This window comes from Protopterus annectens, chromosome 2.part0 (assembly GCF_019279795.1).
Source record: "Protopterus annectens isolate FY-2018-M chromosome 2.part0, PAN1.0, whole genome shotgun sequence".
In the NCBI taxonomy this organism is placed as follows: Eukaryota; Metazoa; Chordata; order Ceratodontiformes; family Protopteridae; genus Protopterus; species Protopterus annectens.
In genome coordinates, this window is record NC_056728.1 from 1,658,266,413 (window position 1) to 1,658,338,501 (window position 72,089).

Genomic DNA, 72,089 nt, shown 5'->3' on the forward strand with positions numbered 1-72,089 from the left:
CTGACAAATATTTCTGTTCAGTGCTGAGATGGCTTTTCATTGTGCAAAGTGTATATTTGTATATGTGTGCACCTTTGGTTTGAACTTTTACTGCCTTTGCTGTGCATCTATAATAGGATGACAGGTCACTGGAGAAAGTTTCAGTCTGCTATGAACTTCAAGTGTTTTGACTGCAAAATCTGCCAACAATCCAGGAAAAAAATCTCTTTATCCAATGGATAACTATTGCATACAGGACTGATGACAAACATGCTCTGATATGGCTGATACAATAAACAGTGTAAAACTTCCTACACAAAAAAAAGTTTAAACAGTTCTTTAATATGACAGTTAGTGAGCTAAATTGCTTTCTTGCTCAACAGGAGAAGATTTGTGACATGAGCATGGTGTATGAATCAATCGGAAGGTGTTAGAAAAGATTGGGAAAATAGAATGTAAGGCAATATTGCCAAGGAATGATGGGAGGACATGTGTATGGCCCCCAAGCATGCAACAAGGTCCAGAAGATTTAGGATTTTTGTTTGAAAGTGCTTACACAGGTATTTATGTGTTCAAGCAGACCAGTTAATTTCTCCTCGGGTAGAAAGTAAATGCTGGAGATGTAATGGGAAACAGATGTACATAATAGAGAACATTCTTTTTGAGAATGTAATTTGTTAGCAAATTTGAACAATTCCTTACAGAGTACTTTGTCAGGAAATTTTGGGGGAACAGATTGCTGTGACTATGAAAATATTTCTCTTGAGCTGAAACACGGGGTCATAATCATCCAGGCATAGTAAGGCCTTACTTAGTTTATTCCTATTGTTTACCAAAAAAATCAAAGGCTGAAAAAAAAAAGAAATCAAAACCTAAACCAACTGTAAGAGACATTCTGAGTGTTGTAGAGGAGATAAAAGAACCCTGGGGGTAGGATCATTAGAAAAGGGAATGAGCATGTTACATAAAAATAAATGGATTTTCTGGGAATATTGCATGCAGGATAACATTCAAGAGAGGGGAATAAGATATAAGGGACATCAGGAACTGAGCAATTTATGTAATGTTGGAGTGGATCATAATTGTCAAAAAAGAAAATGTGTATGTAATGTGTAATGCATGAAAATATGAAAAGTGGCAATATCATTTACTTTATTTTTTATTAATGTGTGTATATTTATGTCATTGTTTAAAATTTGAGAATTTAATAAATGTGATTAAAAAAAAGAGTGGAGTCACTTGTGTTTTCAAAGATGGGTTCATTACAAAAAATGATTAACAAAGCCTGTACTACTAAACAACATATGGAAAACAAACATACGCAATGTTAAGTCCATACAGACGAAAACTAAGGGTAGTGTTAGTTCTAGAATAAATGTTGTGCAAATGTTGACTAGTACTGACAAGGAAAAAAGAGACCCAATATGATGCCGTGTAGGTCATATAGCATCATAACCAAGATGGGAAGGGAGACAACTTGCTATGAAAAACATCTCCATCCATCAGCATTCCCTTTTCCTATTCTGCATATAGGGTTGGGATGTCACTTCAACAGTGGCAATCATCTAGAGCCAAGTTTTACACCACTGAGTGGCAAGCCCTGCCATGGTAGGTCTTCCACATCACTCAGTCACATGCATACACACACACCTACAGCCAATTTAGTGTCCAAGCCACATATTATATGTCTTTGGAATGTGGGATGAAACTGGAGCACCCAGAGGAAACCAATAGAAACACGGGGAGGACTCCACACAGAAGGCACTCCAGCCAAGAATCGAACTGGGGAACCTCTTACTGTGAGGCAACATCACTAGCTGCTGTGTCACTGCTGATAAAGAAAAAAAGGTAGAGGAGTATTGCTTTGACTTCCTAATTAAAGTAGCAAAATTTCTTTTAAGGGTCTAAAACCTTCATTTGTTTAGAAAATGTAAATGTTTGGTTAGAATACTTGGAAGTTTGTACACCACAAAATAATAGTAATCATGAAACAAAAATGTTAGAAGCATCTAGTAGGGAAGAATGCATCTCTTTTTGGTAGACTCTCCCTAATAGTGGGAATAGAGGCACCAAGAAGAGAATAACATGAAAACATTGCAGCCTGGTAGTACAGAGAAAAAATGCAAGAGTAAAACCACTGGAAGGAAGGGATACTCACACAAAACAGTGCAGCCTTAGCCAATCACATTATTTGAGTTTGAGTGAGCTAAGTGAAACCATGGGGAGGGAGTGGGAGGGGATAGGAGTGTGGATTAGGGCACTGTGGAGGGAGAGAGTCTTGGTGTTAGGGTGCAGGAGAGAGCAGGAAGGGGTTCTTATGGTTAGAAGCAAGAAGGGAATCTTAAAGGTTAGGAAGTGAAAAATGAGTCTTAGGGTTATTGAGTTTTTAGAGCAGGATGGGATCTTAGATTTAGGGAACAGGAGGGGGTTCTTAGGGTTAGGGAACACTAAGTGAGTTTTAGGTTTAGAGTTAGCATTCTGGTAGGGCTTTGGGAGCTCAGTAGTTATGGATGAATGAGTGAGTGCGAGTTCAAGCACTTGCCTGTTTGAGCAAGTGGCAATGAGCAAGTGTATCACAAGTATATAGCTTGCAAGCACTTGTAGTAAACCTCACTGAAATAGTGGTATTAAATCATCTTGAGAAATAGGGAGAACATCAGAAAAAAAATTGTATGTAACTGAGAGACAGACTAACCTTGAAAAGAGCCCTAATGAGATTTCTCTTCTGCCAAAATATGGGAACTCTTAGCAAAAAGAAGAGTTTGTAGTATCAGATGCGCACATAAAAAAGAATGAAAATTAAGTGAGGAAGACCCTAACAAAGGAAGATGGAATTTACAACTGAAGAAAAACCCAAAAAACAGTGAAACCAAGCTCAACCAAAAAAAACACTGGTGCACCAAAAAAATGAACCAAAGAAATAATGTAAAATAATTTATTTAACGTTTTCATCCAGTAGACTTCATCAGAATAAAAATGTCTGCAAGACCACAAGCATATATACAATTGTTGTAAATTAACAACCAATTAACAACTCAATTATTTAATTAGTCAAACAAAATGTTAAAATCATTTAAAATCCTATTTATGAATACAAGTATATTAACAATAAACTTTTATGTCCTTATATATGCTTGTGGTCTTGCAGACATTTCTCTGGTGCACCAGTGCTTTTTTGGAAGATGGAATTTAGTTATGGTTAGATAGGAAAAAATTATGTCAGTTACCAGACGCATGCTGCAATGATAGATCATCAAAAACCCAAACTGTAGATGTTAGTATAGGAACTGAAGATGAGCTGTTACAGAGTTTGGAGGTAGGAATTAATACAAGACAGAGGTATGCACGGAAACTTACAGGAAGTGTAATCATAGGAACAGAAAAGATAAAGATAGGTAAAGAATGACACGTGTGTGAATTTACAGAACACAGTGAGTGCAGAAAATAAGATAATCATAGTGCTGCAGAGTTCTGAACCTTTTTTCTGCCAATGTGAAACACTGAATGGCATTGATATAAACACTGAACAACAAGATTCTGTAAACCAAGGAAAAAGAGAATCTGAGCATATACTTTATTACAAGATATCCTTTTGTAGTGGAGCAGGAACATAAGGAAGGAAAAGGAAAGGTTATCTAGCCAAACAAAAGTGATCGTGCAAGTTACTGAAGGAATTATTCCTGGGTTAGTGGACTTTCAGTTAGCCACTCAACATTTAAAAAGCCAGACAGCTTATAAAGTCAGGCAAATATGCCATTCAGAGATGAAAGACAGATTCAGAATGAGACAGGGAGGAGAAACAGAACACCAAGGAATTCAAACTGCCTATTATCCCTGTATTATGTAGTGACTTAAAAATGAAACATGAAACTGAAGAAGGGTTTAACATGGAGGATATAGAAGCTCTAGACAGAGTAAGACAGAAATCTACAAGCAAAGTACTTTAGGAAGAGCAGATATGGAGGTTAGTAAGGGTTATCCAGAAGTTTTGTGTGTTTGCAAGTATTCTGATAACAGAAATAGTATGAAGTATACAGTGCAGAGGGTGTGCTGAGTGTTCCATAAAAAAAAATGAAATATGTGCAGTTAGTAAAAAGATTTACAGTGATGCTAGGAAGGAAACTGTTTATTTTGCAGTACTTAATAACATTTCCACAGACTCTTGGGATAGGCAAAAATCTGAGTTAAACACAGCATAAACAATAATACAACAAACAGGGCTTTACTGGAAAGGCTCACCCAGACGCTGCTACAGTTTGCTGTGAGGGAAAGGTTAGCCTGCTTTTTATTTGTTGTAGTTTGTATTACTTTATTGCCTTTTTCTATTATGTATATTGTGATTTATTTTCTTTATGTCATGTTTTACTTGTATTCTGCTTTTAACTGTGTATTAAACTTGAGACCACACCTCTGTCTCTTATGAGTCAGACAGAACTTTTTTCCACCCTCCCACCCAGTTACTGTTGTGTTCTTAAATATTGTCTTTCTAGTTGCCTGCCCCTTATGTTAATTTGACCATATATCTCATTTCATTTCCTCTCTGCTTTTACTGGCTGGTATGAGTAAGCATAAAATTATCATTTTGTGAAATCACTCCCCTCAACTATTTAAATTTATTGGCCATCCTACTGTATTCCATAGTATCAGAATACAAAAGTGACCACCCCCTTTCACTCTATCTTGCTGTTTTAAAAATAGTGACTCTCCGCTAAAGCTTAACTCTTTAGACAGGTAAAACTTAAGTTACCTACTTTCGCATCTAACTCATTTTGTGCACACTGCAGTGTTTAGTATAAACCATTTTTTTCATCTTACCTTTAAGCATCTATTGCAAGACCACCAGTTATTGGGCAGCCAGCATTCTGCCTCTCAGTAGTCATCTTGGGATTAGTGCTTCTGTTTTCCCTTGGTGAGAGAAGGAGTGCAGTTACATTATTTCCTGGAGACTGCTGATCACCAGAAAGCTTAATAACTGCTTTATAGGTGACAGCTTGGAATCTGTGCTTATATTCTGATCCTGGTGAGAGTAGGAGCAGAGTGCATTGACTCCTTCGGGTTGGAAAGTGAGTGTCCATGCTTAACGTATACCTGATTGGCCTGGTTGTTATTTGAGGCATCTACCAGAAAAAGGCTACAAACCTGCCAACCCTTGCATCATCTGGGACAAAACTGTGGATCACCAAGCAGGCTGTGGCCTGCTTCTCTTCTTGGGATTGGTGCTAACATTTTGCTCTTGGTGAGAGAAGAAGCAAAGGAGTATTGTATCCCAACAGAGTGAAGCTGTGCTGAGACCAGCATTAGTAGTAGCCAGGCAGTAGCCATTCATGTGACTCCCTTCTTTTCATCATTCTTGACAAGCTAATTCTTCATTTTTAGTAAGTACTGCTTGATTTATTTCTAAATTCAGAATATCTATCTAAATACTTTATCTTTAAATTTCCAGGGTTTGCGTATTAGTTTTCCCACAAGTGTTTGGCAGTGCTCTGTACAAACTCAGACACCTTGAGTAACATTTTTCCTGTAAAAGGAATATATAAAGAAACAGCTCCAGTACTTAAGAACAAACAACAGCTCAGAGCGTGTAATGCCACAATAAAGGCAAATAAAAAATTAGCGCTTTCTTTCACTTTATTTAAAACGTGAACTTCTTCAGAAAAAGACAAAGTGCCCTCCCAAACACTTGTCTTTTAAATGTACCATACAGGATGTGATGTCATAATTCATCCATTTACAAATATAAAAATACATTAAATATCCTTTTGAGTATCTTTTTTTTTTTTTTATAAAAATAATTATTGAATCTATTGATAATATATGTATTAAAATTAATGAACAAGGTTTATAAAACATAAAAATATATAATGTACTTAATCATACACTTATTAACTTACACTTATAAGTCAAAGGTGAAAAAATGTAACAAAATGACTATTAGTGTAGGTTTTACTTAAACAAAATACATTACAATGTGTGTATGTGTGTACATATACATTAAACCTTAATGAATACATATGGACATGTGTGCAAATATATATACAAATACATCCATATACAACCAGAACAATATAGGCTTAAATGTGTAGCCTTATATATAAATAGATATTGACACAATATATAATACAAATTAAGCCTAAACTACATAATGATATATACACAAAATACATTGGACCTAAATGAAACTACTAAGGACTTTCTGATAATCCTACCTTAGTCACTAAATGGAATGCCACTAATGAGTGTCAACCAATGCAATAAGAAAAACATTATTTAGTGTGTCAAAAAATGTCAATACAAGTGTTATATACAAACTACAGATGCTCTCTCCCTCATTTTACTTATATAGCAAAAAGCATTTAATATTGATCATTTCATTGAGACCTGGTAATTCATCAGCACCCAATAATAATTGCCAAAGGGCTTCCTTCTGTTCTAATCTATTATTAACATCACCCATGAATAAACCTTTCTCTACAAAATCCAGGATGAAAAATTCAAACTTTTTAAATTCTCTACATACTAAGGCATGTCTCGCTAAAGCATTATTTTTATCTTTGTTTTTTATAGCCAAAACATGTTCATAGATTCTGCGTCTTAAAGCTCGAATTGTTTTACCTAAATAATAACATTCACAAGACACACAGGAAGCTAAATAAACAACATAATCACTATGACAATTGAAGTACTTTTGAGCCCAGAAAGTTCTTTTTATATGTTTAAAAGTAACAAAGGACGTATTACTTAAAAACCTACATTGTCTACAGTTTGTACAGGCAAAAGTGCCTTTTTTGGTGATTAATTCTCTAGTCCTAAAATGTGATGACAAATCTCCTTTATCCAAAATCATTTTAATGTTCTTGACCGTTTTATAAGAGAATATTGGTCTCATTCCTAGACAGTCTATCAAGTCCTTATTACCCAAAATTATTTTCCAATTTTTTCCATGATGTTCTTAATCTCCCATAGTTCATTCACTTGATATATGATCATATGAATGCTACCAGTGGAAGGCTATATTCAAGCTAGGCTAGAAAAATACATTTGCCTGTGGCACTCCCAACTGATAAGTTCTGATAAGCTGGTTCTATAAACATTGTATACACTCTGTATAGTTCTGATATTATGGCCAGATGGTTATGGAAGTGTGTGTATGACCATTAAATGTGTTTCCAGAATGCATGGAGTATGGAGATTATCTCAAAGCAGTGAGCCAAGTCATGTATGGTTTTAATTGGCAATGTTTCCAGCTGTTTCCTAATTGAAGTTGCATCTGAAAGAAAGAACTGAAAGTGGGCAATGAGCTGGCTGAGGTTGCTGGGAGGACAAAGTAGTGAATGTAACACTATAAGATGAGGTAGAATCATGGAACATGAACAGAGTAGACACATACCTTGAAAGATTGCGGGGACTCAGGAATCACATCTTACAATGGTGGAATCAAGCTGCCATACTGTGACCAATGTCAGTGTCCACTGTGTAGTTTTAGCTCATGTTGTCTGAACCTGATGTGGTCTGTGGTAGGGAATGGGCAGGATTGTGTGGACTTTGGTCTTCTGCCTCATGGGCCATATTTTGGGCTGAATCATATCCACCATCACAAATGAAGTGGACATTGACCACAGTAAAGAATAGAAGTCTCTGTGCTCACAGCTGACAGAGAAAGGGTAGAACAATATGCATTAGCAAATGCTGTCTGATCTGACATTCCAAGTTTTCAGGTACAGGTATGTAATTAGCCACTACATGGACCACACCCATGATTAGGTGGATCAGGCTGTGTCCTCAAAGGTGACAGGGGTTTGAGTTGGTCAGAAGCACAGCAGTCTGATATGGGATGGTCTTCCATCTGGCCACATCTTGACCCATCCATGGGTATGAAAGGCAGATCAGAAGGTATTCACAGTGTGTGTCACGTAGGCAAGACTTGCAACCATTGACTTCTGCAGCACTGTATACCCCCCCCCCTGCAATGCATTTCACTGTGCAGTTGCTGCATATCATCTCACAATCTATGGTGCACAATAACCATCTTCATCATGCTGTGTGTAGTACCTGATTGTACCTGGATAACTGACTTGTACATCCATTGGTTAATGCCAAATGTCACAACCACATCAACCGTGACCCTAAAATCACAGTAGTGCCTCATACCTCGTGTGTCTACCCCTATAGGTGAGTAAGCACATCTGAGAGGCATTGCATAGTACTCATGCTGTGAACACTGGGGACATAAGTGTTGGTCATGAGGGACTCTAAGTTGGAAATGCCTCACCATGCCATGATGAGACTATATGCTCAGCCAAGACCTCTGTATTTGTCTCTGTTATGGTGGATGTAGGTGATCTCTCCGCTTGTGCTACTTTCTTGTTGCTCTCATTGTCAGCCAAGGGGTCCTGCTGACACTTAGCCTTCTGTCTTGTTGTGTTAAATCCTGAAAAAGTGGAATGTATGAAAGCAGAGACACAAAGACACAACTGTCTTCCCACACATATGTCTCCATATTCCACTTGGCATGCATATTTCTACACATAAACATGCCGGCATACCATACTGAACATAAGTACTTTGTTGTGCAGATGGCTACAGCTGCAGACATGAACTGCTAGAAACACAGATATACATGTAAACTTTACTCAATTCTTTTATGCGGACACATCAAAATGTGCTATTCTAAACTGTAAGCACAATAAAAACTCCAAAATAATAATCAATGGCATTTTCACAAAAGACAATCTCGTATATTCAAAGATAAACACCCTCCCCCCAGCTTATCTGTATAGTGACAGAGACATCACAACTCCCATCCCTGTAGAACTATACTGGTACCAATAATAAAATATCTCATTGTGAAACACACTTCCCTGTAAAGCATGCTATACTGTAGCCCCTAAAGATTTAGAATCACTGCAGTATAGTTAATCTAATGTAATGGCCTGTTCCAAGGCTAATCGACTGATTTTGTTTTGTATGATTATGATATTTTTGGCATGTGGTAATCCTCAATGCCCACACACCCCCTTAGTCTAGATTTATCTGAACCATTACCTCAGCTCTGACCACATACCACTTATCAAAAACAACAACCTCCTTCCTCTTGCTTCTCACTTATGGAAAACAACACTGACCCAAAACCACCGACTGTGGTACAGAAAGGAAAACAAAACAAAAAAGTTTAAAACTTTTATTCTTTCTTTTTCTCTAGCGCTTCGGTGTAACCACCTTCTAGGAGTATCATACAGTAACAGACATAAATACACATTTATACATACACACCCCACATGAATAACCTTAATTAATCAATAAAATAATTAAAATTTAAAGCAAACATTTCCAATTCAAATCATTATTAAGACCATTAGGCACAAGTGTCTTATACTTTAAAATATAAATACTTTCTTTATACCTCAACTTTTGTTTTAGTAAATTTTCATCTTCACAAAAACAATTCACTGTTTCTAAAACTGTGCCTATTAACTTAGAAACATCACTATCATGTAACATTTTAAAGTGTAGAGAAATTGTTTTGTCTTCCCTTTTGTTTCTAACATCTCTCATATGTTCCATAAATCTGACACAAAATTCTCTCTTAGTTTCCCCTATATAAAATAGGGCACAGGGGCATCTCAGTGCATAAACAACCCCTTTACTTCTACATGAATAAACCTCTCAGGGTTCAAATTTAACCCCATTTATATTATCAAAGGTTTTTACCACATTCTTACAAACAGTACATTTATTACAACTTAATGTTCCTTTAATAACTAGAGAATTAGGTATATCCACAACTGGTAAACTAAATTTACCGTGTACCACCATGTCTTTCAAATTCCTTCCCCTCTTATATGAAAAGAGGGGCTTATATGGTAAAATACCTGCAAAAAACCATGTCTTCTATTAGATATTTCCAATAATATTCCACTAAAGTCCTCATTTCTTCACTTTTAATGTTATATACTGACACATAATATATCCCATCCACTTTATTTCGGTAAGTTTCCTCACCATGAAAAGACCGTAGGCTATACAAGGTGTCATAACCTAATCTACTACCCCTACTGTCAATATTTTTATTTTTAAATACCTTTTCCCACACAGTCGGTGGTTTTGGGTCAGTGTTGTTTTCCACATACCAGTTATCACCTGCAGCTCTATATTTTATATGACTATGAACATTCTGGGCAGGTGGAAGCCATTGCCCTACTCCCCAAATTCCACCCACCCCTTGCTCTAAATGTATCCAAACCACTACTCCACCTCCGACCACAAGCCACCAATCACCTGCCCCTCAGTGTAAGCTCCTTCCAATATAACATATCACCTAACACATATTAGACAACATAAACCAGTCCTATCCATATCATATTATCCCACCCTTAACCTCCAGTTCCTTTTATGAACCTCCTACTCTATCCCTCTCTCAACCAATTCTAATCTTCATCCTTATTATTGAGTTCCATGCTAACTCCACCCACACTCCTTCAGTAATTCTTCTTTCTGGAATTCATTCCCTACCCTGCTTTAGTATACCATATCATTAAACTGACATCCAGCCTTCCTACACCTCTTTCCCTATCACTATGACTCAGTTTCATACCTTTATCTTTTTAACTCCTAAAACAACTTCCAGTCCATACCTTACTTACAGTATTATCTATTTCTCCTTCTTCTTTATTTCAGCAATGAAAATGCTGCATCTTGAAATGCTCTTTTCTGTTCTTGTGATAACTTACCAAATGAAAAAAAGCTATAATTTTCACATAAAACCTACTACCATAACTCCAACCTCAAGCCACTTATAAAACAAAGATGTATTCAATGCCTATATTAACATATTACTCTATCTCAACCTCTCCACCTGTCTCTGTCATAAACATAAAATATGTTACTGTCACTATTCAAAGGTGTGCACTAGGCTAACAACCACAAGGCCCTTTTTAACCCTAGCCATGTAAACCAAATCTCTGAAAAGTTCAGTTTCCCTTGATAAATGTAAGCAGAGACTTGGGAGACTCATTACAGCCGAGTGCTCCTCCAGGCATCTTCTGCAGTTAACCCCTACTGCTCCTCTAGGCGTCAAATATGGATTGTTCATATTTGCATTAATAATTCCAAAACAATGTTACTTACAAGGTACCAGGATATTTTGTCTTGAACCATATGTGATGGCAAACACAACTCTATTGATATTTGACCTCTTTCAATGAGAGTTTTCTAGAACTGCACCAAGATAACACACAGCAAACGTTTAATCACAGCAAAGTACAAAGTGGTAAGCGCTTTCACAACCAAAGTTGCTTCATCAGACACCACAGTAAAAAAATGCACAGGTTTAAATAGAGATTCTAAAATGCCAATTAATAAAAATCACACAAAGATTAAGTAGCAGTGAAAAACAATTAAGCCTCATGCTCAAACTAAAAAAAGCATTGCTTAAAAACATTGTACAAGAAGGAATCAAATACTATACACGAGAAAGCACTTAAAAAACTTATAAAATCATTATAAAACATGGGAAAATACTAGGCAGGAAAAAGTTAAATAGAATACTTGGAAGCTAATAGTTAAATACATTAGACTAATTTTGAAAGAACTTAGCTAATCTTAATGCTTGAGATGTCTAGCCTTTAAAAAAGGGACCAAGGAAGTAGTAGCATTCAAACCATGATACTTTTCAACATTAAGTTTCAAAATCCACTTCTGTTCATGTCCCTCTGTGATATTCTCAATGTCACCACCTCTGGTGACATCATCTCTAATGCCTGGAAGCTGAGAAGCACTAGATGTAAACCTTATTTTAATGCTGGTGATGCTGTTGACAATACAAGATATACTAACAGAACTAGTAATGATTTTAGAGTGGTGTTTCAGTTTTCCAGTAACATCAATCAATACTTAGATGTAGTCAAAAAGCATTGGTATTTGCTACAAGAAGTGCTTGGACTGGTAGACAAGGTCGGACATTCTCCTATTTTTAGTTTTAGAAATAATAAATCCCTTAAACAACATCTATGTCATGGTGAATTATCTAGAACTATTATTAGATCCAATCGGCATGGTACTTTTCCATGCAGGAATTGCAGTGCTTGTCAATTTATATATAGCAAAATAAATATGTACATCCTACTAGGAAATTTTCTTTGTACACTAATCAATACACTGATTGCAGATCTACAGATGTGGTCTATTATTGTTTTTGTGTACAATGTCCTGCTTTTATGTAGGAAAACAAATAGAATGCTTAAAGATCGTATTCTAGACCACCTAAGAGATATTAGTAATAATAAACCATCAAATGCTCTAGCCAATCATGTTATGTCCAATGGCCGTTCTCATTCCTTTAAGTTCTTTGTTCTACAACATATTCATAGAAACCCCAGAGGTGGTGACATTGAGAATATCACAGAGGGACATGAACAGAAGTGGATTTTGAAACTTAATGCTGAAAAGTATCCTGGTTTGAATGCTACTACTTCCTTGGTCCCTTTTTTAAAGGCTAGACATCTCAAGCATTAAGATTAGCTAAGTTCTTTCAAAATTAGTCTAAGTATTCTATTTAACTTTTTCCTGCCTAGTATTTTCCCATGTTTTATAATGATTTTATAAGTTTTTTAAGTGCTTTCTCATGTATAGTATTTGATTCCTTCTTGTACAATGTTTTTAAGCAATGCTTTTTTTAGTTTGAGCATGAGGCTTAATTGTTTTTCACTGCTACTTAATCATTGTGTGATTTTTATTAATTGGCATTTTAGAATCTCTATTTAAACCTGTGCATTTTTTACTGTGGTGTCTGATGAAGCAACTTTGGTTGTGAAAGCGCTTACCACTTTGTACTTTGCTGTGATTAAACGTTTGCTGTGTGTTATCTTGCTGCATTTTTTACTTTTTACCTTTCATTTGGATTTATTTCTGCACCAAGGTTTTACCCAACACAGTTTCTTTGGCTTTCAGTTTTCTAGAACTGTAAGGTGATAACTTAGTTTTTAAAGGTTTAAGCCACGCCCACTAGGGGTTAAAGGTGCACACTCAAAAGAGCTGCTCCAGAGTGAATGAGTTACATTTACAAGCAGGGGCCTGGGAGATGAACCATTTACAGGTTGCCTGTGTCCATTAGAAACATAGGTGCTAAACCTGGGTGAACTTCCTGTTCCCCAAGTAATTCCAAGCAATTGTATGGGCTACACTTGAATTGACTTAGGGAGTAAATTTGCTTCAAATGGATGGGGAGCCTATTCCAAAGAAGGAGTAGTCTCTGGGATACATACCTGTCTCTCCAGCAGATCCTATTTATATCATAGGCAAGGTTTAAGCCTTTATTAAGGGTAATTCTGATGCTGATCAATTTGCGGATATGCAAGAGGTCCATCAGGGTGGAGTGTGACAATGCATTATTTGCCAGGTATAGATCTCTCCAACAGCCTGTAAGAGATATAATACAGGGATGGGGCTTTGAGGTGGTCTGCACAGGACATGTTACTTATACCCTCTATTCTTTTAGTGAGGAACCTCTGTGGACATTCCAAATAACAAAATGCCCCCAGGAGCAGATACCAGCGTGGCCCAACGTGCAAAGTATAGTCCCTGTTGTATCAATTTAAACTCACTCTGGAACAAGAAAAAGTTGCAGCATTCAAAGAAACTTCAGTAGATGGTTTAAATCCTTTATTTGGACAAAGCGACAAAGCAATAACACATCTAACTCCGAACAAGCGCTTTCGCCTGGTTATACCAGGCTTTCTCAAGTTAATAAAACAAAGAAGTATCCTGCCTTTTATATTTTAAGAAACTTGGTCATGTGAACTAATTAACACAATTAATTGAAATAATTAGTTCAGAATTTTACGATCAAGGTAGCAGTAACTTAATCAGGTAGTGCAACTATATGTTGATTTGTTTAAAAGTGCAAGCATGCATTGTTCAACCATGAATTAACAATCTATCTTAAAAAACAACTGTTCTACAAAGGTTAATAAAATTGTGTTTTAAAAATAATAACACCGTTATTAAAAACGCATTATTAAAAATGCATTGGTTAAAATATTATGATGATAAGAATGTGCATTATGCTGAAGGGAACCTAAACATTTCTTAACTACTACAAAGTCTGCTTGCTTAAAAACAGAAGTTATCTAAAAACAAGTATGAAATACAACAAAAATGACTAACCTGAACTGCAAAGCTAGTCAAGAGAATATAAATGTGGTTAAAAATGTAATAGAACATGAACATGTAGTTAATGAAATCTCGTCTGTAAAAAAATTGTTAGTGTAGTTTATCTCTGTTCATCTTTAACACACTAGTAAGGCTTATAGTGTCGTTCAAACCTGGGGGCTGAGTTACATTTAACTTTATTTGCCAAATCAATTCTCTGTTCTCTAACCGGGTCTCCCAATCTCCACCCCTAGAGTCATGGGGAACCTGTTCTACCACAAAAAACTTGAGTTGCATATTAGAACAACTCAAATGGTGTTTATAAAAGGCATTGGTGTCTCTTTTTCTTTCTATATCATAGAGGTGCTCATAAATCCTCCTTTTGAGCATCCTCTCGGTCTTCCCTATATGGAAACTGCCACAAGCCATACAGACTCCCAGGTACACCACTCCCCTAGTTGTGCATGTATAGTGACCATAGGAATTCAGATTTAACTTTCTGGCAAGTAAATAATAGCTTTCTTCTCCCATAATATAGGGGCATTGTTTGCAAGCCCCACATTTATATGTTCCAAATTTTTTGGGGATTTGCCCTGCCATTCTGAAATTGGTGTTCCTCTTCTTACATTCAAACAACCCCTTTAAGTTAATGTCCCTTTTCCTAGTAAAGCCCGCCTTCTCAGGTAGAAATTGGTGGGTGTCATTATGTGAAGCTAAAATGGGCCAAAACATATTAATAGTGTTTTCTACCAAGCCTGAATCTCTATTAAAATATATACAAAATTATTTTTTAATGAATTCTGTTGGTCCATGTTAGAGGAAACTGCAGGCAAGCCTTTCACTAGCAGAGGTGGATGTAAAGTATCTCTTTTCTCAAGTACTTCTGATGCTAGTAATTTAACCAGAGTAAGTGGGTATCCTCTCTGCAGAAACATGTTCTCCAAAACTCTTAATTCTTGCAAAAAAAGTTCCATAGTACTGGACATCCTCGAGGCTCTTATAAATTGCCCCTTTACTATTCCTTTTTTAGTATAATGTGGGTGCCCACTATTATAATGGAGGAAAGTATTAGAGTAAGTGTTCTTTCTATAAATACATGTGTGGAAACAACCCGCCTCTATATACTTACTAAGTAGGATGTCTAAATAATGTAAAGAAGAATCACTAATTTCATATGTGAAAGCTAAAAATGCAGTGGTTGAATTCAAGTAGCTAAAAAAGTCCATAAAACTTTCCTTGCTACCTTTCCACAGAATGCATATATCATCAAGGTAGCGTTTATAGAACAAAATATGTTCCTTCCATTCTGTGGCATGAATAAAAACCTTTTCCCATCTGTAGAGGACAATATTGGCATATGAAGATGCGCACGATGCACCCATAGCCACCCCTTTCTTCTGTTTAAAAATCTCACCATTAAAATAAATAAAGTTATTTAATAAAACTGTTTCCATAAAATGAACTATAAGATTAATCATTCTTCCATTTAAATTAGATTCACTGGCCAAAATTTCATTAAACCAGTCCAAACCTGTAGTGTGCGGAATGCTAGGAAACAGCTCAATGACATCTATAGTGACCATTAAAAGGTTGGGATCAAACAGATTTGGAGTGATACTACCAATGAATTCCCAAGAGTCTTTGCAGATAAATGTGAAAGTGGAAATTAAATGTTTCAAATTTTGGTCTATAAAAATCCCTAAAGGCTCGGTGATGCTGCCCGCACCTGCTACTATTGGTCTGAACTTTAGAGGTGCTAGGCCCTTATGCACCTTTGGTATCCCGAAAATAATTGGAATTTTCGGTTTGGGAACAGAAAGAAAGTTATATAGTTTTTCGTTGATACCCCCTTGATTGAGGTAGTCCTTTAACATGTAGTATATCTTAGAAATTGCTAAATTATATTCATTCCTTGAAATAAGTTCATAAGTGTCAACATCTTGCAAGATGTTATGCATATACGTGTCATATTCAAGATCATACATAAGGACTATCCCTCCCCCTTTATCGGGTTTCATCACCCTAATGTTTTCATTATTCAAGTATTCGATCAGTTGTTCTAAGTGAAAATCAAAATTGCTTGGTGTTTGTTTAAAATATAAATTATGATTATCTCTAAGAGTTTTTTCTACTAATTCCTCAAAAACTTTCAAACTAGGGTGTGTGGGAGGATTGAAAATACTGCGTCTACTAAGAGCATGGTCTAATTGCTCTTGGCCTTTAAAATGGACAGCCAAATTGAGTTTCCTATCAAACAACTTAAATTCCACTAACAATTTGGAGAGGTTCATGGGACGAGTAGGAACAAATTGCAAGCCTTTGGTGAATAACTGGAAAAATTCAGAAGTAATAATAACATCTGTGAAGTTGTAAATCTTAAAATTATTTTCATTAGTAACCTAACAACCTTCTATATCCAAGTTTAATTCACCCTCATATTCTATATCATGAAAAATTTTTTTTTGCCTCTATCTGCGCCCCCTGTTCCAATTCTGTTGGAAGTGTGTATGATTCCTCCCCAACGGTCTGCCCTGTGGGTATTGAAAAACCTGAGGTTGATTAGCACTGTCCTTTTGTGCTAAACATTCACTCCTTCTCAAGGGTTCAGTTACAGGTGTAGTGGCTTCTTCATGATTGATACTCTCAAAATTATTCCTCTCTTTCTCTGCATAATTATACCTATTTTTCCCTGGTATTAGGTATGCTCTTCCCTCTTTATATTCTGCTAAATATCTTTCTAACTTTCTAGTTTTATGATCAATAACTTTTAAACAATGTTGGTCCACTTCCATAAACACATCATCATATTTCTTCTTAAAACTTAAAAAATTCTTATGTTTAACAATATTGTCATTCAAAGTTGAAAGTTCATTCAAAATCACATTAGCTTTTCTCTGATAGTCTTGAACCATGAGATTTAAAATTTCCAGCCCTGTCTTATCAAACAGTTCCAGTAGTTGCGAATGCAATGTTGAACCAACAGTGGCATTATTAGGGAACTTAAAACAGCGAAGCCCTTTTAAATCTCATGGTTCAAGACTATCAGAGAAAAGCTAATGTGATTTTGAATGAACTTTCAACTTTGAATGACAATATTGTTAAACATAAGAATTTTTTAAGTTTTAAGAAGAAATATGATGATGTGTTTATGGAAGTGGACCAACATTGTTTAAAAGTTATTGATCGTAAAACTAGAAAGTTAGAAAGAGATTTAGCAGACTATAAAGAGGGCAGAGCATACCCAATACCAGGGAAAAATAGGTATAATTATGCAGAGAAAGAGAGGAATAATTTTGAGAGTATCAATCATGAGGAAGCCACTACACCTGTAACTGAACCCTTGAGAAGGAGTGAATGTTTAGCACAAAAGGACAGTGCTAATCAACCTTAGGTTTTTCAATACCCGCAGGGCAGATCGTTGGGGAGGAATCATACACACTTCCAACAGAATTGGAACAGGGGGCGCAGATAGAGGCAAAAATTTTTTTTCATGATATAGAAAATGAGGGTGAATTAAACTTGGATATAGAAGGTTGTCAGGTTACTAATGAAAATAATTTTAAGATTTACAACTTCACAGATGTTATTATTACTTCTGAATTTTTCCAGTTATTCACCAAAGGCTTGCAATTTGTTCCTACTCGTCCCATGAACCTCTCCAAATTGTTAGTGGAATTTAAGTTGTTTGTTAGGAAACTCAATTTGGCTGTCCATTTTAAAGGCCAAGAGCAATTAGACCATGCCCTTAGTAGACGGAGTATTTTCAATCCTCCCACACACCCTAGTTTGAAAGTTTTTGAGGAATTAATAGAAAAAACTCTTAGAGATAATCATAATTTATATTTTAAACAAACACCAAGCGATTTTGATTTTCACTTAGAACAACTGATCGAATACTTGAATAATGAAAACATTAGGGTGATGAAACCCGATAAAGGGGGAGGGATAGTCCTTATGTATGATCAAGAATATGACACGTATATGCATAACATCTTGCAAGATGTTGACACTTATGAACTTATTTCAAGGAATGAATATAATTTAGCAATTTCTAAGATACACTACATGTTAAAGGACTACCTCAATCAAGGGGGTATCAACAAAAAACTATATAACTTTCTTTCTGTTCCCAAACCGAAAATTCCAATTATTTTCGGGATACCAAAGGTGCATAAGGGCCTAGCACCTCTAAAGTTCAGACCAATAGTAGCAGGCGCGGGCAGCATCACCGAGCCTTTAGGGATTTTTATAGACCAAAATTTGAAACATTTAATTTCCACTTTCACATTTATCTGCAAAGACTCTTGGGAATTCATTGGTAGTATCACTCCAAATCTGTTTGATCCCAACCTTTTAATGGTCACTATAGATGTCATTGAGTTGTTTCCTAGCATTCCGCACACTACAGGTTTGGACTGGTTTAATGAAATTTTGGCCAGTGAATCTAATTTAAATGGAAGCTTGATTAATCTTATACTTCATTTTATGGAAACAGTTTTATTAAATAACTTTATTTATTTTAATGGTGAGATTTTTAAACAGAAGAAAGGGGTGGCTATGGGCGCATTGTGCGCTTCTTCATATGCCAATATTGTCCTCTACAGATGGGAAAAGGTTTTTATTCATGCCACAGAATGGAAGGAACATATTTTGTTCTATAAACGTTACCTTGATGATATATGCATTCTGTGGAAAGGTAGCAAGGAAAGTTTTATGGACTTTTTTAGCTACTTGAATTCAACCACTGTATTTTTAGCTTTCACATATGAAATTAGTGATTCTTCTTTACATTATTTAGACATCCTACTTAGTAAGGATATAGAGGCGGGTTGTTTCCACACATGTATTTATAGAAAGAACACTTAACTTTCCTCCATTATAATAGTGGGCACCCACATTATACTAAAAAAGGAATAGTAAAGGGGCAATTTATAAGAGCCTCGAGGATGTCCAGTACTATGGAACTTTTTTTTTGCAAGAATTAAGAATTTTGGAGAACATGTTTCTGCAGAGAGGATACCCACTTACTCTGGTTAAATTACTAGCATCAGAAGTACTTGAGAAAAGAGATACTTTATATCCACCTCTGCTAGTGAAAGGCTTGCCTGCAGTTTCCTCTAACATGGACCAACAGAATTCATTAAAAAATAATTTTGTATATACTTTTAATAGAGATTCAAGCTTGGTAGAAAACACTATTAATATGTTTTGGCCCATTTTAGCTTCACATAATGACACCCACCAATTTCTACCTGAGAAGGTGGGCTTTACTAGGAAAAGGGACATTAACTTAAAGGGGTTGTTTGAATGTAAGAAGAGGAACACCAATTTCAGAATGGCAGGGCAAATCCCCAAAAAATTTGGAACATATAAATGTGGGGCTTGCAAACAATGCCCCTATATTATGGGAGAAGAAAGCTATTATTTACTTGCCAGAAAGTTAAATCTGAATTCCTACGGTTGCTATACATGCACAACTAGGGGAGTGGTGTACCTGGGAGTCTGTATGGCTTGTGGCAGTTTCTATATAGGGAAGACCGAGAGGATGCTCAAAAGGAGGATTTATGAGCACCTCTATGATATAGAAAGAAAAAGAGACACCAATGCCTTTTATAAACACCATTTGAGTTGTTCTAATATGCAACTCAAGTTTTTTGTGGTAGAACAGGTTCTCCATGACTCTAGGGGTGGAGATTGGGAGACCCAGTTAGAGAACAGAGAATTGATTTGGCAAATAAAGTTAAATGTAACTCAGCCCTCAGGTTTGAACAACACTATAAGCCTTACTAGTGTGTTAAAGATGAACAGAGATAAACTACACTAACAATTTTTTTACAGACGAGATTTCATTAACTACATGTTCATGTTCTATTACATTTTTAACCACATTTATATTCTCTTGACTAGCTTTGCAGTTCAGGTTAGTCATTTTTGTTGTATTTCATACTTGTTTTTAGATAACTTCTGTTTTTAAGCGAGCAGACTTTGTAGTAGTTAGGAAATGTTTAGGTTCCCTTCAGCATAATGCACATTCTTATCATCATAATATTTTAACCAATGCATTTTTAATAATGCATTTTTAATAATGGTGTTATTATTTTTAAAACACAATTTTATTAACCTTTGTAGAACAGTTGTTTTTTAAGATAGATTGTTAATTCATGGTTGAACAATGCACGCTTGCACTTTTAAACAAATCAACATATAGTTGCACTACCTGATTAAGTTACTGCTACCTTGATCGTAAAATTCTGAACTAATTATTTCAATTAATTGTGTTAATTAGTTCACATGACCAAGTTTCTTAAAATATAAAAGGCTGGATACTTCTTTGTTTAAGTAACTTGAGAAAGCCTGGTATAACCAGGCGAAAGCGCTTGTTCGGAGTTGGATGTGTTATTGCTTTGTCGCTTTGTCCAAATAAAGGATTTAAACCATCTACTGAAGTTTCTTTGAATGCTGCAACTTTTTCCTGTTCCAGAGTGAGTTTAAATTGATACAACAGGGACTATACCTTGCACATTGGGCCACGCTGGTATCTGCTTGTGGGGGCATTTTGTTATTTGGCTTGGTCTTTTGCTGGTTCTCTGTGGACATTCCAATTGTTGAATGTGCCTAGTTAAGCAAATACCAAGGAGGGCATTATACTCAATGACAGGTCTGATAAATGCTGCATATAGTGGAGCAATGACCTCCTTGGACCTAGATGCCATACCTTTGTTTATGAGTTAGACAACATAGAATGATTTCCTCTCTACTGTAAACACATGATGATCAAAGGTTGGATTAATGTCTATATGTGTCCCCATGTCCTGGACTACTGTGTCGACTCTCAAGGGTGTGTTGTCAATATGCTAGTTACTCAGGGCATATGACTTCCTTTAGGATGCTGTTAAGCATTTCTTGGCATTTAGTTTTAGTTCATGGCTTTGACACAGTTATTGTCTGTATCAACCCTTCCTGGAAAACATTAATGTTGGTGGAGGAATTATATGACTGTTCCTAATTTGCAATTGGCTGCAAATTTGGTCTGCCAAAGGCCCTTGACATTGGTCTTGACTTCAGAGAAATAAATGCCATAAAGGGGCAGTCCTAGGACCAAACCTTGAGGGAATCTGCTTGAGACTGGCCTCTTTGAAAAGGTGAAATGCCCAATTGTAACTTACTGGGTCCTGTCTGTGAATCAGCTGGCTATCCACCGAATAACATAATGGTTCAAAACTAACCTCTTGAGTTTATCAACAATGTCCAAGAGAGGTACTACGTCAAATGCCTTGCTAGGTCATGGTAGGCATTATGAACCATTCTGCACTCAGCCATAGCTTTGATGACCTTCTCAAAGTCCACCAGATTGCATAGGCATGAACTGTTCTTGACAAAACCAAACTGGTTGGTTTCCAGTATCTGGAGGCATCCTAGCTCATTATTCATCATTTTTATGATACCTCTTTCCATGGCTTTGCAACAGAGACTAGTAAGACTTATGGGTCTGCAGTTTCCAGGGTCTGCAGGTGGCCAACATTTGTGTGGAGGGATGACTGTTACTGTTGTCTATTCATGAGTTATGAAGCCTGTTTGAAGGGAATTCCAGAGGCTCTGCTAGATCATGTTTCATGCTATTTAGAAGGCATCATGGGATATTGTCAGTGCCAATTGGCACAGTGTTCTTGGCCTTAGAGAGAGCATTGAGGACCTGGTCCCTATAGAGGTAGTAAGGGGAGTTATATTTGATGGTATTAACATTGGGGAGGGCTAGAGGAGGAAAGAAGGTTAAAGTTAGAGCTGAATTTGTCTTCCAGTAGGTTTGCTATATTTTCTGGCTCATTATAGCTGAAGAAAGCCTTCTGGTTGCCATTGGACTGTGAGGTCAAATTTACTTCAAATTTGCTTTGGTAGACTTAATTTGTTTTCTAAGTTGTTTGTTTAGTTTGATGAGAGTGCTTTTATTCTGCTCGTTGCTACACTACCTGATCTTTGACTTTTTTTCTTCCTTCTATTTTACAGACTATTTATGTTATTGATTATATCTTTCTCACAAAACAAAATAAACACTGAAACTCATACTTAAATCAAATTCAAATATTATATTGCCCAATTCTAAAATCTTTTGTGTGGGGACATTCACTCCAACCCTGGCACTACAAATGTAAACCAAAGTTCAAAATCTAGCAAACATAACAAACACTATAAAAACCTTGGCAATCCTCTTTCCACAGTTAAACCTCACCATTCCTACCTAGAATCTCACAGTCCTAACCCAAAAACATCCCTTCCACTCAGTTAAACACCCACTCTCCATCACACCCTAATCCAACTTAGTCATTATTATGTCCTGCCAAAAACACTGAATTTTGCAACAGGAGATCTCTGTAACATTCCCAACAAAATCACAGGCCTACATGTCTGGATATCCAATTATACCCCAGATAGTCTACACATTACAGACATGGCGTAAACCTATTATGAAAGATAGTGAACTAGGACCTCATGGATATAAAATAATTACAGCAAAACAACCCCATAAAAGGAAGAAAAAATAGTTTTACTGTAACCAAGGTCAATGATTTCACTACTATTGTGATTTCATTCTCAATTTCATATGCCCAAAATACTCATAACACTACTAAAATTAAACAACAAAAGCAATATGTATTATTATACCATGACCCCCCCAAAACGTGCACGCTGATTGGCCAGCGTGCACATTGTAAATCGAGTTATACTAATGGAAAAGGTCCGTCGCCGGACTTTTGTCCATTAGTATAACTCTACTTTTAAAACACTGTCTCGCTATGTTAAATGGGTTTAACATAGCAAGACAGCTTTAAAATAAGCAATGGAGATCTCCGTTGCTTATTTTAAAGCTGTCTCGCTATGCTAAATCCATTTAACATAGCGAGACAGGTTTTAAAAAGCAACGGAGAAAGCAAGATCTCCGTTGCTTTTTACTGTTCGCTATGTTAAATGGGTTTAACATAGCGAGACAGTTTTAAAATAAGCAACGGACATCTTCGTTGCTTATTTTAACTGTCTCGCCATGTTAAACCCATTTAACATAGCAAAACAGTAAAAAAAAGCAACGGAGATCTTGCTTTCTCCATTGCTTTTGCCCACAGCTCTGATGTACTGCGCAGGCGCACAGTACATCAGAACTGCCGCGGATGCCAGACATCTGCGGAAGGGCAGTAAACAGGCATTATACTATGCCATTATTTAAAAAAAGTAATAGTTTATTTTCTTAAATAATGTCATGGTATAATAGCAATAACCCACTTCTGGGTGTGGGTAATGCTGTATTTACCCACGGTTGGCTTTGTTTGGTCCCTCGGGCTTTGCCCTCGGGACCAAACCACGCCAACCGTGGGTAAATCCAGCATTACCCACACCCAGGCATGGGTTATTGCAATATTGTACTCTACTCTTTAAATAATAGACCTATACTTGAAGAACTCCTGTCTTAGGTATCCAATACTATTAAACATTAAAAAATCATACTTGGAGATGTCACTATTGACTGGCAAAATCTAAACACAGACATTCCTTCCTGCATAAATCTGTTTGGATTAACCCAACTTATCACAATACCTACAAGATACCATAAAAAAATGAGAAGGGGACAATTCTGGCGTGGATGATAGTCTCAGATTGTAGTACATACCATTACTGAAACTTATCCAGACTGTCTACATGACCATATCCCAGCATACCTACATAGAATTATCAACTGACATCCTAATATTCACCAACCCAAATTGTCCTGAGTCCTTATTAAATTCAGGAAGGACTCATTCATTTAAATTCTAAAACCCTATAATTGGACTAATTAAAATTCTCCAACTACATGAGGCTGTCACTACTTTCAACACTGTATTCTTAAACACCCTGAATAGCCACACCCCTCTATATACTAAAAGAGCAAATTAAAATCAGTCTCCTTGGCTATCTACTCTAAGAACAAGTTAATGCATGGAATTAGTGTCTCAAACACAAAACTCCCCCACAACATTCAATGTTACAGGAAACTCCACAAACAAGCTAAAAGGCAAGTAAAAAATGACAAGAAACAATATTATACTCAGATATAACTAAACAATAAAATGACCCCCCCCCCCAAAAAAAAAAAAAAAAATTGGATCCTCAGTACATACACTGCTTAATCCTGGCTCAGAAAAGACCCTCACCCTTTCCAAAATTATCCTCCCCATACAAATAGCAATTTCCTAATTTATCAAAAACATTGCTTTCCTCATCAATAGCACTCCACCTCACCCATCCAATCCTGCATCAAATCCTTTTAAATTTTCTCCAGTACCTCCCACCAAACAAGAGTCTAACAATCCTCAACCACTAACAACAAAAACTTCACACTAAACTTGGCACAATATCTGCTGTAAAATCCTCTACTCAAGCTCAACTCCTGATCTACAGCTGCAAATAACCTTCCACTGTATACCTCATGATGACAGCAGAAGCAATATCATACCCAATAGGTATCCTTATCAAGAGATCCATACTTGAATCTTATGTAACTACTATGTAAAAAGAAATCTATTATCCAACTTCACCAAGGAGGAAACTAAATAGAAGTCTCTAATTTTTGACCCAGTGTAATTCTGACCCTTCTCTCAAAAACCTTTGTATACAACACAAATTCTGCCGTGGCTATAGTATATCTACTGCTCTACTACCTTTCTAGAAAATATGAGGAATTGCAGGGACTTTAGCAAACTTCTCTCTTCCCTATTCCTTGATCTGTCTAAGGCTTTCAATGCCATCTCTCACAGAAAGCTCCTGCAACAAATGCTGCACCTTGGCATATCACCCCCTTCACTATACTGGTTTAATAGTTAGCAATCTCTAAAATGCCATCATAACATCAAACCTACATGTCCATTACCAATGCTGTACCCTAAGGTTCAATTCTTAGATCACCTCTCTTCAACAGCTTTACTAATGATCTTTATACATTTTCTGGACAAGCACCACTTACATAATACACTGATGATTTGACACTAGTATGTTCATCTGGTAATTTGACACATCTACAATTTACATAAGAAGCCTTCAGTTTTGTTGAAAACTGGCTCCATAATGCCCAAGTTTTATTAATGCCCCACCCAAAAAAACTACTCCTATTTTAGTTTCAAACCTTTCTCACTAAGCAAAACAGAGAAGTAGTCTCCCATACACTACAGCTTGGAGTTACAATTAATGACAAGCTCAGATTGGAACTCTGTGTTCAAAACAATGTAAAGAAATCCCAGCAGAAACTTGGCATGTTGTACAGACACAAACCCCTTCTTACTAACGCTACTCAAGCCACTTTAGTAACTATTTACCCCCTTCCCTCACTGTTATATGGAGACCCTATCCAATGTGCAGGTTTCAATTAAATCTAAACAACAAATGTGCTATAACAAAACCGATAAATTTGCCAATAATAAGAGCTGTTATACTCACCACTGTACTGCCCCCTCTGTTCTAATGATAAACAATTCCTTACCATCTACAAACCACAAAATCAGTTAGAAACAGCCTGTACTGTTGCTCGGTGGCCAAAAAGATGTAAATCTATTTTTATTCTATTAGATCTATAACCTTTATGCAACTTGGAAAACTCATAGCATTGCTCACGTTCCATGCCTTGCTGAACTCAGCTTTCCTTATCGCCATCCCCCTCCACCCTTTAACTCACGACTTATAACTCACCTTTTCTAACGATTCAAACATCCCATGCTGAATATCTTCTAAATATACGACGTACATAACTGTACTGGAACCTTATTTTATTTTGATTTGTTCTGTTCTAATCTTTCTAACCATTTTCCTCAAATACTTCTCACTCTTTGTAGTATGTAAGTATGATTTTTAAAAAATAATACTGTAAATTTACAAATTGCACTCTACAGTACTTGGAACTGTAACTGCTATTGTCTATCTGAGAAATTCCTTTCCATTTGTTAACAACATTGTAAATGTTTTAATTCTATCCAATTCTGATGTTTTATTGCTGAGGTATTACTAAAATATTTTCTTGTCTGGACTAGAGCTTTTCTCACTTGTCTTGGTGAAATGGATTAATTTGACCTACTTGGATTTCCCTGGAAAAATGTCAATAAATAAAATTAAATGAAATAAATGCATCAAGGCACTGGATTTAAAGGGTTTTATTTTCCAGAAACAGTCAATAGTTTCGCGACAGCACTCGAGAAAACTATCAGTAGTAAACTGGTTCAACCCAAATTTTGAGGCAATGTTATAAACCTTATGAATAGTTGCCAAGCCTTGTGTTTATTTAAATCAACATGAAAATAATTCCTTACTTGAAAAAAATGTTAACAAAACAGAGATGCAGACTTAAGCTGTAGAAAACTCTATTTATGGCATGAGGCACATATCTGGAATGGTTTTCGTCAACAGTTTAAAATTAGTGGGAGCATACTGAATTATCTGCAGTAAAAGAAAATCCATCTTACTCTCCGTGAGCTCATACAATATTTAAAAAAAACATGATGTGGTTTGTAAAACCTATGACTAGAAGACAAATGAGGAATTAAATAAGTATTTTTTTATAATAATCATCATGCCAGCATTTCAAAGATTCCAACAAGGATTAAAGATAGATGCACATCAGAACAAAGAAAAAAAAAACTTTCCAAACTGCAAATGTAGTCTGTGTGGAGATGATTGACTTACATGTAATAGAAGCAAATTATTCACTTGAAATGATTGAGCAAAACAAGAATTCATTATTATTTCTCACCATGCTGGTTACATGGGGGGGGGGGGGCTGGATGTAGCCTTTGTCTAGGCTTTTGATGTCTGCAGGTTGAGGGGTATGTTTAAGAAAGTTATGGATAATAACTATACTTGACTGCATCTATTCCTATGTCAAACAAATCTGATAAATTCTAGAATCAATCATAGTGTGACACCCAAGCCTTCTGACTATGAGCTGGCTCATTCTGTTGTTTGCAAATGATCTTTGAAGTATGTGGCTAGAGCAATAATGCTGCCATCTGAGTTTTTTTGTTTGAGTATACTTTGTGTAATTTTTTACTACCTGTTTCTCCTGAAAAAAAAAAAACACTTCTGATCCTTAGTATTAGTATACCATTAAATTATTAAAAAGGTAACCGAGTTCCATAAGCTCATCGGCTTGCAATGAGGAAAATGTTTACTCCTCTTTCTATGTGTGGCACATCCAGCATGAAAAATATTACCTCCATCTTACTAAGTAAACCTACAAAAGTGCTTAATGCAGAAGAGTGGTCAGGTGATCACTTTTATTTGGTTATACACAAGCTGCTCAATTAACACTAACTGACTGCTAGTCTCTCAAGTCCTGCAATGTTTGTAATAAGCAGTAAGTTAAAAAAAGTGGTTTTGCAAAGGAACAAACCTCTTGTACCATCTGACGTGTGGCTTGTGCCCTGAACATCCGTAAACTTTAAATATACTGCTTCTTAGGTTACTAAAACCATGGGAAAGTTTATTCACAGAGTCTATGTATTTGAGTTTTTAACACGAATACAAGATAAATGTTCACTTGCAAACAAGTAAGGTGTAAGAAGTTTAATCTGAGTTAGTAAAAGACAAGCAAGGTTTGAATGTGAAGAAACAGGTAAAAAAACAACACAGAGCAGGTAAAGAAAAAATGACCCACTTTTTTCAGTAGACCAACTTTGGGAAGACATAGTACAATTATATGTATATGTGTATATATATATATATATATATATATATATATATATATATATATATATATATATATATATATATATATATTGCAAAGACTGGTGGGGGTATGTTTATAGATATTGCAAAAATGGGAGTAGGTTTATATGTATTATAAAGACTGGGGGTAAGTATATATGTCTTACAAAGACTGGGGGTAGGTTTACACATACTGGAAAGACTGGGAGTAAGTTTAAATATATGTGCTGCAAAGAATGAGGAGTAGGTTTATATATATTGGAAAGACTGGGGGTAGGTTTATATATATTTCAAAGACTGGTGGTAGGTTTGTATATATTATAAAGACTGGGGGTAGGTTTACATATTGCAAAGGCTGATGGTAGGTTTGTATATATTACAAAGACTTGGGGTAGGTTTATATATATATATATATATATATATATATATATATATATATATATATATATATATATATATATATATAGAGAGAGAGAGAGAGAGACAGAGAGAGAGAGAGATTACAAGGCCATTGAGGTGCTTCATTTTCACCTATAGCTTAGAATTACTCTCTTTATACCACCATTTGGTGTGAAGGAAAGATCGGGACAAGTACAGCAGTGAGTAACATCACATCTGCACTTAGGCATTACTGAAGAACTGAGGCAGTAAATTAAGCTTAAAGCATTAACAGTAGCATACATTGCAAGGGACACCCATCTATTCAGTCAAGTGAGAAGAGCTTAATAAATGTTACCCTACACCATCCTCAAAGCCAAAGTGCCAACATTCAGTATCAGTGCATATTCCAACTCTTGCAATTTTTTAAATTGAACTGATGAATAGGTATGCACTCATCATATGTACACTATTCTCAGTTTATAGATAAGGGGAGATATTTTTTATCACTATGATGTAATTTGTTTTTTTTTTTTTTTAACAGATGCCTGCAAGTTGCATACCCAAAATGCATTTGTATAATGTATGCTACCTGGGTCTATATTACAAGATCGAATGCTTAGGTGATCGAACACATAAACATTGAACTTCTAATATTGAAAGCAAAAAACAGCAAATGGCTGATTCAACGCATGGAAAGATTTCCCTTGGCCGTTCGCCAGATTTTGCTGTTTTGTCTGCTGTAGAGCAGTCTCGGAGTTGTTATACTTAGTTAGTGGGGGTGTGGTGGGTGAAGCCCTCCACTTAGTTTGGGTGCAGAGTTATTTTTTTTTCTGTGGCTGACTGACATGTTTTCCTGTGCCATTCAACATTTTTGGGTTTGATATTACAAGTTCGATGTTTAGGTGCTCGATCACCTAAGCATTCGATCTTGTAATATAGATGCTACTAGCAATGGCTCCATTGTTACAGTTTTTTTAACAACAGCTCTAAAGATGCAAGCATTACTTCAGTGTGAAAGGGATTTCTAACAGCATTGTTCTTTAATCAAGCCTGTGACCAATATGTTGCAATAGACAGATATAAAAATGTTGTATTTTCCCTTCCTCTTGCAGCATAAATCAAGGGTTAAAAAGGCCTGAAAATGACCAGTTCCTTGCCTATTATACCTAGTATAATAACTAAATTTAATCTGGTTTGGATGTGAGTGGAAAGTGACTGAAATATGGAGCAGTGAACATAAATATGAATAGAATGATGGTAACGTTAGACCACCAAAGAATGTTCATTGTAACCGGATGCATGATAGACCTAGAAGAGAACACTCATTTAAAAAAAAAAACATTGGTAGTTACTGCTTTAAATGAATGTGATAGGGAAGTAAGATGCTGTGAAAAGTCCATTATACAGTTTTGGAATATTTCTAATCCAATTGGTTTGGATTGATAGGAGCACGAGGTGAAAAGACAATGGTGTCTTCTAGTAATAATTTAAAAAACATCATTGCATTATGTCATTCCAGTCTCAAAATACAGCTGCTACTATCACTTAATTATTATTATTATTATTGTTATTATTATTATTATTATTATTATCATCATCATCATCATCATCATCATCATCATCATTTCTGGGTGGGGGCAACAGCTTGATAGTCATATGCTATTTTTATTTCTGTGTCAAACTGTTATATTTCAACTGCTGCATTGCATGTACAAATGGAAATGCTAACAGAATGCAGAAATCATGTCAGATGATACAAATTAATCTTCTCAGTATTATGGAATGCCATGAATATTGACCACAAAGTTATAATTTGGGTTAACAACAGTTTTTGATATACGCTAAGGAAATAATTATTTTCTACTGAAAACTGTAAGTAATGAATGGCTGTGGTTGGACATTATGAAGAAAGTACAAGGAATGGAATTTCCTTGAGACACTTATATGAGAGGATGAAAACTCTGCATATGAACTGGAAAGCATACTATAACTATGCAGTTTTGATATGCTGTGTTATGTTACAGAGGACACAAAATATGAAGAAAGTACAAGGAATGGAATTTCCTTGAGACACTTATATGAGAGGATGAAAACTCTGCATATGAACTGGAAAGCATACTATAACTATGCAGTTTTGATATGCTGTGTTATGTTACAGAGGACACAAAAGATGATAAATGTGTGATAAGGCATACAGCTATTTCACACACATCCTGTTCTTTCTATACTGTACCATTCAGCTCTGCAGATACTGCATTAGTGAAGTAGGGGCAACCATTCTGTCTGTACTTCACAGATTTCCAGGGCAGAACAAGACTCTACTCCTGGTACCTTGTCAGATGTCAGTTGCACCCCCAGCAATCATCAAATAGATACCCATATATCTGCATACCCGCTTCAGTGAAAGATAATCAAGGAAAATAAGATAACTTGATGGCTCTTCAATGCTGTGAACATCAAAAGCACAACCAGTAGATCACAAACGACACATCTTAATGTCTGTGCCTGACATGAGGTATTCTGACACCCACCATGCTAGGACTTCCCTTGCTTTTTCTGATGAACCATATGTCTGAAAATCAAGCCCGGCCTCCAAGCTGTGGTAGTGACTTATTTCTTCTTCTTAGTTCAAAATGAATATATTCCTTTCATTGCTCACAGGGTAAGATTTAAATGCTGGAAATGGTGCTATCTTCTACACTAAGGTGGGAGATTTCCTGTAATGCCCCCTTCTGCATACAAGAGCAGTCAGCATTTCTGGGATTGAGAGCAAATACCAGCATAGATTCTTGGGTCTCAGTTGAGGAACTCAGATGAGTGCATATTTCTTTTTTATATTTTATAAACTCTTTATTTGGTTTTAACAAGTCCATCAACATTTAAAACAGTGTATAACAAGATAAACAATAACTACTTACAAAAGTCCATTACAAGAATATTAATGTATTCTTAACCATTAGTACTTTCCAGTAAATCATTGAGCTTTTCCAGGATATGTACTGGTGTGTTATGCTTAATGTTCTCATTCTTATAGTTGGCAACTAATTTTTACAGAGTCTTAACTAGGCACACAAATTCACCAAATGCTAATTCAGTTTTACATTTCCAGTTTTGTGTTACTTTTCTTACACTGGTAAGAATTGCCCGAAGAAGAGGTGTTTGACAGATAAGTATAGCTGCTGGAATTATTGCACTAAATAGTATCAAGGAGTGAGTAATAATCCAATTGTTCATAGGTTCATAGGTTCATACTAGGCTATCTGCCCTAGGGCATTTATAAGCCTAGCCAGAATGTGTTTGGCTTTCGCCACCCATTTTAAATTTATTTTGCTATGCCTTTTTTCGAGGTTAGTATACTGTGCCTCTGTCTAACAGTGACACGGAAGTGATACCCGGGGTAAACCTACGATCTCCCATCCACTCATCAAGATTCCTCTTGAAGAGAGTCAATGAGGGACTCTGCCTAACCTGGACTGGGATTTTATTCCAGAGTGAATGGAGCCTCTGGGTTATGAATCTGTCCCTCCAGCATGTCCTATTTATTTCAGTGCTGAGGTTCAAGTCTCTCGAGCGCGTAGCTCGATGCAATTTGGATTTTCTGAGGTGCAGCATGTCCATTAATTCCGGGTTGGACATGGCTTTATACATCAGGCACAGATTGCCTCTGAACAGGTGGTATGCCACTGAGTAGAGCTGGAGTTTCTTTAACCGGGCAGCATATGGCATCTGTTTGAGCCCTTTGATCCTCTTGTTGAGGTACTTTTGGGGTCTTTCCAGTTGCTGCAGGTGTCTGGTAAGGTACATCCCAAAAGGGGCATTGTACTCAATTATGGGCCTGATGAGGGATGAGTAAAGAGGCACGATGACCTCCCCTGATCTAGATGTGAATCCCTTCATGATTAGGTGGGCTATATAAAATGTTTTTCTAACCACTTTGGCCACGTGGTTGTCAAATGAGAGATTGCTATCAACTTGGGTCCCCAGGTCCCTAATTACTTCTTCTGTACTTAATGGATTACCACCTATGTGGTTATTTGTGGGCACTTTGTTTTTGCCAAAGGGGATGACTATACACTTTTTGGCATTTAGCTTGAGGCCATGGCTCTGGCACCAGTTGTCTGTTTCTATGAGGCCCTTTTGGAGGATGCTTGTGTCGGCTGGAGAGTTGATTATGGCGCCCAGTTTGCAGTCATCTGCGAACTTGGTCAGCCACAGTCCTTCCGTGTTGGCCTGTACCTCCGAGAAATATATACCGAACAAGAGATGTCCCAGGACTGAGCCTTGTGGGACACCACTTGTAACTGGTTTGGAGTCTGACATGGCTCCAGCAATTCTAACCATGTGGGTTCTGTCCTTGAGCCAGTTTGCAATCCATCTAGTGACATAAGGGTTTATATTTAAGCTGGTGAGCTTATCTATAATGCCCAAGTGGGGTATTGTATCGAAGGCTTTTGTGAGGTCCAGGTAGGCTGTGTGGACCACCTTCCACTCGTCAATGGCCTTGGTGACTGTTTCAAAGAAATCAACCAGGTTTAAGAGGCAGGATCTGCCCTTAACAAAGCCAAACTGGGTAGGATCCAGTGTTTGTAGGTCCCCAATATCTTTATTTATGAGGTCCATGATGATCCTTTCCATAGCTTTGCAGACCAAGCTAGTCAGGCTTATGGGGCGATAGTTTCCAGGATCCGTTGAGGGACCACCTTTATGGAGAGGGACCACTGTTGCTGTACGCCACTCTTTGGGCACATATCCTGTAGTAAGGCTGAGATTGAACAGTAGTTTTATGTTTGGGTTTAGCTCTTCTTGGAGTTCATGTAGGACGCAGCCCGGGACACCATCTGGTCCCATTGATGCTGTGTTTTTTGCTTTGGAGAGGGTGGCTCTTACCTGAGCATCTGAGATGTCAGGGGGGCAGCACTCTGCTGGGATAGATATTTGCCCTTTTGGTGGGGGGTGGAGTTTGCACTGAACCTGTCAGCTAGGATGTTGACAATGTCTGTGGGTTCGGTGTATTTTTTGTCATTTTGGACTAATTCTGAGCATATCTGGGAATTACCACCCAGGTTCCTAACATAACTAAAGAAAGCCTTGTGATTATCCTTAGTGTCCTGTGCAATTTTTCTCTCGAAGCTGGCCTTAGACAATTTTATGCGTGCCCGTAGTTTTTTGGTAATACTGATCAGTGATGCCTTCCCTTTTTGGGATTTTGCTCTATCATTTAGTAGCTTCCTCCTTCTATTGTATAGTTTGTTTATGGCTGGGGTCCACCAGACAGGACGTCTGCCTTTGGAGGATTGGGTCTTGGTTTTATTTGGGATCTCATGATCCATGTATTCCTGAAGGTGTTCATAGAATGCGTTTATAAAGGATTCTGTGGTCTGGGCCATATTTTACACAGGCCCGGGGGCTTTGAAGGATTCCACCTCGGTTTTGAGGAGTGTGAAATTTGCTTTAGAGAAGTTTTTCACTGTGGTTTTCTGGGCAGGGTTGGGGTCGGGATGTGAATATCCAGTGAGATTAGTTTATGGTCTGATCTTACCAGTGAGGGATCCACTTCTGGTCTGGAGCATAGAGTCCCCATGTTGGTGATGATCAGGTCCAGTATGTTTTCCCCTCTTGTGGGAGTGGTAACAAGTTGTTCCATAGCATTTGAGTTTATAAATTCTAGGAACCTTTGGGCTAGGGTGTTGGAGCTAGAGTAATGCTCCCAGTCTATGTTTGGGTAGTTGAAGTCGCCCAATATAATGGTGTTTGGAGAGACCTTCATATTTTCCAGTGTTCTCAGGAAGGCCGAGTGGGGTTCCTGGGTTTGGGAGGGTGGTCTGTAGCAGGCTATAAACTGGAAGGCAGTTTTACCCACTGTTAGTTGCACATGGATAGTCTCTGATGCTTTGTGCTTTGCCACCAACCTGGAGGTGTGGGTATCTTTGATGAATATCGATACTCCCTCTCCTTTTGTGGTTTGGTCCAAGTTTTGGGGCCAAAAAGCATGGTATGAGGTATAACCTGGTAGTGCTGGGGTGCTCTTGGGAGCCCTGAACCAGGTTTCTGTTACTGCACAGATATCGATGTTCTCCATGCTAAGGAGAGTTTCGAGTGCATGCATCTTGAGGTTTAGACTTCTGGCGTTGAGTAGCATTACTCTTAGTTTCTTATCCCTTGTGATACCTATGGAGGTAGGTTTGTCTTTTGAGCCTTGCCTAAAAAAGGCACTATGGGGTTAGCAAGAGCCTTTGCCAATATCCGAAAGCCCAAGGGTGACAGGTGCAAGCCGTCCCTAGCGAAGCATCGTGGCTTGTCGAGCATATCATCCCAAGCTGACAGGCATTGGATCCCCTTTGAATGGCACCAGTATTTAAGCCAATTGTTGAAATTGATCATCTTGTCTTCATATTGTGGCATCATTCTTGGTGAGGGTAAGATGCTACTCTAGGTCAGGGTCATACCGGCCTGGGCTACATGCTCAGAGAGCTCCTTTATGTCTCTTTTCATGTAATCCAGGGAGGTACGTCTCAGGTCATTCACACCAGCATGGACAATGTCTGAGTCATATTTGTACTTGCCTTGGAGTGACATGAGTGCTTGTGTTATGTGGCGGATCCTAGCGCCCGACAGGCTGCTCACAGTGACTCTCTCCTTGTTCAGCCTGGTGAGCGGGACGTCAGTGTGCCTGACGATAGAGTCACCTATTACAAGTGTATCAGGTGTGTTGTTTAGTCTTAAGGGCTGTGAATGTTTGGCACACTGGCTTTGTCAGATATGTGTTGCATGTGTTTTGTTTTGGGGTAGCGGCTTCTTGGGTGTCTGCTTTGGAGGTCTCTGCTGCTATGGCAGATCTTTATTTAGAGCCTCCGAGTATGTTTTTGTGTGATTATGTGTTTGGTTTGCTGTCGTGGTAGATCTATGTGAGACTGGAATTGTAGCAAGTGTGGTTTCCTTCTCCTCCTGACTGGTTATGCCAGTACTGAGTTGAGAGGGAGCTTAGCCTCCAGTTTGGCTATATGGTTGCATCTCTCACATGTGTTGGAATTTGTTGGGAGGAGGAGAGGGTTGTCTGTGTACATGAGGCAGTTGTAACATTGCCTCAAGATTCCCAGATTCACCAGCTGGACTGGGGAGGAGATTGACAACTGACCTTTGGACATGCTAGAATAATATTTGGAATTCCTTAATAATTGAAAATCAGGGCCAGTGTGGATTGAGGGTGTGGTGCTTTTAATTTTTAGTGCTGACTTATATAATTGCTTTAGTGAGCAAGTGCCAGGTAACTTAAGTGCAATGTGTTACAGGTAACTTAAATGCAAAAATGACAAACAGTAACTTTCTTTCAAGTGAAACAAGGAAATAAGTGCAGTAAGCAATGCAGATATCACTAGTGATCCACAGAAGTGCTGAGAAGCCACATATTAGGTGGAATTAGCATTCCAGGGAAATAACAAGCAAACAAACAACAAGCATATAAACAAAGCTAGATTCAGCAGGCCAGGATCTAGTCTATGCTACAGCAAACAAGGTGTACCAATTTCAGTAAGATACAGTTCAAATATTCAGGCACTATAAACCTTTAACCAGAAGTTCCCAGCTCAAAAGGGCAGAGTCCAGCCTCTTCTCCCACAAGAGTGCAGACCACAAACCTTCTTAATGTAAAATAACTGGCCTGAAGCCCAAGTGCTTAAACCAGAACTAATACACTTTAAGAATAACAGACACTGGGCTCTCAATCAGCAGTTCCCAACTTATAAGGATGAAAGCTACCTGTCCTGCCACCACAGCGCATGCCACAAACCTTCCTAATGTAAAACAACTGGTCTGAAGCCCAAGTGCTTAATGCAAAAGACTTAGAATGATAGCTACACTTTAATCAAGTTACAACCAAGTAGTAATAAATACAATTGAATACTTCAGAGAATGCCTGGATTAGTGCTCAAGTTACACAAACAAAGCCAGATCCAGCAGGCCCGAATCCAGTCTATGCCACAGCAAACAAGGCACACCAACTTCAGTAAGAAGCAGTTCAGATGTGCATGCACTATAAGCCTTCAACCAGAAATTCCCAGCTAAGAAGGGCAGAGTCCAGCCTCTCCTCCCACAAGAGTGCAGACCACGAACCCTCTTAATGTAAAATAACTGGCCTGAAAGCCCAAGTGCTTAAACCAGAATTAATACACTTTTAGAATAACAGACACTGAGCCCTCAATCAGCAGTTCCCAACCTAGAAGGATGTAAGCTACCTGTTCTGCCACTACAGTGCAGACCACAAACCCTCACAGTGCAAAACAACTGGTCTGAAGCCCAAGTGTTTAAACCAAAAGGCTTAGAATGAGTTACACCAAGCAGTAATAAATACAATTGAGTACTTTTAAGATGATGCAAAAGTAAAAAAAGTAGGTAGAAACACAAGTACAGTAAAAGCAGATGATTTTTTTTTTCCTGTTTCCTGAACAAGTGCTGAAATCAAAGAAACAGATTTGAGTGCTGAAACTAGAAAACTGGCTAGTTATAAAAAAAAAAAACTAAGCTAGAAGACTTCCCTCCAACACAGAAGGGCCTGGGGGCTCAGAAGCCTACAAATAGTCTATACCACTTAACAGGAAAGGCAGGAAACAAGCTTAAATTTTTTTTTCTGTTTCCCAGATGCTTTCTTTGTACACAGTAGGAGTGCCTGAAATCAGATTATGCTCTCACTGCACTCAGTTGAGTGAGCAAATGAGATGGGCCCAGAAGGAGTATCCAAACACAAATTTACAAGAGGGGCGGGCAGTTGCAAGGCCACTAAGATTAACACCAAAACAAAAACAGGGAGGGTGGGTGGCACTAACTGAAGAGCAGAGTGAAACTTCCAGTTCAGTTAATATTCCTTCCACACAGTTAAAATCAATTTAAATACTGTATTTTTTTGAAAAAAAAGAGCAGATAAAGGTACTTAAATTCTCTTATGCATCCAGTTGAATATAGCAAGTTCTTAGCCGGCCAAAGCTGAGGTTTTTAAGCAGAAAATATTTCACACTGTACCACTTAAATAGGCAAGGACAGGAAATCAAAGAATGTGACTACCCCCACACCTGTAATTACTAGCAAATAACAAAATTCAGCAAACACTGACTAACTTCCAGTTCAGCTAATATTCCTTCCACACAGTTACAATCAATTTAAATACTGTATTTTTTGAAAAAAAGAGCAGATAAAGGTACTTAAATTCTCTTATACGTCCAGTTGAATATAGCAAGTTCTTAGCCGGCCAAAACTGAGGTTTTTAAGCAGAAAATATTTCACACTGTACCACTTAAATAGGCAAGGACAGGAAATCAAAGAATGTGACTACCCCACACCTGTAATTACTAGCAAGTAACAAAATTCAGCAAACACTGACTAACTTCCAGTTCAGCTAATATTCCTTCCACACAGTTAAAATCAATTTAAATACTGTATTTTTTGAAAAAAAAGAGCAGATAAAGGTACTTAAATTCTCTTATACGTCCAGTTGAATATAGCAAGTTCTTAGCCGGCCAAAGCTGAGGTTTTTAAGCAGAAAATATTTCACACTGTACCACTTAAATAGGCAAGGACAGGAAATCAAAGAATGTGACTAACCCCACACCTGTAATTACTAGCAAATAACAAAATTCAGCACAAAATTGTCTGACCACAAAGCCTGAGAAAGGTTTCTAAAATCACTCCAAAAGGAAGTCTCCAACTTATAACCCATTATCATGTGTAACCAATCAGCAATAAAAACTTCATTACACCTCCAGCATTTATTTTTTCCTGTTTTTTATATTTGCGTAATTTTATGAGGTGTAAGAAAGACTCTATGCAGAAACATCCATTTATAGATTTTTCCAATAAAGTAAGACTGTTGTCTTTCCTGCAGAATTTAGGAATAACATTCTATTTAGTTGTGAAAATGGTTCATTGTTAATTTTTGTTGAAAAGTTCCAGGTTTTCATATCTAGAGTAACAAATTAATTTCAATAACCTTATTTATAATTGATAGATATGACTTCCTCTTGGGTGGCCCACTATTAACATTTGAGAATAGAGCCAAGATTTTTGGAACAGGTTTAGTTTGATGATCTAGTAATGTTTTGTTTCCATTAAGAAATTGATGCCAAAATACTAGGTTACTATTCTTGAGAGGTGTCATTGCATTTGCATTAGAAGACACTAAGCATCCATTAGTGAAAGAAATGGGAGAATAATAGAATTAGTAATTCCTTGACTAAATCATTTGAATTTATAAACATTTTAAAGATTGAAAGGATTTGGCTAATAAAAATTATAAAAATACAATTTTGCCTCTCATTCAGAAAAAAAAATATTTCAGAGCCCAGTAGAATATATATTGATACCAAGTATCATATAAGAATCTATGGTAAATTTGTTATCTACTAATATATTTGCATATGAAGATTTCCAACAAGAAACATATGAAGAATCTAACCACAATAATATCATTTTAGTAATTACAGCATTAGTATGTAGCTTGATGTTTGGAAACCGAGTGCCACTTTCCTCCAGGTCTATATTATATAAATGTAAGCTTTAAAATGTTGACTCACCTTTGATCAACCCCTATTTCTCAAAACTGCACAACGTCTAACCCTCAAATCATTGATTTATTTCCAGGGGAAAGCAATTAGTAGCCCCCCCCCACACACACACATACACACACACACACACACACACACACACCACATTACAACAAACACTATTAAAGTGGGTGGCTTTGCCCCCTACACCCCCCTAACTAAATATACTAACTCCAAGATCGCACTACAGTCGGGAAAAGGGCAGATTTAAAAGAACAGCCAACTGATTTCTTCCCCTTGGAAAGAAATTGATGATTTGGCCGTTCGATGTTGTGCAGCTTCAAGAAATAGGGGTTGATCAAAGGTGAGTTGAGATTTTAATGCTTTGTTTATGTAATATAGACCCTTTCTTTCCAACTTTAGACATACCAGTCTAAAGTTATCCTTGTTTTTTTAGGATACCATAAGAATTTAGGTACCATAAGAAATTAGGTAGAATTTATTTTTCTTATATATTTTTTGTGGGGGGGGGGTGTTAATGATTGACTATAGTATAAGATGTTTGCTAAAAAGTGTCATTTTAATGAGGGTGAGCCTACCTTCCATTGTAATGAATAGCTCATTCTAATTATTGGTTAATTTTATGATTTTATCCCTTAAGTTTTTATAGTTTATAAATATGGAATCTTTGTTCTTCAATTCTATACTGATACCTAAATATTTAATTTAAGAAAAAGTGATTTGAAAAAAGTGGTTAGTGTTATTTATAAGCAATGTTTTAGTTTTATTATGATTACATTTCAAACCTGAAACCTTTTCTAAATAATCCAAGGCTTTGAGTATATGATCTAACAAGTGTTCTGTCATTACATGTCAACAGTATGTCATCAGCAAAGCTGGATTTTTGATGAAAAGTCTTCATTTATTTGGAAGCCTTTAATATTTATGATAGATATTATATAGTTAGCTACTGATTCTATATTTAGAGCAAATAATAAACGGAGAAGAGGACATCCTTGTTTTGAACCTTTTGCTATATTAAAGGATCTAGATATTAAGGAATCTATCTTGACAAGAGATAGTGAATTGCTATTAAGTGTTTTAATTAGTGTTGTAAAACTAGAGGAACATTATATTTATTTAATATTTTAAACAAATAAGACCAGTTCACTGAATAGACAGCTTTATCAATATCTAGGCTTATTATTGATGTCTTTTTTATTTTTATTTGCTATATCATTTATTGAAAAAAAACTGTTATACTATTGTCTTGTATTCTTCTGTTTATTATAAAGACAGCTTAATCTTAATTTTTAATCCTGGGAGTATATGGATTAGCCTTTTTGCTAGTATAGACATGAACATTTTGTAGTCCACAATCAAAAGTGAGATAGGGTGATAAGAAACACATGATAAAGTATCTTTATCTGATTTTAAAATAGGTGTAATTATAGAGTATCTCCAAGAGGGAGGAATATTAGCAGAGCTTTTGACTTTGTCAAAGACATTCAATAAGGTTTTTAAAATAATGCAGGTAGCAGTTTATACAATTCTGGGATTATGCCATCTAATCCTGGAGCCTTCTTGGTTTTGAAACTTTTAATTGGTCTTTCAGTTCTTGAAATGAAAAAGACATCAGTTTTACTTTTCTGTTCATTAGTTAATTTATGATGAATATTTTCCTTCAAAGACTATCAGTTACTTTATTATTACCTAAGTTTGTCTCCATTTAATTATTTTTTTCATAATATTTACTAAAATGTAATATACTATTTAGATTTATGATTTTGATGTTTCCTCCTCTATATATACAATCTCTTTAATGCAATTTATTTTCTTTATATTTTTTGATCTAATGGCTATTCTGTGTAGATTCTTTGGATTTACTGAATAAGACTGTAGTTTAATTTTGTCCAGATTGATTGATTGTGATCTTGTGTTGAAGTATTTCCTGATATTCTTGATTCAGTTTTTTTAACTCCATATTTGTGGCTTTGTCATTGGGCTTTACGTTTAATATCAATGTAGCTGCATTAGATTGCAGATAAATCAAGTCCTTGTCTCAGTCTTTTCTTTTACATATATATACCAGAGTTTAACTTTACAAAATAAATAGGCTTTTAAGGTGTCTCATAATTTTGCATCTGTCACCTCCCCATTGTTATTAAATTCCATGAATTGATTAATGTCCCTCAAAAATCAACCATTAAAACCTTTTATTTTAATTATGCATATAGGTAACTTTTGACACTGGATTAATAAATGTGAGCTAAAGGTTAGAGTGAATGTAATAGCATTATGGTCAGACAAAGGGCACAAGGCTAATAATACATCTTCTGTTTTTAAATACAGCTCATTTGATATGCAAACTTTATTAATACTGGTTTGTGTTCCATATCCAAAGGAATAGTGTGTATATTTTAAAGAGCATTACAGTTTTAAGTCTAAAATATTCCTTATATTCATTAACCTGTATGCTGATTTAAAAGTTTTACTGTAGAAGATAGTCTGACTCTTTTCTCATTAGTGGTGTCTTTACTTGATAAAATACAATTAAAGTCGCTGGCTATAGTCACATTTCCTTTTGGATGCAATGTCATAATGGCTGTATACTTCTTGGCTGTTTTAGATCCTATCCCAGGGATCCAATAAGTATTTATGAAAATGTAATGCTTTTTATCTATCTCTATTACCATCAATCCCAGCATGCCATTCTTATTAGAATAAGTGTCAACTATTTCAGGTAAACCTAGTGTTTTCTTTTAAAGGATAAGAATACCTCTCTTTTCAAATTAAAATGAGAACATACTAGAATTAAATAGTCCTTTATTTGCAGCCTGCCTAAGTCTTCAGTCAAAAGATGTGTTTCTTGCAAGAAGACATCTGCTTTCTGAATTGTTAAATACTTATTTAAACATCTTTGTTTTAAAGGGTTATTCAACCCATTAACATTTTAGTGAAGGAAGTTTATATCTTAGCATCTTTGATTATAAATAGTTTAAAAAGTAATGGACAGTGGTTTAGTGCAATGAATACAGATCTAACCTATGTACAACTTGTTATGAACAAGCACTCTAAAACACTCTTAAAAAATCTAAGTTAAAAACATTTTTATTCTGTAACATGGAATAAAAAATTCCTGGTTTGATGAAAATTTCATACAAACCACACACTAATAATCCTATCACTCTACATAACCACAGATCTTTGCCACTGCTATGTAGATATAGTAGAGCAACATGAATAAAACAGAATGCACTCTAACTATATAAATTATGCTTCTAACAGATATAACATAGAACTAATCAGTTAGCTTTATCTTATAAAAAAATCACATTTGAGATAGGAAGCCACTTTACTTATAACAGTTGTCTTATTTTTTGTGTGTGTGTTCATATTGCTTACTTACTAATGTGTTATTCATTATTTTCTTAAAACACAATCCTCCTAATTCTAGGACTTTTAAATAAGCTATCTACAAAATAACTAATAACTCTATTCATAGAATACTACACTGACTACACTATTATAGTTTATTGCTGAACTGTTATTTAGGGTATGTGGAATAACCTTTTACTTAAACAATCCTATATATTGTATATAAAAGTTTGCTGTTCATGTCAGTGTTATCAAACATACCAATATAAAGTATCTGAAATAAGTATTATCTCTGTTACTGGCAACATTAGCTAGGTTTACCAGAATTAAACTCTTGGTGAAAAAAACTTAATTTAATTACCTGTGCTTACATTTAATCAATTATAGGTAGCCGTATTGCATATGTATGTTGTCAATAGATTAAAATGTTAATTATTTTTATGCAAGCTATACTACCAAGGGATTTCAAGTTTATGTGTGCACTCTCTCTTCAGCTCCACACTATCGTACAGAACTGTACATTCCTCTCCACAGAACTACATGACCACATGCATACATGCATCTAAACCTCACCTTCTCTATATTACAAACAAATGTGAGTATGCAAGCATAAACATACACACCATCACCTAATAGTCATCATGACATAATATAGGATAGACTTCTGAAGTGTCAGTAATAAAGCTGAAATGTTATTTTTTTTAAACAAAACTTGTTTTATGTTATTTTCATTCTAACAGTGTACTAACAGCTTATACTTTAATATCTTATCAAAGACAAGTCATGCAGCAGTTTATTTTTACAGCTGTTTTTAAAACTCAGTAAATTTGCTTTTTAAAATGAGGGTGGGGAAGCTCTGTGTATTCAAAAATAAATAAAACTTTCTGTTACTTTAAATTATATGCTGACCTTATTAATGAAGCTTTCACATAATCCCTTTAAAGAAGCATTATATGGTTTATAAAGGTTGCTTTTGAGTAACCCAACTTCAGAAATCTTTCCCCTTGTGTATCATGTCTCCCCCCTCATGTTGCAGTTTCTATCACAAGTTTCCTTATCACAGAAGCTTATTTAAGTCATTTGATATTTTTTTTTCATGGAAGTGATTAGGGTAGTTGCAATGTTTTATTATTTCTTTTAAATGCATGTTTATTGCTGTTATGTAATCAACATTATAGGAATGTATTATTTAATGTTTAATATGTGTCATTGTTTAATTGATTAATTGGTAAATGACTGATGAATAGAAGACAGACCAACTCATAAAGGCAGTTTTGTTTTTATGCACTTTACTCTGAAGAAGCTCATGGAATGATGGATGAAAGCGCTTAGTATGCCTTTGCTGGAATAAACGGCAGGTGTATCTTTTCACAGTGTCGTGGATTTTTTATTTACAAGCCCCTAAGGCAAGACAACGTAGCTAACACTTTAATCATAGGTGACTCTATAGTCAGGCACACTGATGTCCCACTCACCAGACTGAACAAGGAGAAAATTACAGTCAGCTGCCTGTCAGGTGCCAGGATCTGCCACATAACGCATGCACTCAAGTCACTCCACAACAAGTACAAGTATGACTCTGTCATTGTCCATGTTGGAGTGAATGACTTGAGATGTACTCCCAGGACTACATGAAAGAGACATGGAAGAGCTCTTGGATCATGTGGCTCAGGCAGGTATGACCCTAGCCCTGAGTAGCATCCTGCCTTCACCCAGAATGATAGCACAGTATAAGGGCAAAATGATTGACTTCTACAATTGGCTAAGCTTCTGGAGTCATTCAAAGGGGATCCAGTATCTGTCTGTCTGGGACAACATGATCGACAAACCACAATGCTTTGCCAGAGATGGTCTGCACCTGTCAACCCTGGGATTCAGGTTACTGGCTAAGGCTCTTGCCACCCCTATAGTGCCTTTTTTAAGAGAGGCTCAAAGGACAAAACCACCACCATAACAGGTACAAGTCTGTAAAATCTGAAGGTAATGCTACTCAATACTAGAAGTCTAAAACTCAAAATGCACTCTTTCGAGGCACTCATAAAAACATCAATATCTGTGCAGTAAATGAGACCTGGTTCAAGGCTTCAGAGAGCACCCCTGCAATACCAGGCTACAACTCTTACCACACTTTTCGGCCACCAAAGCAGGACAGAAATACTAAAGGTGGAGAAGTGTCCATATTCACCAAGGATATTCACACCTCCAGGCTAGTTGCCCAACATAATGCATCCAAAATTCTCCAGGTGCATCTAACACTAAGTAATACTGCGATCCAAACTGTAGCTTGCTACAGATCCCCCACCATGCCCCAAAATTCTCACTACACCTTTCTAAACATACTGGCAAATATTAAGATACAGCCAAACACCCTAATACTGGGTGATTTCAACTACCCTGCCATTAACTGGGAAAACTACTTGTGTACCAACACCTTTGCCCAGCGGTTCTTGGAATTTATAAATTCCAATGCCCTGGATCAACTAATCCATAGTCCCACCAGGGGCTACAATATCCTAGACCTAGTCATTACCAGCATTTGAAAATTGATTCTCCACACCAGTTGACACTCCCTCGTTGGTTAGGTCTTACCATAAGCTAATCACCTTTGACATCCACATCCCACCCCCACCCCCAGTAAGGAAACATCCATAAAAAACTTCTCCAAGGCCAACTACATGCTACTCAAGTCAGAAGTGACAAACTTCATGACACCCATGCAGATGGAAACTGAAAGTTCGACTGCAGAATCCCACACTAAAGCACTGTACGAGCACATCCACTTGTGTATGAATCGTACCATCCCAAATAGAATCAAGATGCTCTCCTCCAAAAAAAGGAAGCCAATCTGGTAGACCCCTGTCATAAACAAACTATACAAGAGAAGAAAGAAACTGTTGCAGAAAAGAGGAAAATCCCATGATGCAAAAAACTCCCTTACTAGCCTCAGTAAGAAGCTGAGATCCCTCACAAAATTCTCCAAAGCTAGTTATGAAAGTAAAATTGCCAAAGATTCCAAAGACAACCACAAGGCTTTCTACAGCTATGTCAAGAATCTAAATGGCAATGCTCAGATCTGCTCTGAGATACAACAGAATGGCATTAAATATACTGATCCCAAGGACATTGCCAATATCCTGGCAGATCAATTCAGTGCCAGTTTCACTCCCCTCTCACCCCCTAAAGGGCCCATCTCAATACCAAAAAAAATACAGCATCCATGGGACCAGATGACATCCCAGGCTGTGTACTAAATAAACTACAAAATGAACTGGCACCTCAGCTAAGTGTCATGTTTAATCAAAGCCTCACATCAGGCTTCATGCCCACTGAGTGGCGCACAGCTACAGTTATCCCACTCCACAAGGGAGGATTCACCTTGGATTCTGGGAACTACCATCCCATCAGTCTGATGAGCCTTATCTGGAAGGCCATGGAATGTATTATCATGGAACTTATAAACAAAGACATTGGTAACCTTCAAACACTGGACCCCATACAGTTTGGGTTCGTGAAGGGCTGATCTTGTCTCCTGAACCTGATTGACTTCTTCGAATCAGTCTCTAGAGTCGTGGACAAGGGTAAGTTGGTCCACACAGCCTATATGGACCTCGCCAAGGCCTTCGATACCATCCCCCACTCTGGAATCACAGATAAACTTACTAAGATGGGCATTAATCCCTATGTCACTTGATGGGTTGCCAACTGGCTTACTGACAGTGCCCATGCTGTAAAAGTAGCCGACTCCAAATCCAGCTCCAGACAAGTGACAAGTGGAGTACCTCAGGGTTCAGTCCTGGGACTGCTCATGTTTGGCATCTACTTCTCTAAAGTACAGGCCAACACTAAGGGACTCTGGATAACAAAGTTTGCAGATAACAGCAAACTGGGAGCCATTACTGAATCCCCAAATGATGTGGATATTCCACAAAAGGGCCTTACAGAAACAGATGATTGGTGCCAGAGCCATGGGCTCAAGCTCAATGCCAAGAAATGTATAGTTATCCCCTTTGGGACAAAACATGTACCCATGAATTACCACATAGGTGGCAGTACACCAAACACCAAAAATGTGATAAGAGACTTAGAGAGATAGGTGGACAGTGGTTTCACCTTCGATAACCACATAGCTACAAACAGTCAGGAAATCCTTCTATGTGGCACACCTCATCACTAAGGGCTTTTCATCCAGAAAAAAGGAGGTAATTGTCCCACTGTACTCAACCCTCATTAGACCCATTGTAGAATACAATGCCCCATTTGGTATGTACCTCTCAAGACATCTGCAATAACTGGAAAGGCCGCAGAAATACCTCACTAAAAGAATCACATGCCTAAAGCAGATGCCCTATGCTGACCATCTAAAAAAATCTCCAGCTATACTCTGTCGCATATTGTCTACTCAGAGGTGATCTCTGCTTAACATACAAGGACATGTCAAACCCAGAACTGTTGGACATGCTACACTTAAAGAAACCCCAATCTTTCAGAGCCAAATGCTCCAGGAATCTAAAACTTGTCATCACAATGAACAAAACATGCTGGAGGGATAGGTTCCTGACCCAGAGACTCCCCATACTCTGGAATAGACTGACTATACATGTCAAGCAGAGTGTCTCTTTGACCCTCTTCAAAAGAAACCATGATGATTAGATGGAAGATAAGAAATTCACCCCAGGGATCACGTCAGTCGCCCTGCTAGACAGTGATCCAGGGAAGTAAATATTGTGTGAAGAAATAGCCAGGGAATTGTTATGGCTAGGCATGTATAGGCCCTAGGGCTGATAGCCTAGTACCAAACTATGAACCTATAAGGTTATCACCTGTTTTGATGGATGATACAGACCAGGCAGATATTGGAACTAAGTCTTTGCCCTGACTGGAAATGAATTTCACTACTATGCATCTTGGATTTGAAGTTTTCTTGTTTGAATTTGTTGTTGATAGGGATGTGCATGCTATCTATACCATATGATAGACTTCAGGGAGGTTTAAAGTAGTTAAAAAGTTTACAATATTTTCTTAGGTTCATAGGTTCATACTAGGCTATCTGCCCTAGGGCATTTATAAGCCTAGCCAGAGTGTGTGCGGCTTTCACCACCCCTTAGAATGAGAATACTATACCCATTAGTTTGCTGTGCCTCTGTCCAGTAGTGATACAGAGATGATTCCCGGGGTAAACCTACGATCTCCCATCCACTCGTCAAGATTTCTCTTGAACAGAGTCAGTGAGGGGCTCTGCCTCACATGGACTGGGATTCTGTTCCATAGTGTAGGGAGTCTCTGGGTGATGAATCTGTCCCTCCAGCACATCCTATTTATATCCGTGTTGAGGTTTAAGTCTCTTGCTCTCGTGGCTCTGGTGGATTTGGATTTTTTGAGGTGGAGCATGTCCATTAATTCCGGGTTGGACATGGCCTTGTATGTCAGGCACAGATCACCTCTGAGCAGACAGTATGCGACTGAATAGAGCTGGAGTTTCTTCAGTCGGGCATCGTATGACATATGTTTGAGCCCCTTTATCCTTTTGGTGAGGAACTTTTGGGGTCTTTCCAACTGCTGCAGGTGTCGGGTAAGGTACATTCCGAATGGGGCATTGTACTCAATCATTGGTCTGATAAGTGAAGAGTACAGGGGTACAATGACCTCTCCTGATCTGGATGTGAATCCCTTCATGATCAGGTGGGCAATGTAGAAGTTCTTCCTAACCACTTTGGCAATCTTGCTTCTCCAGCATTCCATATATCCTGATATCATTCCTTTTTGCTCTGTTTTCAAGATCATCTATCTTCTCCAGGAACTTGTTTTTTTGTTTTTAAATTAATTCAGTGTTACTTTCTCCTTCAGTCAGTCTAAATCTAAATCAGAGAGTGAGTCTTCCATTGCAGTTATCTGAAGTTTTTGCTGTTTAACTAATTCATTTATTAATTTTATCTGTTTTTTACAGTCTTCTTTGATTGTGTCTACCTTAAAGACTAGTTTATCCAGTTTTAACGATAAGTCCTTAATACTGTTGATGACAGAGTATAGCTCTTTCTTCCCAATGACTTTTGAAGTGTTGCCTTAGCATGACTCATTTTCCTTTGATATTTTCAATCTGAAGTTCTGACAGGAACATTTTATAAAAGAGCAGTTTTTTTACCAGACAGTCCTAAAATTTTTCCACTTCTTTATTTCACCTTTTTAGAAGGTATTTTAGTGAAATTAAAAATTAAATCTTGTCAAAAATGTATAGGAGAAGCAGAGTAAAATTCTTATGCTGTTAACTGCTTGCCACCTTGACCACCAACCAGACAGAGAACATATTTCTGTGTATCCACCCATCCTTCTTTCTCAGGATAGGTGAGCAGGAGCAGATGTCTTACTTGTCTTCCTTCTAAGTCAGCTCCTTCACTGCTGAGACCACTAATTTAAGCCCGGGGCTTAGGGGATGTGGTTAATTCTTTAACATTCTAAGCCAAGTAACCATCAAAATAGCCCAAAAAGATTACATTTTCTGTCATTTCACTAAAACAGGTTTGACTGAACTTTAAGGCACATATTACAAATTCTGAATTGAAGTCAAGATATACGCAGTTCATTGTTGCCATTTGTTTCTTACAATGAAATGGTCATTATGTGTTTATATGCAACAAACTCATTATCAGACATACATATATTCCTTCTGTTTAATTTCTTCAAATCCTTTGGGTTTCTAATAACATGACAGGAATGGACCCGGTTACTAAGTCAGGATATAATTAAAGTTCATGAAATTAGTATTGAACCAATCAAAAGTGTTCTTCTCAGTGCCCTCAATGTGTTTAATGTGCTTAGAATTGGCTCCGTCTGCAATTCATACAAAGTTATATGTATTGGTAGCATGTCTAATATGACTGCAAATTCTTTTTATTAGACCCATTGCTCCTACTACCACTGGAACTGTCCAGGTATTTTTCTTCCACATTGCTCCTGTTTCTGCCTACAGATCTTGATATTTTATGAATTTGCATCGCTCTGTACACAAGGCACCATAACCACTATGTGTATCTATTTCACTGATCAATACTTTTGTCTGTTTAATGAACTACTATATCTATTTTTTTTGCATCTATTTTTTTAATTGTGCATACTGGATGATCCCATGAGATATCCAATTCATCATTCTCTATAATGGTCTGTGGTTCATGTTTGTAGTGCTTCTCAGCTGATTCTATATCATAGTGTTTACAGAATATCCAGTGCAGCAGTCTTGCCATGTTAGTGTCTTTCAGTGTACAGCCCCTCTCCCTTGAGTGTATCACACCAAGCAACAAGGTGTGTGACTGGGTCAAAAATTTCATGTTTTTTTTTTTTTTTTTTTTGCAAAAGGTACATTTATCTCATTCTTCCATGTGTACAATGGACTGCCATTTTTAACCTTTCATTTTTTCGGGAAGAGAGGAGGAAGGTTAGGAGTATAGTAGTGAGGGTAGGAACTTTAAATGTTGGCAGTATGACTGGTATAGGGAGAGAGCTAGCTGATATGCTGGAGAGAAGGAAGGTTGATATAGTGTGGTGCAAGAGACCAGATGGAAGTAGAGTAAGGCCAGGTGTATAGGTGGCATGTTCAAATTATTCTACCATGGTGTGGATGGGAGGATAAATGAGGTAGGGGTTATCCTGAAGGAACAGTATGCCAAGAGTGTTTTGGAGGTGAAGAGAGTGTTGGCTAGAGTGATGTTTGTAAAGCTGGAAATTGATGGTGTAATGATGAATGTTGTTAGTGCATACACTCCGCAAGTTGAGTGTGCGATGGACGAGAAAGAAAATTTTTGGTGTGAGTTGGATGAAGTGGTGGTAAGTGTACTGGTGACTGGAGTGGATTTCAATGCGCATGTTGGTGAAGGGAACAGAGGGGATGAGGAAGTGATGGATAGGTATGGTGTTAAGGAGAGGAATGCAGAAGGTCAGATGGGTAGCGAATGTTGCAAAAAGTATAGACATGGCTGTGGTGAATATGTATTTTAAGAAGAGAGAGGAGCATATGGTGTCATATAAGAGTGGAGGAAGATACACACAGGTGGATTATATCCTATGTAGGAAGGCCAGTCTGAAGTAGATTGGAGACTGTGGTAAGTGTAGTTAGGCAGCCTAGAATGGTGGTCTGTAGGATGACGTTGGTGATCAAGAAGAGGAGGATGAGTGTGAGAGCAGTGCCAGGGTTCAAATGGTGGAAGCTGAAAAAGGGTGATTGTGAGGTGGAGTTCAGGGAAAAGTTAAGTCAGGCACTGGGGGCCAGTGAAGAGTTACTAAATACCTGAGTAACTGCAGTAGATCTGGTAAGGGAGACAGCTAGAAAGGTGCTTGGTGTGGCATCTGGACAGAGGAAAGAGGAAAAGGAGACCTGTTGGTTGAATTAGGAAGTACAGGAGAGTATACAGAGGAAGAGGCTGGTGAAGAAGAAGTGGGATTGTTATAGAGATTAAGAAAGTAAACAGTTGTATAAGGAGATGAGGTGCTTGGCAAAGAGAGAGGTGGTGAAGGCTAAGGATAAGGTGTATGGAGAGTTGCATGAAAGGTTGGACACTAAGGAGGGAGAAAAGGACCTGTACGGATTAGCTAGATAGACGGACCAAGCTGGGAAAGATGTGCAACAGGTAAGGATGATAAAGGATAGTGAAGGAAACATACTCACAATCAAGGAGAGTGTACTGAGCAGATGGGAAGAGTAGTTTGAAGGGCTGATGAATGAAGAGAATGAGAGAGAGAGAGAGAAGGTTGGATGATGTGGGGATAGTGAATCAGGAAGTGCAATGGATTAGCAAGGAGGAAGTAAGGACAGCTATGAAGAGGATGAAGGATGGAAAGTCTGTGGTCCAGATGACATACCAGTGGAAGCATGGAGGTGCTTAGGAGAAATGGCAGTGTAGTTTTAAACCAGATTGTTTAATGAAATCTTGGAAAGTGAGAGGATGGCTGAGGAGTGGAGAAAAAGTGTTTTGGTACCAAGTTTTTAAGAATAGGGGAGATGTGCAGAGCTATAGTAACTACAGAGGGATAAAACTGATCAATCACAGCGTGAAGTTATAGGAAAGAGTAGTAAAAGTTAGGTTAAGAAGGGAGATGATGATTAGTGATGGTTTCTTACTGGGAAAGAGCACTACAGATGCAATGTTTCCTCTGAGAGTGTTGGAGAAATACAGAGAAGGTCAGAAGGAGTTGCATTGTGTCTTTGTGGATTTAGAGAAAGCATATGATAGGGTGCCTAGAGAGGGGTTGTGGTATTGTATGAGGAAGTTCGGAGTGGCAGAGAAGTATGTAAGAATGGTACAGGATATGTATGAGGGTAGTGTGGCTGTAGTGAGGTCTGCAGTGGGAGTGACGAATGCGTTTAAGGTGGACGTGGGATTACATCACAGATCAGCTCTGAGCCCTTTCTTATTTGCAATGGTGATATACAGGTTGACAGATGAGATCAGACAGGAGGCCCGGTAGACTATGATGTTTGCAGATGACATTGTGATCTGTAGTGGGAGTGGGGACCAGGTTGAAGAGACCCTGGAGAGGTGGAGATAGGCTCCAGAGAGGTGAGAAATGTAGGTCAGCAGGGCTAAGACAGAATATATGTGTGTGAAAGAGGGAGGATAGAAGAGTGGTGAGGATGCAGGGAGTAGAGTTGGTGAAGGTGGCTGAGTTTAAATACTTGGGATCAACAGATAGTAGTAGTGTTGAGTGTAGAAGAGAGGTGAAGAAGAGAGTATAGGCAGGGTGGAATGAATGGAGAAGAGTGTCATGAGTGATTTGTGACAGATGGGTACCAGAAAGAGTGAAAGGGAAGGTCTACAAAAGGGTTGTGAGACCAGTTATGTTATATAGGTTGGAGACAGTAGCATTGACAAAAAGGCAGGATTCAGAGCTGGATGTGGCAGACTTAAAGATGTTAAGATTTGCACTGGGTGGGAAGAGGATGGATAGGATTAGGAATCAGTATTTTAGATGGTCAGCTCAGGTTGAACAGTTTGGAGACAAAGCCAGAGAAGAGAGATTGCATTGGTTTGGACATGTGCAGAGGAGGGATGCTGGGTGTATTGGAAAAAAGATGCTAAGGATGAAGCTGCCAGGTAAGAGTAAAAGAGGAAGGCCTAAGATAAGGTTTATGGATGTAGTGAGAGGACATGCAGGTGATTGGTGTGACAGAGCAAGATGCAGAGGACAGGAAGAAATGGAAACAGATGATCCGCTGTGGCAACCCCTAACAGGAACAGCCGAAAGAGAAGAAGATTTTTTTAATTTTATCTCACCTCTCCTTAACCATTCCTGCATCAAATCCTGATCAACATGGGGTTGTTCCATGCGATCTCTATACTTTCCCTATATTTATGCTTTTTTCTACATTTCTTTACTTCTCATCTAAGCCTTCTTACATTTCTTTTTTTTTTTTTCTTCTCCTTTTTTTTTGCCACATTCAGTTCCTGTCTGAATTTTGTCTACTTCTGCTTGATTCCTTTTCCAGCTTGCTACCTGAATGCTTCTGCTAAATTTAGCAGAGAGGTCCTCTTAGACATTCTCTCATCATGTTGTAAAACTTTCACTATGTTTGGATCTGAATGGATCAGCAGATATGTATGCAGCTCCACAATTGCAAATCTGTACATGTAATCAATTTCAAGGAGGGCCATACCTCATTCAGAGCATGAATATATAATATTGGCATACACTGAGTTTTATATATCATTTGATAAGAACAAAACATTTTTTTTTATTTTGTATGACTTTACTGCCGTCTTCTATTTTGTATATTGTGATTTGTTTTCTTTACACTGTGTTTTATTTGTATTTGTATTTGCATTTTAAGAGTATATTAACATTTTGAAAGAGTCCACAGCTGTGTCTCTTGTGAGTCACACAGCAATTTTTTAAATTTTCCTCACCATCCCAACCAGTTGCTGTTGTATTCTTAGACACAACTGTCTTTCTAGTTGCCTACCACTTATGTTAATTTGACCATATATCTTCTTTCCTCTCCCCTTTCTTTGGCGGATGTGAAATCACTCCTGTTCAACTATTTAAAATTACTGGCCATCCCACTGTATTCCATAGAACCAGAATACAAAAGTTTCCACCCCTTTTAATATATCTTACATTTTTTAAAATTAGTGGCTCTCCACTTAGATAGCTAAAGCTTAAATTGCCCCGTTTTTCATATCTTACTGCTTAGTGCACACTGCAGTGCTTAAGATATTAACCCATTTTTTTCATCTTACCTTAAACATCTATTGCAAGTCCACCAGTTATTGGAGAGCCCACATTCTGCCTCTCTTGGGATTAGTGCTTCTATTTTCTCCTGGTGAGAGAAGGAGTACAGGGACAGGGACATTACTTCCTGGAGACTGCTGATCACCAGAAAGCCTAATAACTGCTTTATAGGTGACAGCTTGGGATTTGTGCTTATTTAAACTCTACTCCTAGTGAGAGAAGGACCAGAGTGCATAGAATCCTGACTGTTTCTGGTTGGGCTGTGAGTGTCTGTAATTGATGGTCCCGATTGGTCTCACTGCCATTCAAGGCATCTGCTAGGAAAAGGCTACAAGAAGCCTACAGACCCTTGCATCATCTGGTACAAGACGGTGGATCACCAAACAGGCTGTGGCCTGATTTTATTTTGGGATTGGTGCTAATATTTTGCTTCTGGTGAGAGAAGAAGCAAACGAGCATTGTATTCCAGCAGAGTGAAGCTGTGGAGAGACAAGCACTAGCAGTAGCCAGGCAGTAGTTATTTGTACAACCATACCTCTCAACCATACCAAGAATCTCATTTTTTACTGGTTTTGAGGTTCAAAAAATGGGGTGGGATGATTCCTGGGTGGCACCCCTTAATTTCCAAATTTCTCGGCTTCATTTTTTTTTTTTATTTATTTCCAGCTGATGGTGAGTAAAAATAGAACAGCAAGGTGGAAGGTGCTCTGTTCTGGAGTGCAACAATAGTCGAGAAGCTGTTTATGTTTGGTCTGATTGTTTATCAGGCTTGCTTTCACTTAAACTCTTGGCTTGGTAGATGTGAGGGGCTAGAGAACAACAGTGATTTATAGAAAGCTGTAACTTTATATGGGCAACAAGGTTACTCCCTGCATACAGCATGTGGTTAGGTAGGTTTGCATGCCCATTATTTGAGGGGTAAACGAGACACTGCAAGGGTAAACACAGTTTAGGGTGGATGTTTAGCTTGCTTCTGGATAAGATACCAGAGTTTGCATTGTATGCATCTACAGTGATGTTTCTATTATAATGGAGCATATGTACACATAATGGATGCGTCACAAACACGGGTGGATCATATTCATAAATGGCACATGCCAAATGGAGGAGCACCTGGAACTCATGAGGCTGGATGTAGGGTGGAATAAACAGCATACTGTAACAGAATAGTGTTGATGAATGTAAAAAATAATTCTGAAACAGGGTTGGAAGTGTTAAGGACAATGAGGGAATCAAAAAAATCAGAAAGCATTTTCTCAATTGCTTATTTTATATCAAATTATGTATTTCCTCTAGTCAATTTCTGTCTGGCTTGGAGTCATGATGTCACCTAAACGGTTAAGAGCAATCATTTGTAATCGTATACAGAATGGACTGAAATATTGTTTGATCAGTCATGATGAGAAAATTAAATACTGTGCCATAACAACCAATCTTCTCTGTGCCACCTGTGCAGTGGTTAAACTGGAAGGGGCATGGTAATTGGTAGGTAAAATTAGTTGCTGCTTGGTTCTCAAGCCTCTGATATAGCACTTTAAACCTGAGTAGTGCACAGTGAATCAGGATGTACACAAACAAATGCACATTTCAGCTGCATGTAGCTTCTGCTGCCCTTGAAAGTGGGGCTGTGAGAGTTCCTGTTGGAGCATTCTGATTTGTATGGGCATTTGTAAAATTAATATTTTGGATGAAGCTTAGGAAATGTCTGCAACAACAGTTTTCACTTGCATTTTTATAGAATAGTATGGTGCTTTTGTGTCTGCCAGTACTGAGTTGCATCAAATAAGTGAGCCTAGGATGTGTAGAAAACTTTGCATAAGATAAATCTTGCATATTTTATAGCAGAGTGAATGTTTTGATTATGACCATGTCAAAGTGACCTCTGACTGAGAGGTCAGAGAATTTGTGTGTGTGTGTGTGTGTGTGTGTGTGTGTGTGTGTGTGTGTGTGTGTGTGTGTGTGTGTGTGTGTGTGTGTGTGTGTGAGTGTGTGTGTGTGTGTGTGTCTGCACTGGAGACATATTTTGGTTGTCTGTTCTCCGGTTTGCATTTCAAAGTTGATATCCCACAATTCAGTTGGAGAGGGTGGGGTTGCATAATTATGTATGCAAATTATATGTTGATCAGTGTATAGATTTTTACCTATTTTTCATGGGCTTTTGTCCAGATTTTTGATGTTTCCAGGTTGAGAGGTATGCATACAGCTCCCTTCTTTTCTTGAATCTTGACAAGTTAATTCTTTGTTTTCAATAAGTACTGCTTGATCTCCTTCTAACTTCATAATATCTGCCTAAATACCATGCTGGCGCAGCGGTTAGCATTGCTGCCTCACAGCAAGAGGTTCTCCGGTTCGATCCTTGGCTGGGGTGCCTTCTGTGTGGAGTCTGCATGTCCTCTCTGTGGTTGCGTGGGTTTCCTCTGGGTGCTCCAGTTTCCTCCCACATCTCAAAGACATGCTGCAGGTGGATTGGACACTCTAAATTGGCCCTAGGTGTGAGTGTGTGTGTGTGTGCCTTCTGTGGAAGGTTGGGCGCTGGGCTGGCAACGTGACACCGTAAAACTCCACTGCCATTCATGAGCAGACAGGTGATCCACTGTGGCGACCCCTAACCGGGAAAAGACGAAAGAAGAAGAAGACTTCATTCTTAAATTTTCAGGGTCTACATATTAGTTTCCCCTGAAGAATTTGGCAGTGCCCTGTACAGACACAGACACCTTGAGTGACATTCTTCCTGTAAAACTGCAATTGAAATTTCACCAATACCTAGTTGCACGCAAGACAACTACTTTGCAGTGACAAGCACTGTCCCCAGAGTTGCATACCAGATACTCCTGACATTGCTTTATATTCTTACTCCAACTCTCTAATCAATAAAAAAGGGACTGTTGCCATGGATATGAACTTTCCCACTATCTCTGTTACCAGCTTGGTGGATATGGGCATCCTGAGGCAATATAGAAATTGTCTCATGTTTACTGACAACCAGTTAACTCTTGAAATGTGAGAGATGTATTTACACAATGTTACTGGAGGAAAAGCTCTCACATAAAAGTATTCCTAATGTCAATAAGGTTGTCAGTAGTACACATGCTGCACACATCGCCCACAACTCAAAGCGAACATATAGACCCACATATGCTGAGGCACTTAAATGTAACCTTCCTTAAACCCAAATATCTCCTAGATGAAGTACAAATAACAAATCTCCTCAGCACCCCCGAATGCACTCTTTCAAAACAACACCCACATCAATACATATAGCCATATCTCATGGAGACTCTACCTCTAAGCCCATAAGGCAAGCCACCACACAATCCAACATTCTAGTTATTGCAGACTCCAACATGAGACACACAGATGTCCCTCACCCCAGGCTGAGTAAGGAGAAAGTCATAGTCAGTTGCTTATCAGGAGCTGGATCTGCCCCATTACACACGTACTCAGGTCATTGGACCAAAAGTACCAGTATGACTCAGTCGTAGTCCATGTGGGTGTAAGTGACCAGATACATAACTTCCTAGACTATATGAAGAGAGACATTATGCACCTTTCCTCTCTAGGCTTTCGAATATTAGCTAAAACATTGTTTTCCCCCATAGTGCCTTTCTTAGGTAATGCCAAACTGAAAGTACTTCCAACATAGCAAATCAAAACCAAGAAAATCTAAAGGTTTTAGATTTAATTGCTGGAACCTGTGTTCTGAGAGACTGCCTTCCAGACTGTCTGCAAATATACAGAGCTGAGTATATATTTTTTGGTTATAGAGTTTGTTAATTGTTGCTTAGATCTCTGTTGAAACCGTTGTCTCCCTGTTCTGAGAGAGTGATCTGCAAATATACAGAGCTGAGTATATTTTTTTGGTTTTAGAGTTTGTACTGTTAGTTGTTGCTTAGATTTCTGTTAAAACTGTTTTGTCCCACCCATCCTCCCTATTTTTGGTTTGAAGTTTAAATTTGGTGGCTTGTGCAGTTGTCCGTCCAACTGTAGATTTGATCTGGGACACACCCCCAGTCCCATCTCTTTACCACATTCTACCTAATAAACTCTTTCTGCACTTGCTTTTAGTCCTTTTTAATTTAATTGCATTTTTTAAACTGTGCTTGGTCTAATATTGCTACATACTCAAGTGTGCTAGCTTGCACTATATGTGCATTGTTTTTACTACTGTTTTTGCTACTTTTCTGTAAAAAAATAAAAACAAAAAAACTGTAAGCCTGTTTCCTACCTTTCCTGTAACTAGTGTTACACATACAGATTTGCTGTATCCAGGACTGTATGTAAGCTTCTGAGCCCCCTAAGCCTTGTTGTGTTGGAGGGAAGCTTTCTAGCTTATTGGTGGGAGTGGTAAGTACTAGGTAACCTGTCTACCACATAAGGAGAGGTTCTGGCCCAGAAATTGTAGTTATTGGCCATTTGGGCAATCTCTTCCATTTCTCCCAACTTTCTGATTTGAAAGCCTACATTTGCACTTGTTTCTGTCCCGTAACTTGGCTAGTGCAGATACAGATTCTTAGTTTTAGCACTTAAATTTGCTTATTCATGCTCAGCACTTGTTCAGAATTTGTAAGCACTAAATAAGCTACTAATTACTATAGCACTCAATCTTCCTCATTACTTAGAGGAATACAGTTTTTGTACTTACTTTTCTTACTTGTTTTGAGAAAACAGCTCTTGTACTCACTTTCCTCACTTATCTAGAGGAAAATAGTTTTTTTATTCAGGCATGTCCAAGGGTCAGCTTCCAGTGTTCTTTCCTATCTATCTGATGAATCTGGGCATCTTGAGGCAATGTAGAAATTGCTTCATGTACACAGGCAACACTGTCCTCCTACCTCCCAACACTACAACCTGTGAGAGATGCACTTATCTAGCCAAACTGGACATAAAGCTCTTTCCAACCAAGACTAAACTTGACAGTCATGAGGAGAAGGTAAACATTTGCACCACAAGACACTCATCACATAGTCTCACTAAATCTATACCATCAAAATCCACACATAGTAACAAAAACATTCACAGAGGCTCTCAATAATAATCTGTCTAAGCAGCAGAGACCTCCAAAGCAGAAACGCAAGCAACCTCAATCCACCAACACAACTCAAATGACACATAGACCACAGACTCAGTGTGCCAGTCAACCACAGCCAATAAGGCAAAACAACGTACCCAACACACTAGTCATAGGTGACTCTATAGTCAGGCACACTGATGTCCCACTCACAAGGCTAAACAAGGAGAAGGTTACTGTCAGCTGCCTGGCAGGTGCCAGGATCTGCCACATAACCCACACACTCAGGTCACTCCACAACAAGTGCAAATATGACTCTGTCATTGTCCATGTTGGTGTGAGTGACCTGAGTTGTACCTCCCTGGACTACATGAAAAGAGACATGGAAGAGCTCTCTGATCTTGTAGCCCAGGCAGGTATGACCCTAGCCCTGAGTAGCATTCTGCCATCACCCTAAATGATACCGCAGTACAAGGACAAAATGATTGACTTCAACAATTGGCTAAGCTTCTGGTGTCATTCTAAGGGGATTCAGTATCTGTCTGCTTGGGATGACATGGTCGACAGACCACGATGCTTTGCCACAAATGGCCTGTACTTGTTGCCCCTGGGATTCCAGATACTGGCTAAGGCTCTTGCTGCCACTATAGTGCCCTTTTAGGCAAGGTTCAAATAACAAATTCACTACCATAACAGCAATAGGTAAGCAAAAACTGAGGGTAATGCTACTCAATGCTAGAAGTCTAAATCTCAAAATGCACTCACTCAAGGCACTCCTTAAAATGAAGAATATCGATATCTGCACAGTGACTGAGAACTGGTTCAAGGCTCCAGAGAGCACCCCTGCACTACCAGGCTATACCTCATACCACACTTTTCAGTCATGTAACCTGGACCGAAACACGAAAGGCAGAGGTGTGTCCATATTCATTAAGGATATCCACACCTCCAGGCTAGTTGCTCAGCATAATGCATCCGAGGTTATCCAAGTGCAACTAACTCTGGGCAAAACTGCAATCCAAATTGTAGCTTGCTACATATCCCCCACCATGCCCCAGGATTCCCACTCCTCTATTCTTGATGTACTGGAAAATATTAGGGTTCAACCAAACACCTTAATAATGGGCGACTTCAACTACCCCACCATTAACTGGGAAAACTACTCGTGTACCAACTCCTTAGCTCAACGCTTTCTGGAATTCATAAACTCCACTGCCCTGGATCAACTTATCCACACCCCCACCAGCGGCAACAATATCCTAGTCCTAGTCATTACCAACATGAGTGACCGGTGTTCCACACCTGAAGTCAACTCCTCGTTGGTCTGATCCGACCATAAGCTAATCACCCTTGATATCCACATCCCGCCCCCACCCTCCATTAAGGAAACCACGGTAAAAAATTTATCCAAAGCCAACTTCATGCTTCTTAAGACAGAAGTGGTGAACATCATGACACCCATGCAGATGGACAATACAGTTACAACTGCTGAATCCTACAGAAATGCACGCTATAAGCACTTATACGAGTGCATGGATCGTGCTATCCCAAACAGAACCAAGACACTATCCTCCAAACAAAGGAAGTCAATCTGGTGGTCCCCTGCCATAAACAAACTGTACAACAGAAGGAAGAAACTGTTGCAAAAAAGAGTAAAATTCCATGAGTGGAGGAGCTCCCTGGTCAGCCTCAGTAAGAAGCTGAGTTCCCTTATAAGATACTCCAAAGCTAGCTACGAAAACAAAATTGCCACTAATTCTAAGAACAACCACAAAGCATTCTATAGCTATGTCAAGAGTCTTGATGGCAACACCCAGATCTGCTCTGAGTTACAGCACAACAGCACGAAAATTACAGAACCAACTGATATTGCCAACATCCTGGTAGATAGGTTCAGTGCTAACTTTACCCCCCCCCCCAACCCCCTAGAGGACCCATATCTATACAGGAAGAATGCAGAGTCTCTGTAATATCAACTACACAGGTAAAAGCTGCACTCTCCAAAGACAAAAACACAGCATCCATGAGACCAGACAACATCACAGGCTGCGTTTTACACGAACTTCAGAAAGAACTGGCTCCCCACTTAAGCACCATGTTCAATAATAGCCTTGCATCAGGCTTTGTGCCCACTGAATGGTGCACAGAAACAGTTATCTCACTCCACAAAGGGGGAGCCACCACTGATCCTGGGAACTATCGGCCTATTAGTCTGATGAGCCTGGTCTGCAAGGCCATGGAACGTATCATCATGGAACTCATAAACAAAGACATTGGTAACCTCCAAACTCTGGATCCCACCCAGTTTGGGTTTGTGAAAGGCAGATCATGCCTCCTGAACCTGATCAACTTCTTTGAGGCAGTCACCAAAGCTGTAGATGAGGGTAAGGTGGTTCACACAGCCTATCTTGACCTCACCAAGGCTTTCGACACCATCCCCCATTCTGGAATTATAGCTAAACTCACTAAACTAGGTATAAATCCCTGTGCCACAAGATGGGTTGCCAACTGGCTCACTGACAGAACCCACACCTTAAAGGTTGCTGTCTCCAAATCTGACCTCAAAGCAGTGACAAGTGGAGTACCACAGGGTTCCATCCTGGGACCTCTCCTGTTTGGTATCTACTTCTCTGAAGTACAGGCTAACACAGAAGGCCTCTGGCTAATGAAGTTCACAGACGACTGCAAACCAGGAGCCATAGTCAAGTCCCCAAATGATGTGGACATCCTACAGAAGGGCCTCGCTGAGACAGATGCCTGGTGTCAGAGCCATGGCCTCAAGCTCAAATCCAAAAAGTGCTGTGTCACCCCCTTTGGTAAAAACTCTGTACCCATGAACTACCACATAAGCAGCAATCTACTTAACACCAAATGTGTGATAAGAGATCTTGGGACCCAAGTGGACAGTAGTCTCTCCTTTGATAGTCACATCGCGACAGTAGTCAGGAAGTCCTTCTACATGGCACACCTCATCATAAAAGAGTTCTCATCCGGGAAAAAAGAGGTCATTGTTCCCCTCTACTCGACACTCATTAGACCCATTATAGAGTACAACACCCCTTTTGGAATGTACCTCACAAGACATCTGCAGCAGCTGGAAAGGCCACAGAAGTACCTCACAAAGAGGATTATTGGCCTCAAACAAATGCCCTGTACTGACCGCCTCAAACAACTCCAGCTTTACTTCGTAGCATGTCGCCTACTCCGAGGTGATCTCTGTCTAACATATAAAGCTATGTCAAACCCAGAGCTGTTGGACATGCTCCACCTAAAGAAATCCCAATCCCTCCGAGCTACATGCTCTAGGGACCTAAACCTTGTCACCACAATAGACAGGACATGCTGTAAGGATAGATTACTGTCCTCAAACAGATGCCCTGCACTGACCATCTAAAAAAACTCCAGCTTTACTTCGTAGCATGTCACCTACTCCGAGGTGATCTCTGCCTAACATATAAAGCTATGTCAAACCCAGAGCTGTTGGACATGCTACACCTAAAGAAATCCCAATCCGTCCAAGCTACATGCTCTAGGGACCTAAACCTTGTCACCACAATAAACAGGACATGCTGGAGGGATAGATTCCTGTCCCAGAGACTTCCCATACTCTGGAACAGGCTACCCATCTATGTCAAGCAAAGTTCTTTATTAGCACTCTTCAAGAAAATTCTTGATGAGTGGATGGGAAATAGGAAATACACCCCAGGGATCACTTCTGTGTCTCTGCTCGACAGTGGCATGGGAAAATAACTTTCTTGGGTGGCGTATGCCAAGGAACCTTGTTGGCTAGGCTTATGTAGGCCCTTGGGCTGATAGCCTTGTACCTACCTATGAACCTATGAGCCTATAAAGGTACTACTGCTCAATACTAGGAGTGTAAACAGAAAAACTCCACTCTCTAGAAGCTCTCTTCACCCTAGAGAATTTGGGTGTCTGTGTGGTCAATGAGACAAGGTTTAAAGCCATGGACAGCACACCAACAGTGCATGGTTATAATGCCTTCAGATTTAGAACAGCTACTATACTGACAGGAACTAAAGGGAGAGGTGTCTTGATTTACATCAAAAATAAATATATTTCAAGGCTGGTCAAGCAGGAGAATGCACGGGAGCTTCTCCATATAAAAATCACCATAGGCAAAATCCAATACCACTTCCTTGCAAGTTATAGGTCCGCCTCTATAACCCATGAAACCCATGGCATGTATTTAAACTTATTGGAAATACTCACCATACAACCCAATACCATATACCTGGGCAACTTTAATTACTCCACTATTAACTGGACATCCTATATGACACCAACCATACAGGTGCAGAGATTTCTGGATTTTGTAAACACTAACTGCCTGGAACAGATTGTCAATACACCAACCAGGGGTGAAACCATACTGGATTTGCCCCTTTCTGATATAGGAGAGTGCTGCACAACCCCTACTGTAATGTCTTCTCTGGTAAGGTCAGACCACAAAATGGTTTCCTTTGAAGTAAAATAAAACCTGGACCCACAGCTAAACCTGGAATATTCAGGAACTACTTTAATGCTAAAGTCCTGCTATTAAGTGATAACCTGCCACAATTTCAAGCCCATAAACCCTAAGAACACTGCTGCCCCTGCATAACTGTTCACAGACGCCCTGTACAGGCATGTTACAGCTGTACCCATCAAATGGAAGCACAGAACTATCTCAAAAAACAAGCCAGCTTGGTGGAATCAGAAAATCAATAGACTGTATAACAGAAGGAAGAAAATCATGGCATAAATTAGGAGGTTCAGCACCCTGCAGGATAAAAGCACTCCCATCAAACTAAACAAACAACTCAGAAGGCAAATAAAGTCTACCAAAGCCAAATTTGAAGTAAATGCGGCCTCCCAGGCCAAGGACAACAAGTCATTCTTTGGCTATGTCCACAATCTCAAAGGCAATACACAGTTGTGTGAAGAACTCATTGTAAATAGAGCTACCTATACTGAGCCAGAAGATATAGCAAACCTATTGGGCAATAAATCCAGCTCCAACTGTAACCCTGTCTCCCCCTAAATCTTCCCTCAGGAAATACCATCAAATATAACTACCCCTGCTATCAATAGGGAACAGGTCCTTAATGCTCTGTCTAAGGCCAATAACACTGCATCAGTGGGCCCAGACAATACTTCAGGATGCCTTCTAAATAGCATGAAACATGTCCTATCATGCCTTATGGAATTACAATTTAGCTGTAGCCTCCAAACAGACTTCTTGCCTCATGAATGGAAAACAGCAACAGTGATCCCTCTGAACAAAGGTGGGCCATCTACAGACCCATAAGTCTCACTAGTCTTATATAGTGAGACCAGCTATGTTATACGGGTTGGAGACAGTGGCATTAACAAAAAGGCAGGAGTCAGAGCTTGACGTGGCAGTGTTGAAGATGTTAAGATTTGCACTGGGTGTAACAAGGATGGACAGGATTAGGAACAAGTATATTAGAGGGTCAGCCCAGGTTGGAAGGTTTGGAGACAAAGCCAGAGAGGCAAGATTACATTGGTTTGGACATGTGTTGAGGAGGGATGCAGAGTATATTGGGAAAAAGATTCTAAGGATGAAGCTGCCAGGTAACAGGAAAAGAGGAAGGCTTAAGATAAGGTTTATGGATGTGGTGAGAGAGGATATACAGGTGGTTGGTGTGACAGAGCAAGATGCAGAGGACAGGAGTAAATGGAAACAGTTGATCTGCTATGGCGACCCCTAATGAGAGCAGCCAAAAGAAGAAGAAGAAGAAGAAGTCTTATAAATAAAGTCATGGAAAGAATTGTCATGTGATATAGTAAACCTCCAGACAGTGGCCCTAACCCAGTATGGTTTCATCAAGGGCAAGTCATGCCTACTCAGTCTGGTGGACTTCTTTAAGAAGGTCTCCAAAGCAATGAATGAGGGCAAAATGGTTCACACTGCCTATGTTGCCCTGGCCAAAGCATTTGACACATTACCCAACTTGGGCATTGTTAACAAACTCAACAAGTTATGTACAAACCTTTATGTCACCTGGTGGATAGCCAACTGGCTCACAGACAGGATACAGGAAGTTAGAATTGGGTACTCTACCTCTATAAAGAGGCCAATCACAAGTAGAGTCCTTCTGGGATCAATCACTGGACCATTCCTTTTTGGTATTTACTTTTCTGAAGTCAAGGCCAGTCAATGTTCTCTGGCTGACTAAATTTGCAGATAATTGTAAATTATGAGCTGTCATTGAATCCCACACTGATACAGAGCCATGGACTAAAACTAAATGCCAAGCAAGTGCAAAATATTACCTTCAGAAAGTCATCCACTCTGGTAACTTTCATATTAACAACACACCCCTTAGAGTTGACCCAGTAGTCAGGAACTTAGGGATGCACATAGACAGTAATCTAGTCTTTGACTATCACATGTTTACAGTAGTGAAGAAATCATTCTATGTTGCGCAACTTATAAACAAAGGTATGGCATCTAAGTCCAAGGAAGTCATTATTCCACTGTATTCGGCATTCATCAGACCTATCACTGAGTACAGTACCCCCTTTGGTATGTAGCTAACCAGGCATACCCAACAATTGGAATGTTCACAGAGATTCCTCACAAAAAAAAAATACAGGGCATAAGTAAAATGTTCTATGAAGACTACCTCAAGGCTCTATCCCTTTATTCTGTCTCCTACAGACTTTTGAGGGGAGAATTATGCATGCCATACTGGGCATTGTCAGACCCCACTCTGATGGACCTCCATCATATCCACAGAAAAAACAGCCCCAGAATTACCCATTCTAAAGACTTAAACCTTGCCTGTGATATAAATAGGAACTGTTGGGGAGACAGGTATGTATCCCAGAGACTTCTCTATCTCTGGAACAGGCTCCCCTTCCATGTGAAGCAGTGTTCCTCCCTAACCCAATTCAAGTGCAACTTGGTCAAATGGATTGGAAACAGGAAGCTCATCCCTGGTTTAGCACCTATGTCTCTAATGGACACAGGCAATCTGTAAGTGATTTATCTCCAAGGCTCCTGCTTGTAAATGTTTCATCTCCAAAGCCCCTTCTTAAATTACCAAGGGTATGAGAACTTGCCAGAGATTTGGGATGAATAGCCAGGTTTAAAAAGGCTCTTGTTGTTGTTGTTAGCCTAGTAAATATCTATGAACTGATCCAGTACCTGTTGGGGCCAGTCAATCACACCAAATCTGTAATTCAAAACAGGAAGGACAAATTGATTTATAGCTTGGGCCTTATTCCTAGATGTCAAGGTTGTTTTCAGTATTAGTTTTAGTCTTCTGAAGCATTATTAACTGAGTTTTATTTGCATCTGTTAGTGTTTATTGCTGACCTTTCATCAATTTCAAAGTATTTATTAACTCAGTTCTGCTCAAGTTCATTTGTATCACATTCCTGTCCTAGATTAATATTTTCTTGGTACTGCAATGTTCCTGCTTTAAATGTTGCTTTTGCACATTCAGCAAGACCAAATGTCATTCTTATGGGAAAGTTTTAACCATTTAAAGCTTTGTTTTCAACTCCTTGTCTGATGAGTTATACAATTGTAAGTCATCCGCAAAAAGCAGATGAGAAATCATTAAGTAAATTTGTTTTCTAGGAGCAAAATTGTAACTAATACCTAATCTGTCCAAAAAAAAAGCTTCATGGATTAAGGGCAAGAAAAAACAATAACAGTGATAAAGGATCACCTTGGAATATCCCCTTTGAACATTTATCCCTTTTGTCTTCTTTTCATGGACCACTATATCTGATTTTCTGACATCTATTTTTGAACTGTTGGTAATGGGTGATGCCATGTGAAGTAGACTTCATCATTTTCCGTGATGCTATGTGGTTCATGTTTCTAGTGTTTTCAGCTACTTCAATAATGTAATGTTTACACAATCCCCAGTACAACAGTCTTGCCACATTATTATGCCTTTCAGTATACAGTCCTTCTGCTATTAGCATGTCACAACCAGCAACAAGGTATGCAATTGTTTTCAAAAACCTACATTTGTCTCTTTCTCCCACATATTCAATGGACTTTGTAAACCAACGTGTACGAAGCCCACTATCTTGGGCCACCAGTATTAACCTTTCATCTTTTGGCTTGAAATTGCCTCTCCTTTACCATTCCTGCATTTGATCCTGATCATCATGAAGTTGTTCCAAGAGTTTTCTATACTTGCATCTATATTTATGCATTTTCCACATTTCTTCCTGATCCTTCACCTTATATTCTTTCTTTTCTTTTCTTTTCTTTTTTGGCACACTCAGTTGCTGCCTTACTTTTATCTACTTCTAGTTTGATTTCCATTCCCGCTTGATGGTGATATGCGTCTGCTAGACTAAGAAGGTAAGTCATCTTAGATTCATTCTCCTCATGTTTCAAAACTTTCACTATGTTTGGGTGTTGTGAGGTCAGCAGATATACATGCAGTCCCATGATTGCAGATCTATACATGTAATCAATTTCAAGGAGGCCCATCCCTCCTTCAGAATGAGAAATATATAATCTTGGTATGCACAATGTGCCTGAAGACTGCTGAGATGTGTGAAGCACTTACAACATTCAGGACATTTATATCACTTCACTCTTTTTCAATTTCTCCAAATCTTTTGGTTTTCTAATGCCATGATGGGAATGGACCCCATTCCTAAGTCAAAGTATGATTAAAGTTCATGGCATTAGTATTGTTTCAATCTCTGATGTGAGCCAGAAGTGCTTTTTGCAACACTCGCAGTGTGCCCAGTAATGACTGCTTCTGCAGTTTGTACAGAGTTACATGGATCGGTAACATATTTAAATACAAATGTAGATTCTTTTTTTATAAGACCCGTTGCTTCTACTTCTGTTGGAACTGTCTAGATATCTTTCTTCCACATTGCTCTTGTTTCTGCCTGCAAATCCTGATATTTTATGACTTTGTGTCTGTCTGTATGCAAGACACTGTAATCACTGGGTGTAGGGATTTCAATGATCATTGCTACTTTTGTCTTCTTTTCATGGACCACTATATCCATTTTTCTCACATCTATCTTTTGAACTGTTGGTAATGGATAATCCCATGTGATGTAGGCTTCATCATTTTGTATGATGCTTTGTGGTTCATGTTTACAGTGTTTTCCAACTACTTCAGTATTGTAATGTTTGCACAATCCCCATGAAACAGTCTTGCCGCATTATTATTCCTTTCAGTGTGCAGTCCTTCTGCCATTAGTATGTCACAACCAGCAACGAGGTGTTCAACTGTTTCCAATTCTGTTTTACAAAACCTGCATTTGTCTGTTTCTCCAAATGCAATGGACTTTGTAAATCAACGTGTACATAGTCCACTATCTTGGACTACCAATATTATCCTTTCATCCTTTGGTTTGAATTTGACTCTCCTTAACCATTCCTGCATTTGATCCTGATCAATATGAGATTGTTCCAGAAGTTTTGTATACTTGCACTATATTTATGCATCTTCCACATTTCTTGCCTTCTCATCTGGTCATTCACCTTATATTCTTTCTTTGTTTTTTTGGCACATTCATTGCTGCCTGATTTTTATCTACTTCTGGTTTGATTTCCATTCCCGTTTGATGCTAGTACGCTTCTGCTAGACTAAGAAGGGAAGTCATCTTGGATTTATTCCCCTCATGTTTTAAAACTTTCACTAGGTTTGGATCTTTTGAGATCAGCTGATTTGTATGCAGTTCCAAGATTGCAGATCTTTGCATGTAATATGTTTTAAGGATGTGCATAACTCTTTCGGAATGGGGAATATATAATCTTGGTATACACTGATTTTATTTCCTTTTGGGGGCAGTCAGTCACTCCAAAACTATAAATTAGGACAGGAGGAGCAAACTGGTTTACAGCTTGAACTTTGTTCCTAGATGTCAATGCTGTTTTCAGGATTAATTTAAGTCTTCTAAAATTTTCCTTACTGAGTTTTATTCATATTTGTTCATGTTTTATTGTTGATCCTTCATTGATTTTCAAACATTTATACAACCCCTCTTGCTCAAGTTCTTTTATATCTCATTTTTGTCCCAAACCAATGTTCTTTTGGTGCCGCAGCTTTCCTTCTTTAAAGGTTGCTTTTACACATTTAGCAAGACCAAAAGACATTTCATCTGTAAAAGTTTTGACTACCTGCAGTTGCGCTTTCAGTTCCTTGTCTGATGAGCTATACAATTTTAATTCATCAACAAAGAGAACATTAGAAGTCTTTATACTTTTTTTTCTTTCTGGGAGCCAAATTATAACCATGACCTAATTTGCTAAGCAGGAAGCTTAATGGGTTAAGGGGCAAGGCAAAACAGTGCCGGTGACAGAGACTTACCCAGGAATACCCCCCTTTGGATTTTTATTCCTGGAATAATAATTTGTCCTTTATCATAGCTTAACTGGAAAGTGGTTTGCCACTGTTTAATGGTCGCTGTGATATAGTTTATCTGTGTACAGCATAACTTATACATTTTTAAGCACTCTTATCCATGAATGTGGGATACTGTTAAATGCTTTTTTGTAGTCTATCCATGCCATACTTAGATTATTTCCCTTTTTGCAGTTCTCCACTATGACTTTTATTTAACAACAGATTATCCTTTGTTCCACATGACTTTCGTTTATTCCCCTTTTGTTCTATTGCCATAATTGAGTTTCCTTCTAAATGACTATAAACTCTGTTGGCATCATTTCCAGTGTATAGTTTATATGTCATCTGATGGCAAGTTATTGGTCTATAGTTTTTAGGGTAGCTTGCAAGTTCACTCTTAAGTAGGAGCATTGTTTTTCCTGTTGTTAGTCAGGCTGGTGTCTGTTTGGGATGCACATATCAATAGTTCTTACTCATGGCTAAAATTCTCCGTGCAAAGATGTTAATACTTTTAGTCCGAAGTTAGGTACTGCATCTGGGCCTGGGGTTTTCCAATTAGAGGCTTTTCTTAACTTTGTTTCAATCTCTCTGGCTGCTACTTCATCCCATTTCATATCCTGTACCTTTAAACTTCTTATTCTTTCTTTTACTTCTTCTATCCGGTCAGCATCTTTGTTATGTTCCACAGGATCTTCATAAATATTTCTCCAAAATGTATCTATTTCTTCTTTTTTTGGTGGTCTTTCAATTCCTTTTACCTTGTTTCCCAATTCTCTATAAAACATTCTTGGTTTATCAATAAATTTCTTATTTTGTACTTTTCCTTTATATTTATGTGTATATCTTCTAAGTTTTTCTGCCTGTGCTGATATTTTTAAATTATTATTTGCGAGAGTACATGATAAATCCTGATCAGTTATAAAACTGCGCATTGCTTTTATCCCGTCTATCTTTCTGAGTATTTTTGTTGATCTTTTCCCTCTTCTTTACTCTTCTAATAGTGACACTTCTTATATTAATTGCGTTATAATTTCTCTATTTGATATCTCCATGATATTATTATGTTTCTGCCCATCCTTTCCCTTACTACCCTGTGTTAATGTGAAAGGACTTTATCTGTTATTCATTTGGCTGCACAGTTATGTATCCTATTTACTACTGTTACATCGCATGAATCTCTAAGTAATGTATCCCATTTACTTACGTTATATCGCATGAATCTCTAAGAACAGTCCTAATTACTTTATTTATTTGTTTTAACAAACTTCTAACTTTTTGGGTTTTATTGAACTTTTGCAGTCTATTTCTTTCATTGATCTAAATATGTCTGTCCATTTCTATTAAATCAAGCAACTATTTTCTTAGGTAATTTTTTTCCAAACTGAGGGCACGTTCTTTGTCTGCCACTTCCTGCTGGCATTCTATAGAAAGTTCCATGTCTTCTTCCTGTGCCACATTCTCTTCAGTTTCACCCTGTGTCATCCATTGCTTTTTCATATGGGAACTCAATGGCCTATCACGCCATGACACTGACTGTGTCAGAGTTGCCATGGTTTCCTATTCTTTCCCTTGCTGTACAGCTCCAGCTGAAACTTTGTACTGGTTTCCTGTGGGAGGCTCCACAGTATCTTCATATGTCAACTGATTAGAGGCTTCCTGCTCCACTGGTTTCTCCTTAATTTTGGTGTCCATTGCTTTATCCTGTTGGTGTTGCTCTTTTTGCATTGATTAGTTTTGCTGTCTCTTTTGTATAAATATTGCACCATATTAAATCTCTTTTTCTTTCCCATGTCCATATTTCTTCTTCAGATATCTCCTGATCCTCTTGTTTCTCCTTACTTTGGGGACTAGTGGTTCCATCATGCTGTGATATAACCTGTGTTAGAATTTCTATACTGTATCTTTCACTTCACAAATATGCCATAACTTCAGCTTCTATTTTTCTAACTTCTACTAGACTAATTACTATTCTACATTCCCTCTTTGTGATCTTATATTTTATTGTGAAATTTTCCATATCTGGATGCCTTTGCCTATATTTCTCTTTGAATAGCTTTGGGGATCTCATTTTTGTGTTAATTAATTTGGCTTTCTCCCTTGCATAAATATTGCACCGTATCAGATGCCTCTTCCTTTCCCATATCCATATGTTTTTATACCTTTCAAATGTCTCTCAATTTTGTTCTATAAATTTTCACACCTCCTCAATTGCTTCTTTTTCCAAATGGCACAAGGTTTCTTGGTCTATATAGTGTTTTTCATGTATCTGTTGTATTAATGAACACAATTTTTTTTTTGACGCTTCCAAGAGTTTTTCTCATGGAAGTATTTTTCTTTCCTCTCATTTCTCCTTAATCTTTTCATATATCTCTTGTCTGGAAATTCTGGGATTTATGCATAATATTAACAATATATCATTTATTTTTTATCCTCAATAGTCCACTTTGTCATCTGTATGGCTCTTTTGTGGCCTATCAGTTTTTGTGATTTGTGTGGACTGCTAATTCCTTCTACAACGAAGGGGGGGTATCCTCCCCCTGGACCTAGCCTAGACCCATTGTAGGAATATTTCCATGTCTTAAGGATTCTACACTGTCATTTTTTCCAGTCCTGGTACCAGTGCGACTAACAGGATTGGGCACTTTTTTATCCTAGGACTTGTGCACCTAGCTATCTTCTTTATTGTTTAACCTACTTCTGTGCATGATATATGCTATATAAAATGCAGTCTATATAGCAATGTCATGAGAAAGCATATGACAGGGTGCCTAGAGAAGCGTTGTGGTATTGTATGAGGAAGTCGGGAGTGTCAGAGAAGTATGTAAGAGTGGTACAGGATATGTACAAGGGTAGTGTGACAGTGGTGAGGTCTGCGGTGGGAATGACGGATGCGTTTAAGGTGGAGGTGGGGTTACATCAAGGATCAGCACTGAGCCCTTTCTTATTTGCAATGGTGATGGACAGGTTGACAGACGATATCAGACAGGAGTCCCCATGGACTATGATGTTTGCAGATGACATTGCGATCTGTAGTGAGAGTAGGGAACAGGTGGAGGAGACCCTGGAGAGATGGAGATATGCTCTAGAGAGAAGAGGAATGAAGGTCAGCAGGACTAACACAGAATATATGCGTGTGAATGAGAGGGAGGATAGAAAAATGGTGAGGATGCAAGAAGTAGAGGTGCCGAAGGTAGATGAGTTTAAATACTTGCGGTCAATAGTTCAGAGTAATGGTGAGTGTGGAAGACAAGTGAAGAAGAGAGTACAGGCAGGGTGGAGTGGGTGGAGAAGAGTGTCAGGAGTGATTTCTGACAGACGAGTACCTGTAAGAGTGAAAGGAAAGGTCTACAAGAGGGTAGTGAGACCAGCTAT